Genomic DNA, 60,503 nt, shown 5'->3' on the forward strand with positions numbered 1-60,503 from the left:
CAGTTCATACTTATATTTTCAATGTTTTTATTAGTACATGTTGTAAATGTTTTCGCTAATCTCCCAATGTTATGTAAGGAACATGATTTTCAATTAATTCCATGTGTATTTTCCCAGTTTCCAGTAAGGATCAGGTGACAGGAGAGATCAGAGTGAGGGTGATATGTTTCAGATCTATGAAGAACTATTTACATTATTTTTATTTACATTTTACATTACAGTCTGTACAAATAAAACCAAATTTGCTTTGGCCAATGGGCCATTCTGGTCATTTATAAGGAGGCAAGCAACTGTGTATACCAGGTTGATGCTCCCTGTGATGGAAACAGTGACGACTGTGTCAAACAGCTTGTGTTGCTTCACCCTGCGGATGAGATGCTCAACATGGAGTTAAACCTTTGGGAAGCCTCATAAAACTGGATACAGGAAAGCCAGGACGAACCACCCTCACGTCAGATGTATTTAAACTGTCTGGACCTCGTCACTAAATAGGTTTTGTATTACAATACAGTTTAATATTTGATATTATAACAATAAAAATGTATTAATATTATTCTATATTAATCGTTAAAAGATGACCGCAGGTAATGCACTTTCGCTATGGCTGAACACAGACCGGAAGCTCGGAAGCTCCCTGAGATTTGACCAGAAATACGTAGGCTGCGTGCCGTGCACACTGTCATTACAGTGCATACTGTCATTACTGAGTCCATTACTGTCAATTATACAGACATGACAGTAAGTGGGATGGGAGCGCCTCAGTTTACTGCAATTACGCTTTTCTACCACTAAGGCTTTCTGTATCCCCATGGTTAGGAGGAGTTCTAAATATACACATATCCTCATGCACCAGAAGGACTTGATAAATCAAATTCTCAACATAGAAATGTGCATTCACACAGTTTACGCACATAACTATGCATACACATGCTTGATAAAAGAGACCCCAGAACTGCCAGGAAGAAGTAAACAGGAAGCTAAAACCATGGCAGGTAAACAGAATGCCGAACATGACTGAAGATTTTTGCCTTAGTTCGAAGTCTAAAAGTATTATGCATTCAGAGATTTCACTTCAGTTTTCCTTTCCTTCAGGAATTCAGGCTTAAACTTTCTCTGACCCCCGCAAGCTTTAGAAAAGATGGCCACTTTCTCCTCAATCAAGCTTGTGTCATGCTGTGTTGAAAACAGATAGAATCAGAGGCAGTGAACCAGTTTTATTTAGCCCAGCACTGCACAAACTCATTACAAGAGGTTACTGGCATTTACAACAGCAAGCACAGGTGCGTCTATTTTATACACCGCCGTGCTCTAAGTTTCAGCGAGCCCTCGGTTAGGAAACTATGGTCGCATTGTCTGTATCAAGCCACAGAGCCAAGCGCTGAGTCGACATCCATGGCACGAATCCTCGTTGCGAAGATGAGACGTGAAAGGCTCTGCTTTGCCCAGAAGAATGTCTTGATTCTTTTAGAAGGAGCTACGCCCAATAAAATCAAGACAGTCCTGGCAGCTCTCAGGCCTTATGTAACCCAGCATGCTTTTATTTTGCCAGCTCCGGCTGCTCTTGAGTCAGTTTGGGGTTCTTAAAGTACAGAAAGACTAAGATTAACATGGACAGTATAGAGAGAGAATTTATGTCACCAGTTATCAAAAACCTATAAAATGTACTCAGCTGATCCTTATTATTTAAGAATACATAATTTAAAACAGACAAATCCATTGTTTAGCTATGTGAGAAATCCTCATATGAAACTGTAATATATCTGAATATGCTATTGCTTTATTTTTCAAGTTGTAGACACTCTTTAAAAGATGTTTTCGATTGTTGTCTACTTTGAACACCACCTAATATTGACTCCATTATTACATGCCTTATATTCCCTAATGCGTTCAGTCCATATGAACGTACTGTTTGGGACTTTTCTTACAAAGGAATGATAGCATTTGCCTTGTCATTGGGAGATCAAGACTTGGCTGGCTTCACACATCTATGGTGGGTGGGAATTGGCATGTGACCAAACTGGGACAAAACTGACGAAATCTTTTTTTTTTTTTTTTTTTTTTTTTATTATTTGTTATTTATGATTGTCATGCTTTTGAAAATAATTTATCTGTCTGAAAGCCAGAAAAGGAAGAGAAAACAAGAAGAAAATACTGTATTAGTGGTAGAGATAATCTAATAATGAAATAATTAAAGATGACAGCTGTAGGCTAAAACATAAAGTAATCTAACACTATCCCAACATAACTGACAAGTAAGAAGCTAGCTAGGAGTTGACACTTGGATTGGAGCATGTAATGTTAATTATTTAGCTAGCTTTCTTTGTAGAATCAATTTGCTCGCATGCTTAAATTGATGTGCTAGGGCTAAATGGTACCACAATCATAAAATCACCATAAATCATGAACTAACACCTTTCCTGTTGGTATAAGGCATGTTCAGGTTAACATTGTGAGTGTTAACTGTTACAGGACACAAAAACACAGACTTCATGGACTCTACAAATCGCCAACGTGGACAGTTTTAATTATCTTATATCATTCAGGGCGGCGAACTGGCTATATAGACCATTTTAAGGTTCATTTCCAAGCTTAACACACGCATTTTTCTTTTTAAATAATGTTGTTTTTGTGTTCACTGACCTGTTTTATCCATAGCATGGGCAGCTTTCTGTCATAGGACCCAAACACGGGTAACAGCTCTTACCCACCGACTCCACAAGACCTCTGAAGGTGTGCTGTGGTATCTAGCACCAAGATATCAGATCCTTAAAGTCCTGTAAGTTGCGAGGTAGGGCCTCCATGGTCATGGTGCCAATGACCCTGTCACCAATGACTCTGTCACCTTCCTTGGACCACTTTTGGCAAGTACTAACCACTGTATACCAGGAACACCCCACAAGGCCTGCTGTTTTGGAGATGCTCTGCCCCAGTCATCTAGCCATCACAATTTGGCCCTTGTCAAAGTCGCTCAGATCCCTTACACTTCCCCATGTTTCCTGCTTCCAATACATCAACTTCAAGAACTGACCATTCACTTGCTGCCTAATATGTCCCACCCCTTGACAGGTGCCACTGTAACGATCAATCAAATAAATTCTCATCTTGGTACCATACCTTCATTGTTAAAATCAGTCATTTTCCATATCCCATCAGCCATCCTACAACATCCTTCTTTTACACTGTACAATTACAGCGGTCTTTCAAGCTTATTATCGCTCACAATGATCCCAATAAAATAACACGTGTTGTCCATGTCAGATTATACAATGAAGATCCTTTAACATTAGACACGCAATTAAATAAAATATATAGTGTTCTGCTTACGTCACCAATCAACGTGATCGAGACTCATGCACAAAATGGGGTCACATAAACTGAAACATTCTTCAAGAGGCAATGAGGATTTTTTTCTGTCCATTAGTACGTTTCATTTATGTCTCACCATTGAGACGACCATATTTGTAGCTGTCCCAAGAGTTTCTCATAGTTCTGTGGCATCCTTCTATTGGTGGCTTTTAGATGAGTCTCATAGCAATGTTCACACTGAACTTTTATCATCGACTGTCTTTGGTTGCAATGGCACTAAATCAACTGCCAGTGAGCATGTCCCATTTTGGATTCTAAGTATCTCAGTTCACAACAAGAGAACTCTTTTATGATATGTGATTTTGTTGGCAATAGTAAAATCAGGACGAAAATTAGACAGTGTAAACTCGGCTTAACATGTTCCATGAAGGCTTTTGTAATTAGCATTGAGATACTCTGCATTGGTGTGATCAGTTGTCCTTGGCTATTCCTTTGGCTCTTGGAATAAATACACTGTGTACACTTGCATCCAGGCCATTACAGATGATGATTTCATTTGGAGGTCTCACAACACCTCACCACAAATAGCATCTATTAAAGCTCTTCTTTCAGACATGACAGGAGTTATCATATAAGTTCTAAATGTAGCACTTTATGTGACTTTCCATACGACCATCCATTTTCTGTACCACGTATCCTACATAGGGTCGCAGGGAGCCTGGAGCCTATCCCGTGGGGACTCAGGGCATAAGGCAGGGAACACCCTGGATGGGGTGCCAACCCATCGCACGGCACAATCGCACACACACTCATTACAGACAAGTTAGAAATGCCAATCAGCCTACAACACATGTCTTTGGACTGGGGAGAAAAGTGGAGTACCCCAAAGCACAGGGAGAACATGCAAACTCTGCACACACAGGGTGGAGGCGGGAATCGAACCACCGACCCTGGAGGTGCGAGGCCACTGCGCCCTCCACATGACTTTCCAATGGAGATTAATAGCTTACTTCCAATAAAGAACTTAATTATTTATTAAACAGTTGTTTCACAAATTTTATGAAGCAAAAACATGATCAGTAATATGTTAATAACGGGAGAGGTGTAGGCACTCCTATCACCATGACAAGTGTTATGAAACTAATCTCAACCATATAGTGTGCCTGGGCAACTTCAGAGGAATCCTGCCACATATACTTCAAACACACATACATGCAACTTCACAGCTAGCTTCCTGAAACAATTAATTGTCACTTGAAGAAATGGAGCTGTTCTGCAGAATTCTGCATTCTTAAACCTAGACAAGGTACCATCACTGCAGAAGTGTCACTGATTACTTCAAGATCAGGCAGAGTTGGCCTGAATATGTCTTTCAGTGTAGAAACTTTTGGGGTATTCTCCTTTTTTCTCTTTTTTTTCTATGAATAAGCTCAAGAGTACATATGTGATTGGTATAGATTAGGAATCTAGGCAAATATGAATACATTATTCAGAATGAACAGATAATGGGTTCAGGTCCGTGGCCCTGTCCAGATTTAGTGCAAGAAAGTTTACTCTGCTCTGCTCCTTTAGCTCTCTCTTTGCTGTTTGGTGCTGTTTTGGACCTTCGGTGCTGGGATGTGCCTTTACTTGTGCTAATGCAATTTCAGTTAAATATTTCCATTTTAAAATATCCCCCTATCACTTCCCAGCAGACCGGCCGCTCCATACGGCCCACGCAGGCTGCACATTGTGCAGCAATTCTCTGCTAATGTCTCAAACATATATTGAATACGTTTTAAATACAGTATATTAAATTGCATGTTCATTGCAAGTTTTTCGTTATTCTTTATGATTATTAAATGATATCATTATTAAATGAAAATCTTACTGGAATTTAATGTTCTATACTGTGTTAATGAAAAATTACTTCTTTATCCAGAAGCCATGTTTTTTTTTTTTAGTGTTTCCAGGCACATTCAGTTTTACTCACATTTTACTGAAAAAAATTCTGGTTTTTAGCCACACCCACTTCCGATTCAAATCTGAATAGAGGTATATAGATATAGACATTTAGAGCACTAAATGGATACAAATACAGATACAGATAGTGTCGGCGTGTTACAACCCTAATACAGATGGACCAATTAAACAATTTTCATTTGTACTTGCCCTGGAAGAAATGGAAAGATAGGAGTCAATATGAGCAAGACACCAAGCAATTAAAGGAAAAATCCACCCTGAACAACTTGCATATATATATTTATAATCAATATGTGATCTTCCATTGTACAAGATTTATTTTATGATTAAATTCTCAGTTGACTTTTTTGGTTTAAACTTCTTTCATCACAATGTTGGCCTATTTTTACACTTTCCTACACTGCACACAATGCCATTCCACTGCCTGCTGACAGTAACACCACTGGAAATTCATCTCAGCCTAAAGTGAGCAATGCAGCAAAGTGAGCTTTAGTATTTTAGTCCTTTTAGCTCTCTCCCCTACTTATCTGTACACTTTGCTCGAACCCAAAGGGTTTCAAAACGTTCATGCTAATCCCCCAACCTTGATCAACCGTAGTCATATAGCTGCACTGCCTTTTGGAACGTGAAGTCCAACTTCTGTTTTCTCTACTACTTCTATGTTGGATTTCTCAGTAATATGACATTGAATACTGATGGAAAATGGTGAGTGAGAAAAGAAGCTCTTTTGTTTTAGGAACAATGAAACCTGAGCGTTATCACTTATATTTGTGATGACTGAAACTTTTTCTCCTAATAAAGGCCACTGTGTTAGCAATGTCACCCTGTGATGTTTGCGAGAGTACTCCTAACTTCTCATGGGAAAAATTAAAATACAGCATCAGCTAACAAATTACTTGCTAAGCACATTACAAATATTTCAATATCAACACAGTTAATGTGTCTCAGAGGGAAACTTTCTTACAGGAATTCTCCTCCAGATGCTACCTTTTGAATGATTGTCCAAGGTCAACCTAAGCCTGACTGTGCTTAGCATGGTCACAGCGATATCAGCGTGGCCAAAACAACTGAAACCAACTGCCCCATAATGCTCAGCACTTCCTTTATTTGCATCAGATTGCTTTTGCATTTCAGCCAAACTGCACTCAAGTTTGTTTGGTATCGTGCCAAGAACACAACCTGATTTGGTATGCACCCTAGTGTGAATGACGTGTTTAAACCCACCCACTTGAACTAAAGATTTACATGCAGCAGGATTCAAAATAACCAAATGATGTTGTTGTGAAAGTGTTCTTATTCTACAAGTTTAATGAATCTGGGAAAACTCTCCATAAGGAGCTGTGGGTGACACTTCTAGCCTGAAAGTGTTGAGGTAATTGGGAATCATTTCAGTGCATAAATCAATATGGAGGCTGTTCCATAAGCCAAAATAATAGCATCAATAAATTTTATTTGTGTAGCACCTCCCCCCGTTTATTTTAGAAAGAAAAACAAAGAGAAACAATACACAGACCACGCTGTCACTACGAATCACCCCTAACTCACTGTATCAACAGCAGCAGTGTTCAAGGATAATGCATCTGAGGAATTCTGGGATGTGCTGTATAGTCCTGAGGGTGAAGTGGGGGTCACGTGAAGTAAGCTCCTGTCAACAGCTGCTCTTTGTCTGTTTGTCATTGTAGTAAATAATGATCACAGCTTTGGCGCTCTAGAAACAAAGTTGTGTGAACTCTTTATTCAGCATTATTTAGAGGACAAATCAATAAATTTACAAGAAATTACATCTCCAAGCTGCTCTTGTCACAGCTAAGCTGAAGCAGTGAACAAAACCCGCATGAAGGATGGTAATGAAACCTGGTTGTCTTCAATGACAGAAAATAATGCTTGACAATCACTGAGTGCCAGACAGCACCTCATTTCAAATTATTTTAAGGGTTTCAAGAATAATATCAGCCCAAATAAAGATAAAATCTAGGCGGCGTTTCACTCGGTGTCATCACCTGACATGACTGTCACTGATAGGCTGCATGAATATACAGTCTATAATATACTTCTAGAAAGAAGTCAGAAAATCTTCATATCATTCTCTGTAATTTTCTTACAACCACTGGGAGTTCTCTTGTGCTCTGTTCCACAAACATCCAAAATAATCATCCTTAAGACTGTTAACAGCAAATAATCCGATGTGGATGCCAAATATGAAATTTTATAATGATGTCCTTTTATCTGAGAAAGACAGGACAATCCTCTTTGCTCATTTCTACCAGCTGCCCCTGACTAATATTTCCTAAACTACTAGCCTTAATTCTTCTGTCTTTTGTTGAGGGGTCAGTCATACAGATCAGTATGTCGTATAGATCACGATGTTATGAAGAAGCACGTGCTGTGTCACTTGAAATCTGCTACAAACTGGGTGGCCTACTTTTTAAAGGACTGTAAATCTGAGAAAGTTTGTTTATCCTTTGTAAACAACTGAAGACTGAGTGAGATTCTCTTAACAAATCTGTTTTAATCTAACAGAATCCATCACTAAATATTTGAACCCTTGCTCTGCAGCTGCAGTGGTATATGGCATTTTATACTTGGGTAATATAAAATAATCACTTCTGATTGGCTGACAGGTGTCCCATATTTTCAGAACATCCACTTACTAGAACTTTATTAGGAACACCTGTACACCTGCACATTCATGCAGTTATCCAATCATGCGGCAGGAGCACAATGCATACAATCATGCAGATTCAGGTCAAGAGCTTCAGTTAATGTTCACAACAAACATCAAAGTGTTGGTGCCAGATGGGCTGGTTTGAATATTTCAGAAACTGATGATTTCCTGGGATTTTTACACAATTCCAAAAAAAAAAAAAAGATTGTAAAATGTAGCTAGGCATATCTCAAGTTAAAATGTGTGTCACACTGTTGGATGTCTTCTTCACGGAGTAAAATACTGAACATATGAGACATGAGTTTTAAAGGAAGCAAACATCAGTCTTTAGTGAAATACAGAGAATTCTGATTGCAAATTTTATCTAACAACATTAAAATGCAACAAAAATACAAGGACCAAGCATTCACTTTCTGTGGCTGTATCTAAAGTGACATTTGACATTGTGCAGGTATTACACTAAGTATGGTGCACAGCTCCATTATTTTATGCCTTATGTAATGTTTAAATGAATTAAATAATGAGTCATCTGAGATTTGGCCTAACTTCGAGATTTTACTTGCATCATGGGTAATGTGAAACCAAGCTAAATGGCGAGAAGAAAATTTTACTGTGGGTATATGAATAAAAATGAGACTGAAACATAAATTAACTTTGTTTTAAACCGTTACCTTTTAAATGTACCAGAAAGAGGACTTTAGCAGTCAGTACACTACTATTGAAGAAGTGACATCTGCCAGAGACATTAATCAGGATGACTCTGTTTGATTAAGTTTGACCAATCGATAGTCTGCACTATTTTTATCTCCACTCATATGTCCCGGCTCAGCTTGCATGGTACCTGGGCAAGACAGGTAAGCGAATTCAGCATAGGTACTTAGGTATTACACAACTTGCATAGCAATGGAAATAGTGACAATGTGCAATCATAGATAATTTGAGGTCTCAAGTCACACTGTCCAGTGGCAAAGCACTTTCACACCAAACACCAGTGAGTTTGAAATGCCACTACCAATGCTACAGCATCTGTATAAATAACAAGGACAAATTGCTGGGAGCCAATCAACCTTGAGAAATTTCTGGCCATAACATTATGTTTAATGTAATATTTATTAGAACTTGCATTGGCATACATACTGTAGTTTCATTTAGGACAGGTTTCTGTAGCTGCTACTTTGACGCTGTTTGTCATAAGTCAGCAAGGTTTTGAAGAGTTAGCAGCTGCTGTGTTGATTAGTTGACATCAAATGATCTGCAAAACTAAAGTATATATCTTGAAGAGCTTGAAGAGCTTTTCAGTGAATTTGAAAAACAAAAACACAGAAATCATGCCAAAAGTCGAAAAAAGTCTTGGCCTTTATGTGCAAGCATTCACAGAATTTTCTGTCATGTGAATCAATCAGGTTTGGTGTAAACAGGCATTAACACTTAACACATCCTTGAGTTTTTTTTTTCTAACATGTGCCTGTCTTCACCTCTAATCTAACCCGCACTCAAATTTTAATAGTGCTGATGTCTTCACACTGTCACCACCAAAATTGCCATGAAAAACTGAGATGAAAGTAAGGGGATAAATGCTTCAGCATGTGTTATGTGTAAATGCTTGAGCGAGCTGTTAAAAACAAGCTCTGCAGAAAATGGAGAGCAAAGTGAAAATGGGTTGTTTATTAGAGAGATGCTTTTATCCAATGGTAACTGGGCTAGGCAGAATTCAATCCAAGCAATGTCACTAAGCGGTTGATGCTTGAGGAACTTTTTTTCATAGAGTGTTGGCATTCATGGGATTTGAACTCTGAACCTTCAGAGCAACCACTGACCTAGATGGGATGGAAAGGTCTCTGTTAATAACAGTAACCACCAAGGGACTGCGAAATATCAGAAGGATGTCCAAAAAGCATAATTCTATGAATTTTCCTTTTATAGAAGTGCAGATGTAACGTGACTATATTGAAAAGAGATTAGGTGATGTTTTTCCAGTCTTTAACTGTCTAGATTTGGTGAGCCTGTGCCCAATGTAGCCTCATATTCCTGTTCTTCTGCTGTTGTAGCCTATCCACCTCAAGATTTAACATGTTGTGCTTTCTGTGATACTTTTCTGCAGACCATGTTTGCAAAGAGTGCTTATTGAGTTACTTCAGACTTAACTACTTTAGCCCTGTCAGCTTGAACCAGTCTGGCCATTCTCCTCTGACCTCTCTCACCACCAAGGTGTTGGTGATCCTGTGAAGACTGGGCGTGAGGCGGGAATACGCCCCGAATGGGATGGCAGTCCATCACAGGGCACCATATACACATGCATTTACACATAGGGCAATTTAGCAGAGCCAATCCATCTACCAGCATGTGTTTGGGAGGTGGAAGGAAACCAGAGAACCCAGTGGAAACCTATGCAGACATGTTATCCCAAAGATGAAATGCCACACAGACAGTATTCCAAGCTCAGGATTAAACCAGCGACCCTGAAGCTGCAAGGCAGCAACACTACCACCACCACCACCTTGTTTAAAAAACACATTAAATTCCATCATATACCTGTAAATATGAGTGAAGGTCAATGAAGAACACTTACGTCTGGGGAGAACTGGGAGGTTAGAACTTTGGCCCTTATCAGTGTAAACTGAAAAAATCCTGAGATTAAAGCTGAACAAGACAATATGCAAAACCAAGGTTGCATATGAATATTAGTATTCAGCTAATATGAGCTTATAACTCATAGCAGCAGGTTTCTGACCTAGATATGGAACAGCACTGCAGTACTCACACAGTGTTTGCCTGAAAACTCACAGCAAGTTTGGCCTGACAAGAAGAATGAAGAGTTTCACGCAATGAATTCCAGAACCATTAAGAGCAGGGATGCAGGAGTAAGAGGAGTTAGAGCACAGAGGAGAGCAAGTGATGGATTGAGAAAGCAACAGAGAAAGAAAAAGAGGGGATCTCATCTAGTTGATTAGCTGTGACGAGGGTGCAGATCAGCTGCACGTCTGTTTACAGCTGACCACAGTGAATAGCCGCACTGTACCTCTGTATGAAAGACCCATTCAGAACCCAGCTCTACTAGCAAGAGAGAGAGAGAGAGAGAGCATGTTGCTGGTTGAAGGCTTGTGGCAAGGGCAGATAAGTGATCTTTTCACTTTTGTCTAAGGTGCTTTCACATATGCAGCACTCGGTCCTTTTTGAATTGAACCCTGGTGTGTTTCTCCCTCAGCGCAATTCAATTAGGAAGGTGAGAACACAGCAATCACACTCGGGTGAGGACAACTAGTTGGAGACCATCAGTTAGGTTCCAAGCAAACTCTAGCACCATGAAAGAAACATACAGTGTATTATGAGTTTCAGGAAACCCCTGCTGAAAAATCCAACTTGGCCTAACGAGCTACCAGTTGCCAAACCACAGACCAAGCTGGTCAAGCTGCTAGACCATCTGTGCCGGCTGGTAAATTATATTCTAGTGTCCTTATGAATAACTTGGCTAAATTGACCAATAAATGTTTGAGATTTTCTAATTCCTTTACTGTTGTGTTTTTTCTTAAAAACAACTAGTCCATGACGTAGCATTAGTAACGGTAGTTCAAAAACCGATTCCTTTCTACCAGCATTTACCAGCTGAAAAAGATGGTCTAGCTTGACTAATTACATCTGTGTTTTGGCAGCTGGACAGATTAAGCTGGAATCAAGGGCATTTTTCTTAGCTGCAAACTGCTAAACTGATCTGTAAAGCACAGACTAAGCCAAAGGACTGAAACATTACTGAACTGCAGGAATGTGAGGGGTGTTGGAATGATGAACATAGGGAGAAAATAAACACTGGATGGGACAAAATACCTATACAATAATCTAATCATTAATTTAGTGCTGGCTCTGTCTTCTCTAGGCTTGGGTGATTTTGTGGTTTATACAGGCACTTGGCAAAGGGTGCTGTTTTGGTTTTTGGTTAAGTTTTGGGGGTTTTTTATTTGTTTGTTTTTGCTTTTGCTTTTTGGTTTGTGTAAGTATGTGCAGTGTGAAACCAAACCAAACCAAACAGCAAATGAACCAAAAGTACCAATTTCACTCTGAGCAGTAGGATATTTTCCGCTGTTTGCGAAGAAGGGGGTGGGGTAGTAAATAGCACGTAGGTAGGGGTGAAATCACTTGTTAAATCACAGTCTGTTCAAACAAAATGCCTTCTACAGAGACAAGGACATCAGAGTTTTCGCTAGGAATTCGTTTGAGGAGGCCAGAATCACACTGTGTAATGGAAAATGTTTATCTGAAAGCATGTGCTGAATAAATAGTTGATATAACATCTTACATTTAATAGGGTAAGGTATGGACATGATTTGAGGCTTTTGAATTTTAGACCACATTTGCATGTTAAATACCAAGAAATATCCCGTGTTATGATAAACGGGTAACCTGCGTGAAAAATGTAGTTGTATGAGTTATAATTTGGGAAAAATGAGTAAGTGTTATAAAAATGTTATTTGTATGCCAGTGGGTAGAAGTGAGAAGTTTTACAGAAAATATGGATTTTAAAAATACTACAAAACTGAAAATTATCTGCTTTGACCTTATTGAGGAATATTGAATATTGCAACCAAATTGAGGGTTATTGAAGATATAGGGCCCAATTTCTTAAAATCTCCAGCAGAACCTTATCTTTAAAAGATGTAGCACTAAGTTAATAAGACAAAATCTACAATGATCCAACTTTGAGCTGTGCTACTACATCACTCCAGGGATATATAGTTATACTAATAAAGTAGCTACTTTACCAGCTAACACTGCATAGGCATTGCTGACTTGAGTTTACCACTGGTTGCCATGGTTTCCTGGTATAGCACAGCCAGTGCAATATACTGTATTGCCCTTAAGATAAGATTGGTCACCTCTGCAGTAATCTAACTCACCTAGGATCACTCGTGTTGTGACACATGAAAGATCTTAAAACAAACCCCCCTCTATCTTGACTTGGAACAAACCAGAAAAAAAAATGTTAATTTTTATAATGTTTTATAGTGTTGCACCCTGAGTCCCACCATGCCTCATGTTTATTACAGCTTCAGAACAGGTATAAGTTTAGTTCAGGTTAGCATAGAGTCATAGAGCAGCTTTACAGAAATCTGTATGTAGATGTGGATCCATTATGAGTAAACCAGAGGTGAAGCTGGCATGGAAAAACTCTCTAAAATGACATGGGGAAGAAACCTTGAGAGGAACCAGACTCAAAAGTGAACTCATCCTTTTCTGGATGACACTAGATAGTGCAATTATAAATCATTACTCTGCTACAACTGTATACTATAAAGTCAAACAGTACTAAGTGTTTTGAATGGATTTTCAGTATGAGCGTATTGTGAATAAGAGTCCTGGGATGAGCACAGGAAAGTCTTTACGATTACAGCAATAGTTCTTAGGTACAAATCTACAGTATTCTAGTGAGATTGGCCGCTGAAGCAAGGGTGAGTCTTGGCCATGAACTGTTTTGGGAAGTGACCACATCACTTTGTTTCTCATCTGCAAAACATTTTAATTCATATTAAATTTATTATATTATATATTGCACATCACTATGCCTACTATTGCTGTAAATATCCAACTCACACTGAAAATGAATGACATCTGGCTGCTGTGTCGGTGATGGTGTGAACACAGGGTAGTACAGAAGAAGCTGTAGAATCAGCATAAGGTTGAGTGCGCTCACTGGCAGATAAAGTGCAAGGTCAATCAGAGTGCACTACAAGCAGACAGAGTTCACTGCAGTTCTCCCATTCCCTTGAAGCAAAGTGCACTGAATGAAGCCAGGCAGAGTGTAGAGACCGAAAGAAGATAAAGCCGAAGTGCACTTCAAGGCAAATGGAGATGAATATTTTCAGGGCATTCGGAAGCAGATAGCACTGTGAAGTAAAAATAAATGGGGTGCATGTTGAGGCATATGTAGCTGTAGAGGCAGCCAAATATGACTGCACTCTGAGGCAGATGGAGCAAAAATACTCACTGAATGTGGAGCGCAAAGCAGCCAAAGCGAAGTCAGGCCAAGTGGAGAGTAACACAATGTCCAAACTAACGAGCTACAAATCAACAGGTGACCATTCATTTTCTATATACATATGCAACACCGAGCCATCATTTTCTATATACATATGCAACACCAAGCCATCATTTCTATATACATTAGCAACAAGCTGCATCTACAAAGCAGCAGTGTGACCAGAGCCTTAACCAGGATCAAAATTTTAGTGATGTCCACACTGCCATAGGTAATATATTACAATGCTGAATGTGTACTATATTAATAAAGTTAACTGCTGATTTCAGCCTCCAAAAATAGGAACTTTCACAATAACATAGAGCTTTTTGTTAGCTGAAGTTTTTGTTCATATTTCCAAAAAAAAAGACAGTGATTTGACTTCAGATTAAAGGAACATAGACTGTAATATAAGCAGTCCTTTGCAAGAACAGGCTATACCTTTTATTTCATGTTCTTATTGAAACCTATTACTATTCCTTACAGAGAATTTATTTTTCCTTATATTTTTCAAATTCATAGTGCATTGAGTTCATATTAAAGAACCACAGAGTAGAGATTAAAGATCTTACCACTAATAAATAAGCTTTTTTTTTTCTAGTTATTGTAAATTATTGTTAGAGTTGAGATGTTCATTATTTTGTATATTACAGCCTGTTTACATAAAAAATAGACTCTGTAGTTATTCCTAAAACATTAGAAACAGCATATATATATATATATATATATATATATATATATATATATATATATATATATATATATATATATATATATATAATGTCCAAAAAAACTCCCAAAACCTTACATCACTGTAGCAGCACCACAGCTAGTTATGGGCATGAATGCAACAAGTGACATTTGAATTGAGATTTTCTCTGTTTTGTGCAAATTAGGTTTGACATGGTATACAGCAGCAAATCCAAATAATTGGTCTGAATGATTCCTCGGACCAATCCTATGACACGTGTTCCAGTTTCTTCAGTCCCCAACTCAAACTTTAGTTCCTACAAGCAATTAGTTCCCATTTAAGTGGTCTCTACACACCCACAAAGTGAAACAAAGTCAGGCTCAGTGGATACTGATGATAACTGAAGTGCCATGAGGCTTCTGGAGTCAGACCTAATGAAGTGCACTCCGGGACAGACAAAGCTGTAGTTACAGCCTAAATAAAATGCGCTCTTAAGTAGACAAATAGCGAGGACTGTCTTTCACCCACTGCACTCCTCCTTGTTGCTTCTTTCTTCTCTATTTCTGCCTTCTCCTTCTCTCTCCCACAAGCTCAATGAGAAAAGCCCAGTGCCAACGCATGCTGGATTCATTAAGACTCATTTCAAAATGACTTCAGAGCGCACACGGGTGTTACTGTATTAAACCCACACATTCAGTGCCGCATTTATTTAGGACTTAGAATCTATGAGATTTGCAAGTACAAGTAGATGTGTGTGGTGGCAGAGTGGATTCAAATATGCTCAGACGTGGTGCATGTTAAAGGTTAATGGGTTAAGGTCAAAGCTTAAGAAGAGAACATAAACTTCAGATGGAGACAATTACCAAGCTCCAACTTCTGTATATTTTATTAGTTCAATTTTTCTTTAAAAATCATGCAAAACTCAAAACAATCAATTAATTGCTAATGATAATTACACATGTACAAATTCACATTAGCTTCACATTGATTTTATTCAAATGTAACTCTATTCCTAAAATTTTTAAGTGCTATTACTGACTTTGACAATTAACATTTGTGCTGAAAATGTCATGCTCACACATTTCCAGTTCACTGAAATCAGTCTTGTTTGAGCAGATCCTCTTGCTGAAATCAAAGAGCAGCTAATGAGAGGTACTACGAAAAAATGGAGAGAAAGTGCTTTATATGGCCAGAGTGGCTTGATACCCTAATTCTTCAGCAGTGCTCACATTTCACACAGTGAAACACAAATAAACCCAATCAGTGAACTTCCTTTCTGAAAGGTGGAGCGTGGCTTTAGCAGATTCACAGAGTGGACGATTAATCCTTCAGAGGCTGGAATGCTCTGTCGAATTGACCATATGATAAACTCACTGGAAAGAAATGGTACCAAGTGAATATCTTGAATAAGACTATTTCTAAATGTGTTTACATATTTCAAGGTTGAAACTGTCTTTTTCTATTGTCAGATCATTTTGGTTATTTTTTTATTTGTTCTTTAATTCTGCTTGAAATTAATAAAAACACTGGGCACAAGACGGGACACCAGTCTATCACAGGCCACCATGTGTCACAGTGGCAGATACGGTCATAGATGCAGGTACAATCATGCTTTATTGAAGCTTGCAAACAAATCCAATACGCAGAGGGAAAATCAGGAACAGGAAACAGGCAACGGCTGGGCAATCAGCAAACAATATATATGAGATGAGGTAAGAATCAAAACCAGAACAGAGACCAAAACCAGAAAAGCAACAAGGGCTTGGTATCAACGGGTATGAGAACACTGAGCGTATACTCCGCGATGAATGTGTGAACGGCGAGTCCTTCAGTAGTGTGGCTGTGATTGTGTAATTGAGACCAGGTTTAGTGCAATCAGAACGAGGGTGAACATGAATGTGAGAGAGTTTGTGATGGTTGGATGCTGTAGTCATCGGCGGCCATGTTTGTAGGCCGCTCTGTCGTCTGGGAGTTGTAGTTTGACAAAGATTCCTGGTGTTGACATGACACCGTTCACATGCACTCACACACTAACACATTCATTCCCTTTAATTATTGTTTGATAAAAAGAAGTTTCATTTAAAGTGGACCTGTCAAGAACATAACAGTCAATTATTAGAACAATAGTGTTCTTTGATTTTTACCTGCCATGTTTTGCTCTTAAAAATCTTGTAGCAGTGATGCACTACATCTGGGAATAACTCTTCTGTGACATCCTTATTTATCCAGGTTGACTTTAGCAGTACAGGAATTTAAATGTATATATACAGTATTTAACAAGTTTAATACCTACAGATGCAATTTAATATTTTAAATAATGACTTTATAACTTTGATTTTAAAAAAATGTGTTTATATGCTCTTCTCTACTGAAGGTTACATGCTGAACCCATTAAATAATAAAAAAAAAAACATTTAAAAAATGTATGGATACTCTTTCCTAGTGTGCCTTTTAAATTCTGCTAAGATTATGTTAAAAAGTGTTTGTCTAGTGTAAATAATTTTTAAAAACTGAAAATATGTTGTCCCAGTTTACATGTCAGACATGAAATACACACACACACACACACACACACACATACACAAAAACCTCTCTAATCTGCAACACTCCTAAACATGTTATTAGGAAGACATTTTAGACCTTTTCCTCCATCTGGATCACATGATGAGTTGAAGTCCTTCAATATTTTGAAAGGAAACTGTTAAAGATAATCTGGATGTGATAAAGAAAAATGTCATTATCAAAATCCTTGTAACTTATACAAAGAGAGACCAGAGCAGAGCAGAATGATTACATGAATGTAAACAGAGGATCAAAAACACACAAAAAATATAAAAATATATTTTTAAAAAAATTCCTTCAGAGAGAAGGAAAAGAAAAGCAAAGCAAAAAATAAGATGGAAGTTTAAAGTATATGAGAGGGAGAAGGTTTATGATATTTAGGTCACAATAGAAACATTAAGGTCACTACTGAGAAACAATTTTAGAGAAATTTATAATAGAAAGATGATAAAAAAAAATTACAGTGAAAAATGACATGAATTTTCAACACCAAAATCATCAAAATGGAATAAATCTATTTTTGTATTAGTTACATTCTTTTAAGTAATATAAATGAATAAATAAAACTAACCTCAGAAATGTATTTAAAAATGAACAAGAATTGAAAAAATATTTCAGGTTTTATTTTCAGGAAATTATCTGAAATTGCAAAAATGTTAGTGTACACCTAATCAATTATTTTGGTTACTATCCACACAAAGGTTAAACATAAGTTATACAGTTGATGTCATTCCTACAAGATAAACAACAAAAAACATTTTACAGTAGTGAAAATGAGAGAAAATGTTTCTATAGTGTTTTAATGAACTACTGGAGGTTTGGTGCGATGGTGAGAAAAGCATTTAAAAGCGCTTTACATGTAGTGCTTATTTCTGTGTACAAGACTTTTGTGTCACATCAGTGGCTATTTCTGTGTGGCTCTTTTGTTTTAGTCCTGAGTCCAGAATGTCAGCACACACACACACACACACACACACACACAGCCCATACCTATTCCTGCAGTTGAGTATATGGAACCAGTCTGTGTTTTACATGTCTCAGCTGTTCAAACAGGCTATAACTCACACTCTCTCTCTGTGTTCACCAAATAGCAAGGCCTCACACCTCTATGTAATGCAAACACACACACACACACACACACACATAGCATCTGTAGAGTGAAAGCCAGCAATGACAAGAGTCTTCCTGCCTGATCACTACATAATCTCTAACACTGAAACTAACAGGGTGATTCCATGAGTGGGGTGCCATTTGTTACGGACTGATATTACATTCACAAATACATACGCAATGTAAAGGTAAAAGACAATTTTAACTGTCCTTCCCAAAAACCTATATGTCTGTCTGTTTATAAATAACCTGAAATATTAGTAAAACCTTTTTACAGCACATGGAAATCAGCACTTTGTACTCCCAGTCCACTACAACCACACTTGAAATATAATCATTAAAATACATCAAGAATCATAGTATTTTTGCATCAATGTGTGAATCCATTTAACATTTCATGCTTGAAACAGCCTTTTCCATTCATTCACCCCATTACCTGAACACATTTACCCCTACAAAATATTTGGAATACTCCTCAAGTCACATGTTCAACAGGAAGTTGCATCGTCCACATTTCTTGAAAAGAAAAAAATTATTATAAGAAAATTATATCATTCTTTTTTCTTTATTTTAAATGATACTGTGATTTTGACTGACAAGATTATTAGAGTGTCCTTCATGTGCTCCTGCGATTAGCATGGATGATTGTTAACCAAGTTTTGTGAGTTTGCTAATTCCATGCTCAAAAAAGTGCAATCATGTTACTTTCATCCCTGTTAGTATTTTAACAGCAAAATGCTGCAAAGAAACCTTGTTAAACATGAGATATTGTTGCCTGAAAGGGTAAAAATATTTCTGAATGGTTATGTTCTTAGATTCAGTGTTGAAAATGAATTATTAAGAGAATTAAAAGAGTTTCAAAGGCTATATGGCTTTGCAGGTGTGGAATTATCCAACAATCAGCAGCTTATCAGATTAAAAAAAACTATATAAATAGGTGATTAAAGGTCATTTTGCATCTAATATTCTCCTGTAAACTTTTGGATTCATTCATTTTTACACATTTTCTTTACAGTCAGAAAAAAATCTAAAGCAATCAACCTCTTATCACATGTCACAATACTGCAATAATCACTACATGTTTATTGTAGCTGTATCAGCATTTTTAAGGTCTGTGGTGCCTGCTCATTCAGGATTCTGCTTCATCCTTTGAACATGACATTTATTTCCTTGCAATCAGCTTCTCATTAGCTTCACGACATAGATGTAAATGCTAATTTAATTCCCTCAAGGGTAACTTTTGTATTCAAAAGCAAGCTGACTAACGTAGCCAGCTAATCCTGCCAAAAGCTGGCTAGCAGGTTGTACTAACTCTGGTGAAGTTACATTACATGAGCAATCTACAGTATAAACACTAATATAACTGGAAAATGCTCCTAGTATACTAGTATAATATATATTATATTAAATATGTAATGAATAATATGTTATAATGAATTACTTTTCCATTCAGGAGGAGGCTGCCTCCATAGGTAACTTTTTTGAGCAGTTAAATAAAGTCTGTCCCATTTAGAAGGCAGCACGAGGACATCTATCGTCTAAGGTTCCTTATAATGGACATCTCAGACAATCCAATCATTCTCTTAACCAAATAAGAATTCTATAAATGTTAGGAAAACAACGTAAACTGCACAAAGTTAGTGCAGTACTATGATAACACCATGAAAGATTAAGCAATCTAGCCTTGTTGAAAATAGCTGTAAAAAAAAAAAAAAAAAAAAAAAAGACCAGTGTATGTTTGGTAATGGTTTTCCCAAAAGAAAGAATTGGATCAGATTGTCCTTTAAGCCATAAGCGTCTCTGCAAGAGCTAAACTATGATGAAAAGCAATCAGGCATGAAGCTAATCCAACATCTGCTCTCCCTCTTTACCTGAAGATAGAGACTCAGGAAAGAGAGCACAGTAAATTGTCTCTCAACTCAATAGTGCACGGTTTAGCTTTTTCCTGATCTCAATAAAAGGTCTGATAATGAACTGATAAGCTGAACCATGTGTGTTACAGAACATAAACACTACAGTGAGCATTGATAAAAAATGCTCTGGATACTTTAGATAGGAAAGGCGTAAAAAAAATATGTTATGATGAGAGATGCAGAATTAATGTTGGTTGACAAAATATGAATCCTTGAACACTTTATCTTTAGAGGATACTGATCTGGACAGACACTGAGGTTACTGAGAGTATCCACATCAGACTTTTGGTTTTCTGGCCTGAGAGCGTCTCGCTTGTAAAGGAAAGAGACGGACCTGGCTCTGATCAGGGCCCTTAAGAGCACAAAGATCCTTGAAAACGCAAAACAATGGAACGCAATCAGGCATGAAGCTAATCCAACATCTGCTTTTCATAAGGCCCAAACCAAGCCAAGTGTGAATTAAAGTTTCAAAATCCAATCTGCCCTGGTCTGCCATCGTCAGCTGTGGACTCAGTCACCCTGCGACTTCTCCCTTCTGTCCTTCAAGACGTTTTTGGAGAAGAGAAAGTGAAGTCTCTGACTACAGAAAGACACTGTGGTCTCATGTGGTACTTTACATAGATGGTAGAAAACTGATATATAAAAGAGCTCACCTAGCTCTAGACATAGCAAATCATTCATATATCAGTGCACGAAGGATAGGTCTGAGGATTTCTGTATGCCTGATGGTAATCATATTCTCCTATCTTCATTTTATTCCAAGCTGATATCATCGGTAATCTTGGATTTAATTTCATACAAATGACGTAGTGCTGATATTAAAGTTTCATATCATAAGAATTGCCTTTCACAGCACAATAATATATTTTATCATGGTGTATTACATTACTGGGATTTTTTTTTTTCACATTTTCATTTATTCATTCATGTTCAGTAACCACTTTATCCTTGTCACAGTCGCAGTGGATCCAAAGCCTATCCCAGGAACACTGGACACGAGGTGGGAATACACCCAGTTCATTGCAGTCCATACACACATACATTCACGCAATTTAGTGTAGCTAAATTTTCTTCCCAGGTGGGAGGAAACCCACACACATGGGGGAGAAACCTGCATGCACACAGACACTAAACTGAGATCAGGATCAAACCAGGGACCCTGGAACTGTGAGGTGCAACACCACCAGCACTATGTAGTTTAAAATTTTATCCAGAGAACAACATTATGGCATTGCTTTCTCTGAGAAGGACACATCCACGCTGCTTAAAATTAAGCAAGCTTAGAGGGACAAGAATTCCTTATGCTGCCTTTTTTGTGCAGTATTTATGTGCATAAGATAAAGTTGTCTCATTCAGAAAGCAACTTTTCTTTAAGCTTTCTTATATTGTCAGAATTTAAGGGTATTAATACATTTACTCTTCTTGATGTACTGTAGGCAAACTCATAATCTTATTTCACCAAACTGTCATTCTAACCTATAACTTTATAAATATTAGTGAAATGAGTGCTAGTGTTGTAGAGTGATACTTGAGTTCATATCAGTGTTTATAAATAACCAGAAATTCTGCGGTTAAAAAGCCCATAGCTTTTGTAGCTAGCTTATGAGTCCATTATGCTAATTAGCCTTAGTTAGTTATCTAGCTATTCAAGGAACAGTAGTCTAGTTGTGTTTCTCCACAGAAAAATAGCTGTCTCTGTCATTTAACAAACATTACCAATAAACTAGTGAGTGATAGTGAATGAGCAAATTTAATGTACACAGCATGCTAAAGTTATATCATATGATAACACTAATGGCTAAAGTTATATCATATGATAACACTAATGGCTACTAATAGAACTAGTGAGTGATAGTGAACGAACAAACTTAATGTACACAGCATGCTAAAGTTATATCATATGATAACACTAATGGCTAAAGTTATATCATATGATAACACTAATGGCTACTAATAGAACTAGTGAGTGATAGTGAATGAACAAACTTAATGTACACAGCATGCTAAAGTTATATCATATGATAACACTAATGGCTAAAGTTATATCATATGATAACACTAATGGCTACTAATAGAACTAGTGAGTGATAGTGAACGAACAAACTTAATGTACACAGCATGCTAAAGTTATATCATATGATAACACTAATGGCTAAAGTTATATCATATGATGACACTAATGGCTACTAATACAACTAGTGAGTGATAGTGAATGAACAAACTTAATGTACACAGCATGCTAAAGTTATATCATATGATAACACTAATGGCTAAAGTTATATCATATGATAACACTAATGGCTACTAATACAACTAGTGAGTGATAGTGAATGAACAAACTTAATGTACACAGCATGCTAAAGTTATATCATATGATAACACTAATGGCTACCATGGTTTCTTTTTGCTTAATGCTACCTAAAGAGACAGGGACTGCTGGCACCAGAATGGAACACAACCCAAAAATGTTCCTTTTTCAGCCAGCCTAGGTCTAAATATAACACAGAGCTAGTGACGATAACAGCTTTCAGTCATTTATAGCAATCAATTTTTGGCTTACGTGCATTTATATGAATTTCAACTGTACGATTCTGTTGTTTATCCATTTCTGAGCCAAGGGGAACTTCAGTGATCTGCCACGAAAGCAACTTTTCATTACTACATTAGTCTGTGATAAAGTCCAGTTACTTTCTAGTCTTTAAAATGCAGCATGATCTCAACAACATCAAGGTTAAACTCTTTTACAAGGACACACACACCTCAGAGATGTATGAACACATGCGTACACACTCTACCAGAGCAGTGCACTGAGTGAGAAGGGATCCTTGGCCACAGGTGTATCTGGTGAAAAGCTTGCAGCAGCAGCATGTGTGTGAGAAAGAGAGAGAGAGAGATGTGTGTGTGTGTGTGTGTGTGTGTGTGTGTGTGTGTGTGTGTGTGTGTGTGTGTGTGTGTGTGTAGCGTTCCACCAGCAGGAAGGCCATATTGTCAGAGCGTGGTTAAAGAATGGAGCAAATAGAAAAAACAGGACACCTGTTTCACACAGCTTCGCTCTGCATGCAGAGAACTTTGGGCAGTCCCTGAACACACATAAATCATACACAAGTGTTTAGCCCACTGAACAAATATTATTCCTAAAGATTACGGCAAAGACCCCTTAAAGAAAGGGCTGAATAAATTCACCTGAAGTTTCAATTTGGGTAGATCGTGGCCTCGTGAGACGGATGGCTCGAGCTGACCGTATGGGTCAGTGAAAGTTTTGTGTGATAAATTGGAATGACCAAACCCACGCAGCATGGACTTTTTCATCATCTGCTCTCACCACAGCCTTTCTATTAAAGAGCACTGCAGGAAAAAAGTGTCTTGTGTGGTTTCCATCTAAGGGATTTTATGCGACAAATGTTTTAGCACTTTGTAATGTTTGCCAATGTGATGTGATGGAGCTGGTATTTATTGCTAATATTTTACAAATATCGACAAAACATTTTTTTTTTTCAGTTTGACTTTAGTGGATAAATTGCTGGAAAATTATAGAGGAAATTACACATGCTTTTACATGTCATGATTTTCATCACATGCGTCTCCTAAAACAAACTAACAAAACAGACCAGCCGTAGAGCAGTGCGGCTTGGACTGATGAACTTGTTTTTAGTTAGATCTAGAAAGTAATGTGACCTACGGTGCATTAAACGGCCGGTGTCTTCATTTCTGTGTCATTCCTATGAATGTGAACTGGTGAATCGATCTCTTGGACTTCTTGTCAAGCATATCAGCCCGTGATTAAACATTTGTTTGAGAAGCCAAACTAAATAAAACATTGACATGATTTGTAGTATATATGAAATTCTTCATGTAAACATAGCAAACATTTTTTTGATAAGCAACAACTTTTTTTTCTGCAAGTGATGTCATAAAAAGTTATTTTTATCACAAAAAGTCCATATTTCTCATTTATCAAGTCCAAAATGATCATATTTGACAAAATATCATACTGCTGTTGTATAGATGCCACACATGACCTCATGCCTTATGACATAATAAAACACATTTGCATAATTTTTATCACTCTCATTTGCGGTCTTAATATTGCAAAAACCCAATAATTTCCTATATCAGTTGGTAGACAATATGCCTGGGATGAGAGCCTAAAACAAGGACACTGTGCTGCTTTTTGTGCCATGCTACCTGCTCTCAATTCTGTCCATACACTCTGCTCAGGCCACACACACACACACACACACACACACTCCCATCAGGTACACAAGGGAAAGCCTCAGGTTTCATGCTTCTGCTATTCCCGTACACACTCACACACCACCGGCGCACAAGCAGAAAGACACCTCAGCTGGTGGAAATTGCCGTTATCAAGCGTCCCTCAGCTGCCTATTGTCACGGATTAGGCAGCATTCATGTGTGCCTGTGTGTGCCAGGTCTTCCATTAAGCTCCTCACTAAACTCTATATATAACCGGCACCCTGTGTCCTGTGTCGCATAAAAACAGGAGGCATTCAAACAGTCCCCTCCTAAACATGCAGTCCAGCACAGGGCCTAAATTCAGACTTTAGAATGAATGTCTATGGGAGGCTTGTCCTCATTGTTAGTGTTATGAGTGTTATATCACAATGAATCTTTTGTATAAACGCCACACACTGTACATATCTGGCATCCTGTTTTTCAGTGATGTCATATAGAAGTGTATGTGTGTGTTTTAGCACACATTATGACTTACAGTAATCTATAAAAATGCATAATAAATTCACAATGAAGCTGAGCATGGATTAAGTTCCCCTGGACTAATCTTTTTTTTTTGCTTCAGTATTATTCCGCTCCCCAGGGCCAATTTCCAGCATTATACGCAAAAGTTAAAAGTTATATAAATGCCCATTTAAATCTATAAATGCAGACTATTCCTGTTATTTTACCATATCAATTATTTAAACATGAAATTGCTTAGCTTAGTAATGTCTTTAGATGGAAGTGTGTGAAGATTTGGGTGTATATTTACAGAATGGATTTTGGATGTGATAGACATCTATTACCTGTTAAGAACACTAATCTCTGCTTCAGTGCAAAACTATAGGTGCAAATTTTGCATATCAAAACATGTTATAGCTGATTGCCAATATTCAAGGTAAGGGTAAAATGATCTAAATTTGATTTTTCATCAAACTATTCCTTTTCAGTATATAACTGAACCTAAAGCATAATTGTTTTTAGTGGGGTTTTTTGGCTGTGCATGTATCAGTATCACTTTTATACTGTATAATATCTAATAGATATACAGAAGATCATAGATCATGGATGATGCTCATCCTACCTGAATCCCAGAAAGCATGAGAGTGAGCGTCATGCTCGTCTGCCACGCAGAAAAAACCAAAAGCTCCATTTTTGTAACGCTGCATTTATCCAAAATCCTCATAAGTGTCATATCAGCCTGTGAAGAAAGATAAACATACTGTCATATCATAGCAAGAGTTATGATTTACATTATGATTAGAGCTTCATATTTTTTTTTCTGGAAAATGAAAATACGTCTTTAATTTTGCACTTTAAGATTAAACACAATGAATTAGAATGCACCAACCAGACATGATTGCAAGTTTCTCAGAAATGCCAAAAAGTAAATTATAAGCAAAAGTTTTGATCCCTTGTAGGTAAATGATTTTGTGCAAATTAAGCAATGCTCAGAAAATACTCCCTGATCATTCTATAGACAGTGGAAGGTGATATAGATGATAGATGATACTGATAATTAATACTGATACAAAATTGTTTAGATTTTAAAAACAAAGGCATTATGGATGTATGGTGTAGATTATGTGGTTATGAATGAAAAGAGAAAGAATATTGCAGCATTTTGCAGTAACCTATATAATCATCTCAGAGAATAATAAGCTACAGGTTAGTGCAATGATAATTAACAGAGCAGTCTAGTGTGCAGCATGAAAGGAGAGCAAGTTCATTTGCTAGAGCGCTCGTTTGCATGTGCCACACATGAGCACTGCAGAGTTTTGGTTAAGTATGAACTCTACAGCAGGCTGTATCGTGCCGGTGCAGTCCTGCATGGCAACACTGACGCGTGGATGCGCGGGATTTTACAATCTAAAAAGCGCCAGTGGTTCATTATCGGTAACACGCATCACTATTGCACTGTCAATCACTAATGAATATCATTCGACTAGGACAGAAAAAAAAAGGTGTCGAGAGCTATGGTCACTCAGCAGCTCGGTGATGAGTGATAGACAGAGGGGAGATGTGCCGATCGCGCGCGCGCTTACCGTCGTCGCTCCGGAGTCAAAGTCACGCGCTGATTTGGGTTTTTTTTTTTTTTTTTTTTAAAAAACGCGGAGAGACGTGAAAACGATCTGTGTGAGCTTTAAGTCCAGCTGAGGTTGAAACCCGGATTGTGAAGGCGGTTGAGTGGCTGCAGTGAGGGATATGAGAGAGAGAGAGAGAGAGAGAGAGAGAAAAAGAGAGAGAGAGAGAGATGGCTTAGGCGCTGCTGCTGCTCCACTAGGCGACCAAAACCCGAAGAGCAGCACAGAAACCATGCAGGAGGAGGTAGGGATTAGGGTATATGCCTGAGAACCTACTATACAGATGCCTTAGATGATAGAGGATTTTTTTTAAAGAAGAGGAACGTGATGATTGTGTAATTACAATGATTCATTCATCCATCTTCAGTACTCTGTTTATCTTGATCAGGGTCGTGATGGATCTGGAGGATTTCCCCAGAACACTGGGCCTGAAATGAGAAGACACACTGCATGGGATGCCAGTCTTGCACAGCGCATCATGGATGTGCAGCTACAATCACACATTCAGTCATATCTAGAGGCAATTTCGAGTCACGGATTCACCCCATAGCATGTTTTTGGAGAACCCAGAGAGGAGAGCATGCAAAACTCCACACAGACAGTAACCCGAGCTCAGGATCGAACCATGAACCCTGGAGCTGTGAAACAGCAGCACTGCACCACCATGCCACCCTGAGTAGGATAATGATATATAGTATAGATGCTTATAGTCTAAGTTATAGAAGCAGAAGCCTTTATTTGTCACATATACATTACAGCACATTGAAATTCTTTTCTTCGCATATCCCAGCTTGTTATGAAGCTGGAGTCAGAGCACAGGGTCAGCCATGATACAGCGCCCCTGGAGCAGAGAGGGTTAAGGGACCTGCTCAAGGGCCCAACAGTGGCAGCTTGGCAGTGCTGAGGCTTGAATCTCTGACCTTCTGATCAGTAACCTAGAGCCTTAACCACTGAGCCACCACTGCCCTTATATTATGTTGACACTGATGTTCATTATATTGACTATGCTTATGCAGATTGTAACTGTTGGTTATGTTGATAATAATAACAATTCATACATTTATATTCTGTAAACTTTTAACTCTAGCTTGATCACGGTCATGTGAGTCCAGGAAGACTAGGCACAAGGTGGGAATACACCCTGCATGAGCCACCAGGCTATCACAGGGTACCATGTGCACACACATTCACACACTTATTCACCAAGTCACCAAGTCACATACCAGCCTGGTTTTTCTGAATCTTGGTTTTTCTGAACACCCCTACACTTCAGTGTACTGTAGACATGCAGTGTATGTACATGTATATCAGGGATTAACTTTCAAAAAAAGTTCCAAGCAAAACCTGTTACAGAGCTAGAACCCTTCTGGAACTCTTGGGAAATCCTTTTTCTAATAGACCATCATATTTCTACAACTATATGGAAGATTATATTGATGGTAAAGATATTTACTGAGCTAAAAATAGTAACAAAGAAGGAAATGTTTGTTGATTAATAATAATGATATTGACAGTTATATTTAATGATAATGATAATATATCTGATATTGTTGACAGTTGTAATGGCATTGATTTTGATGATGATCTGCTGTTGATGATAATATCCATGGAATTGATAATTACAATGATGATTAAAGATAACCTAAACGAGTAAGATTGACACGAAAGATGACGATCGCAATGATTAAATTTATAATGATGATACTGATGACAACATTAATTAAAGATTTGATAATTAAATGATAATTAGAACAATAATTGTGATAATGCTTATGATAATATTAGTGATATTGATGATTGTAAAAGTCATGAGAGAGAGAGAAAGAGAGGGAGAGAGAGAATAAAATACTGACTAAATAATTAATGATGGAGATGGCAATATTAATGAAATTTACACTGATAAAACCAATAAAGATTATTATTGTTGTTATATTAATGATGCTGAAAATTATAATTATAATAATTAGATAGATAGATAGATAGATAGATATAGATAGACCAGTCATAGCATAGAATAGTAACATTTAAATAGGAACATTATTAAAGTGTTTTAATAGTAAAATTAAAAGAACTGCTACCAGAGAAAAATGGTATGAGAACATAAAGACTACCGCTGGTTATCTAAAATAAAATAAAGTGTTAAACGAGAGAGAGTGTGTGTAATTTGTAGTGGAAAAAAACCTCTTAGTGCTCTTTCCTTGGAACCCCTCTCCTATAGAGAAAATCCTATATATATAACCACTTATATCTAACCACTAGAGTACCTCCAGAGGAGCAAACCAAAGAACCGTTTATGGTACTACATACTCAAAAAGTATAATCTGACTCTGATAAAGTATTATTTTTATTATTTTGATTTGTTTATTTAGTATTATTATCACTACAGACCCAATATCTTGCCACATGTCACAGCACTTGTTGCGTATCATTATTCACCCCTTTGTCTATAGTCTTTTTACAGTGCTATGAAAACCACACTGCCAAATGGTCAGGATCAGCTGAAGGATCAAGATATAAACTTTTGTGGATCTGTTTCAGTTGTGTGTTGTATTTCAGCATGGACTTATGATCAAAGAGCTCAGCACACTCCACCAGAGGGCTGCACACTCACACTGATATTATGAAGTGAAGAATAGAAGTTGGCAGTGGAAGTCTGTGGTTTTAATTAACTTCAGCCACCAATCTCTAGATCTTACAGCTTATGTTTATTCCCTGTCTTAGGTTTGATTACAGCAAGCTTACTTCATCATGGTTTGTTTCCTGCTATGAGGAAACAACTGACTTAATGCTATACATTTATACTGCCATGTATAAATACATACAGCATGTTTGTATTAGCTACACACAGCAAACTGATCCTTACTTGCACCAGGTCATTTCATAATACTTTGGCATGGACATGCAACTGAAACACTTCTGCATTGGAAATACACAAGTGTTTGTCATTAAACCTGGTGAATCCTGGTCCAGTGGCGGTATAATGGATCTATTCAGATCTATTGATGGATGAAAACACCAACATGGCAAAAGAATGAATAAAAGCTCTCTTATTGGAATAGGATAAGGCTGCTTTACATAGCAACAACATAACACACACACACACACACGCACATATAAATGCCATATTTTTGTGGAACCTCTTAAAATAAAGCTGAAAGTCTACACTTCGATCACATCTTGATTGTTTTATTTCAAATCCATTGTGGTGGTGTATAAAGGCAAAATCACAAAAACTCTGTCATTGTCCAAATAGTTCTGGACCTGACTGTATATACATACATATATATATGATATATACAGTTGAGGACAAAATTATTAGCCCCCCTATGAAATTTTAAGTTTCCTCAAGATATTCCCAAGTACCTATTTAACAGAGCAAGGAATTTTTAACACAGCATTTCTGAACATACTATTTTTCGTTAGAAGGACCAAAATATTTATATTTGCACACCAAAACATTGTTATGTAAGAAAAAGCTAAAATGACCAGGGACATTATTATTAGCCCCCTATAAGAAATGACCATTTATTAAGTCCTTTACCTTCACAGGTGATGTGCGTAAAGGTGATCAGGTGAAACAGGTGATCTCACTCAATAATTAAGTTAAATTAAGGTATAAAAGCCTCAGTATGGGTCACTGAGCTGTCATTTGAGAAAGCAACATGCCAAAAACAAAGGAAATCAGTTTGGACTTGAGACAAAGAATTAATGATGCACATAAAACAGGAGAAGGATATACAAAGCTATCCAAGCGTTTCCAAGTCTCAAGAACCGGAGTGAGAGGTATAATCCGGAAATTCAAAGAAAGCCACACAGTGCAGAACAAGCCTGGCAGAGGTAGGAAGCGAAAGATTTCAAAGACACTGGAAAGAAAACTAGTGAGAGATGTGTCTAAAGACCCCAGAACAACTGCCAAGACACTGGCGAATGACTTGGCCACATCATTAATCATAATCTCTAAGAAGACCATCACTAGAGCTCTGCACAGGAATGAACTGCGAGGTTGCAGACCAAGAAAAACTCCACTTTTGAAGAAAAGACACCTTCAAGCCAGACTTAAGTATGCTCAGGACAACCTGGAGAAAGATTATTCATACTGGAAGCATGTCTTATGGTCTGATGAGACTAGACTAGAGCTCTTTGGTCACAGAGACACTGCTTATGTTTGGAGAAAAAAGGGAGAGGCATTCAACCCAAAGAACACCGTCCCCACAGTGAAACACGGTGGTGGGAGTATTATGCTGTGGGGATGCTTCAGTGCATCTGGAACTGGAAATCTTGTCAAGGTGGAAGGGATCATGAATAAAGAAAAATATGTGGATATTTTGAAAGAAAACCTTAAGCAGTCAGCAGTGAAACTAGGTCTGAGTCGTCGCTTCATCTTCCAACATGACAACGATCCTAAACATACATCTCTCTTGGTAAAGAACTATCTCCAGACGAACAAGGTGAATGTCATAGAATGGCCTGCACAAAGCCCTGACTTAAATCCAATAGAAAATATGTGGGGTGACCTAAAGAAAAATGTCCATGCCAGAAAACCATCGAATCTGGAGGAACTTGAGAGATTCGCCAAAGAAGAATGGGCCAGGATTCCTCAAATGAAGTGTCAGAGACTTGTTGACGATTACACCAAACGACTGCAGGCAGTTATCCAGCAAAAAGGATACACAATTGACTATTAGAATGTGGGGGGCTAATAATTTTGACTCTGGTAGTTTTTGTGTTTTGTGTAATATTTTCATTTCTGTGTGGAATATAAAATAATGTAAGCATCCAAAATAAAACTAGGATGTCTAAAAAAGCTGTGTTAATTTTTTTTTGCTCTGGTTAAAAGCACTTTTGAAATACTTTTAAAACAATGACTATTTTGTAGGGGGGCTAATAATTTTGTCCTCAACTGTATATATGTGTGTGTGTGTGTGTGTGTATATGTATATATGTACATGTATATATAAAGCCTGTTCTTTCTAAACCTGCATTGTCTGGTTAACAATCAGATGAATGACCAAGATCAGCCTTGTGTTTGAAATGGCACCATAATCCCTCTTCCCTTGCTCAGCATCTCCTCAGCTAGACTGTATGGACACTACTGTGGAATTTCATGAGTACATGAGATCTACACTATGTTTTCAGGCTGACTTAAAATGGCAGAACACCCTGTAGTGAAAAAAGCATGATTCCAGATACACCATATACTAGGATGTGCTATATGGTGTAAGGAGAAACACCAAAATTTGAGTTTTGTCTCCATCTACTGTTTATAGGAACCCAGTGCTCTACACAGGCATAACATTGTACACTCTGTGGATTTAAGATAGTATATTTACACTTATGTATTTGGTAAAAGATCAAAGATAAAATTGGGGAGGGTTGCGTCAGGAAGGGCATCCAGTGTAAAAACTGTGCCAAATCAAATATGCAGACAAGTGATCTGCTGTGGTGACCCCTAACGGTAGCAGCGGAAAGAAGAAGAAGAACACCACAATGTTTCAGAGAGAAATAAGACACTTCATACGGAAGCTCTTCTTCAACTGTGTAAAGTATTTCTGAAGCTGCAGGAGGTGAAACCAGATGATATTTAAAAATGAGTAGATGTTTAAAGAAGAACAAGCGGTTCTATAGTTGTCAGAGTGTGTATGAGTTCTTTGAGTTCTTCCTCAAGTCACTGCTACCATAGCAACAACTAGCCATGCTAGAGACAGAGATGTCATTAATGTCAAAGATGTCATTAGGTATTGCTGTTGAATTGTCTCACTAATGTATCATGCCATTTCATCATCTACGCCTACCGTATAGGTCATTTTAAGTATACAGTTACTGACTGTAGACCATCTGTTGCTATGTTCTCCTCGACTCTCTCTACTCCTTTACTCCTCTACTCCTCTGAGAAGGAACACCACTGGACCACTATCGACCAGGTATTATTTGGGTGGTGGATCATTCTCAGCACAGAAGTGACCCTGACATAGTAATGCTGCTTTGACTGTATTAGGTACAGAAGTATTGCTGGGATTTTAAACACTTCAGTGTCACTAATGGGTTGAAAAACAGCCCACCAGTCAAAAAGCTCCAGCAGACAGCAGTGATGTGGTCTTCAACTGACACGGATAAGTGCTTGAGGCCCAATAACACACACTTTGCATGGAAAAAGATTTGCTCTAACTGTAACACCTCCAAGGTGGACAAAAACAACATATGTGTGTCTAATAAAGTGGGCAATAAGTGTACACAATGTTTAAAAACCACCAGCAATGCTGCTGTACCTGATACAATTGTAACAGCACCACACACACTACTGTGTCACTGCGAAAATAATCCACCACACAAATAATATCTGCTCTTGCAGTGGTCCTTTGTTGGACAGTTAGCAGGAAGCTGACATACTGTGCATAGGAAAAGCCCCTAAGGTATAAGTGATCCAGGGATATGGCTAAGTTTACATTCTGACCTAGTTTCTAGCTGGGAGCTGTGATGATAGCATTTTATTTAGTTTATTCAGTATAAATTGCAAGTGCATTTATATCTACAAAACATTATAAAACATCAAATTAATTGCAAATTGAAACTATATGAGACAGTAAAATGCTAAGTAAACAGAACATAATGCAAGTCAAGTTCTTATTATCATCTCATCTGTATGCACTCAGACAGAATATTGTGCCATACATCTGCATTTATATTTATAGCATTTGACAGACAACCTTATCTAGAGCTACTTTTAGTCTCTATTTGCTCATGCTATTACAAATAGGTCAGGGCCTAAGAATACCATTAAGCTGAAACCCTAATAAAGAGTAGTTAGTACAAGAAATTGGTACAACAATAAAAATTCCAAGTTGATTTTGCTCATTTAAGTGTTTAATGAAGACGCAGGTCTTCAGTAATGTTTTGAAGAACGCCAGTGTCTCAGCTGTTTGGACAGTGAGGGGAAGTTCCGGTAACTACCAGGACAGGCATGAGTCTACACATCTTTCTTGTATCTTGAGGAATGGTGGGCTGAGTTGAGCCTTCTATAGGCTCAAAGGGAACGTGGAGCATAACAAGGTTGAGAATCAGTGGTTGATATCTGCTTATATCAGCTACAGGGAGTCAGTGAAAGGAATGAAGCAAGAATGGGGTGATGTAGGAGAACTTGTGGAAGTTAGGGAGATTGAAAACAAGGCCATCAGGATCATGGTGGAACACAGAAGTCATAAGTATGCACTCATTTAATAGGAACACTTGTACCCCTGCTCATTCATGCAATTATCCAATCAGCCAAACCTAAGAGGTACAGTTCAAGAGCTTTAGTTAATGTTCACATCAAGCATCAGAACTGGGAATCTGTGACTTTGACTGTGGCATGATTGTTAATGCCACATGGGCTGGTTTGAGTGTTTCAGAAAATTGCTAATCTCCTGGGATTTTCATTGAATATGAGGCAAAAACTGGACATTTAAAGACTGGAAATATGTCGTCTGGTCTTCTTCTGATCTTCAAATGTCCAGTTGAGCCTGTGTTCATGTAGCCTCAGATTCCTGTTTCTGGCTGACAGGAGTAGAACCTTGTATATATATACTGATGTACCGATCAGCCATAACATTAAAACCACTGACAGGTCATGTGAATAACATTGATTATCTCATTACAATGGCACCTCTGAATTATTCCCAGCAAGTGAACAGTCAGCTCTTGAAGTTGATGGGTTGGAAGCAGAAAAAATGGGCAAGCGTAAGGATCTGAGAGACATGACAAAGGCCAAATTTTGATGGCTAGATGACTGGGTCAGAGCTTCTCCAAAACAGCTGGTCTTGTGGGGTGTTCCCGGTATGCAGTGGTTAGAAGGAAAACCGGTGACCTGGCGACAGAATCATGGGCGGCCAATGCTCACTGATGCGCGTGGGGAGCGAAGGTCCCCATCTGGTCCGATCTGACAGAAGAGCTACTGTAGCACAAACTGCTGAAAAAGTTAATGCTGGCTATGGTAGAAAGGTGTCAGAACACACAATGCATTGCAGCTTGCTGCGTATGGGGCTGCGTAGCTGCAGACAATGTGTAGCTGCGTAGCTGGGTAGCTGGAGCAATGGAAGAAGGTGGCCTGGTCTGATGAATCACGTTTTCTTTTACATCGTGAGGACAGCCAGGTCTGTTTGTGTCACTTACCTGGGGAAGAGATGGCACCAGGATGCACTATGGGAAGAAGACTTGCGGGCGGAGGCAGTGTGATGCCCTGGGCAATGCTCTGCTCGGAAACCTTGGGTCCTGGCATTCATGTAGACGTTACTTTACCACCTACCTAAACATTTCTGCAGACCAAGTACACCCCTTCGTGGCAATGATATTCCCTAATGGCAGTGACCTCTTTCAGCAGGATAATGCACCCTACCACACTGCAAAATCTATTCAGGAATGGTTTGAACATGACAAAGAGTTCAAGGTGTTGACTTGGCCTCGCAATTCCAAATCGAGCATCTGTGGAATGTGCTGGAAAAACAAGATCCATGGAGGCCTCACCTCGCAACTTACAGGACTTAAAGGATCTGCTGCTAACGTCATGGTTCCAGATACCACAGCACACCTTCAGGGGTCTTGTGGAGTCCATGCCTCGATGGCTCAGAGCTGTTTTGGTGGCACAAGGGGATCACCAGAATATATGTCATGGCTGATTGGTGTGTGTGACATATATGTGTGTGTGTGTACATATATATATATATATATATATATATATATATATATATATATATATATATATATATATATATATATATACACACACACACACACACACACACACTATGTATATATATATATATATATATATATATATATATATATATATATATATAGACTAAATCAAATCATCTGGTTTAAACAGAAATCACAACAAGCCCATTTCAAATTATTTGACAAGTGCTGATTATGATATTTCAACATACAGTGATAGTTTTGTCAAATTGTGGGAATTTATTTAATTTCCAGGGTGCAGCCTTTCCTTTAAATTGTACCAGCAGTCCCACGTGCCTGCGTTCATGTGGTGTGACGTCACGGCGCTTATTGGGTGCCATCAATTCTTTAGCAGCTGTGCGCGATAAAAGTGACATACGCGGAAAAAAAACAGCAACATGAGCAGGGTTTTATTGGATTCATAGCTCAGAAATTAAGTTTATAGTGAGCAGTTTTGCTCCGGGTTTTTAACTGCGCTGTATAACAGAGACATGGCCCATGCCAAGAGCCTGCGTCGCGTTTGTTAATGTTGCGGTTTGGGAGTTTGTCTTAGCAGAAAACTGCTTTTTTTTTTTTTAGAGGTGTAGCGCTCAAAGAGCACGTAGATACCTGTGTGTGTATTTATGTGTGTGTGAGTGTGTGGGGAAGAAAGCCTGAGAGAATAACAAGCAGCCATGATAACGTCAACTCCTGAGACTTCAGCCGGCCGCCCTTCGCGCTCCGGGAGACGGAGCGCCGCCACCGCCGCCGCCGCGGCCCCCGGAGCCTCTCCGTCCTCGGTGAGTCCGACGCGCCTGAGCCGCCTGCAGGAGAAGGAGGACCTGCGACAGCTCAATGACCGCCTCGCCAACTACATCGAGCGTGTGCGCCAGCTCGAGAATGAGAAATCTTCCATGCGGCTCCTTCTGGAGGAGAAAGAGGAAACCTCGACCCGGGAGCTGAAGAATGTGCGCCTGCTGTATGAAACGGAGCTGGCCGACGCTAGAAAAACTCTGGATAACACAGCCAATGAGAGAGCCAGGCTTCAGATAGAGTACAGCCAACTGTGTGAAGACCACCGCAAGCTAGTGGCCAGGTATGAGAACCATAAGCAGTGTAATATCACAGCCTCAGGACATGGCTACTTAAGTGGAGGCATGAGTAGGAGTGTCACAATCAAATGAAAAATTGCACTTGATAGATATAGAGTGTTCATTCTTATATACACAAGCACACTTGGCCAAAAGTGTGTGAACACCTGACCATCATAACCTGACCATGTGAACGCCTGACCATCATAACCTGACCGTGTGAACGCCTGACCATCACCATCATAACCTGACCGTGTGAACGCCTGACCATCATAACCTGACCGTGTGAACGCCTGACCATCATAACCTGACCGTGTGAACACGTGACCATCATAACCTGACCATGTGAACGCGTGACCATCATAACCTGACCATGTGAACGCCTGACCATCATAACATGACCATGTGAACGCCTGACCATCATAACATGACCACGTGAACGCCTGACCATCATAACATGACCACGTGAACGCCTGACCATCATAACATGACCACGTGAACACCTGACCATCATAACATGACCACGTGAACACCTGACCATCATAACATGACCACGTGAACACCTGACCATCATAACCTGACCATGTGAACGCCTGACCATCATAACCTGACCGTGTGAACGCCTGACCATCACCATCATAACCTGACCGTGTGAACGCCTGACCATCATAACATGACCATGTGAACGCCTGACCATCATAACCTGACCATGTGAACGCCTGACCATCATAACCTGACCATGTGAACGCCTGACCATCATAACCTGACCATGTGAACGCCTGACCATCATAACCTGACCATGTGAACGCCTGACCATCATAACCTGACCGTGTGAACGCCTGACCATCACCATCATAACCTGACCAACTCTGGAATGGGATGCACATGAGTGTTATGGTTAGGTGTCCACAAACCTTTGGTCATACAGAGTATTTAAAAGTAAAAACAAACTAATTTTAATATAGTCACGCTTGCAAATTTGTAACAAAAACAATTGTATGAAAAGTTACAGAGATGAAAGGGGAAAAATCCACCCTGAATGACTTGCATATTAAGCTTTATAATTAACATATGGTCTTCAATGGTATTCAATTCTGTGTTGACTTTTTTTTTTTTTTGTTTTGTTTTGTTTTGTTTTGTTATTTCACCATGTTCATCAACGTGTCTATTTTCACTTCAGTTACCAGCTTCCTACATCAACAACAATGCTTCTGGACTAGGCTATGTGCTGAGAGTGGCAACAGTGGGAATTAGCCGTCGCTTCGTCTTCACTAGGGATGTAACCAAATATGAATACGTTATTCAGAATGAAAAGATAATGTTTTTTTTTATACAGATATGATTAGGAGGCACCTTAGTGGGAGTTTTTTTTTGTTTCATGCCAGTGTGGGCAAGCAATCAGATATGTTGTTCATGGATGTGCAATGCTATGTGATGTATTTATGGCATCCTTAGTAACTGCCTGGTCAGGGCCACAGTGGTTTAAATTTTGCAACTAGTTTGTTTATATTTTGGGAAATAGAACCAACCAAATTTATTAGAATTTGTTTGAAAAACTCTTTCTGGTTTAGGCCATGCCCACTTCAGGTTAGGCTAATACTGCTATCAACACCGTTGTGTTTGTCATCTCGTAGATCACTAACTAGCTGAGCCGAGCCCCTGCCATAACTCAGTGCAACTGCGTCGTATAACTGCAGTGCATTCTGAACCTGGAGTTCAACATGCTATTTTAACTACGTTTATGCTGGATTTCTCATTAATATTGCATTAAATGTCACAAAACAATGGTGAGTGAGAATAAGCTCTTGCTTGCAGTTACAGTAGCATTTGCTCTTTTGTTTTTAGGAGCTAACCTGACCATTAGCCCTTACGTTTGAGATGGTTTTCTCTTATTAAACGCCATTGCAACTGTGCTAGCAATATCCCCCTGTGATGTTAGTGCAGCAGATGACCGCCAGTTTCTCACAGGAATGAAAATAGTACAGCAGCAACTAACAACTTAGCACCAGAATCGTTAAGTGGCAAACATTTCAATGTAAACATTATAAAGTCCCCTAAAAAGACGATATACTAACAAAGTATACAGTAAGGAAACCTAAAGCGTTTCTGGGCTTAACCCCAAATGGCATCCAATTCCTACACCACCTTCTTTCATAGCCTAAGTAGTGTCGCAAGTGTGTATAGGTGATGCTCACTCCCAGACGAGGACGTGAAGTCAATGAGGAATGTTGAAGACTTTAATAAAATGCCATTAAAAAACTTTCATTCTTTTTTTTTTTTTGTCTTGCAGGAATAACAAGAAAGAGGCTGAGCTGGCCAACGCAGTGGAGCGCTGGAGGAATCTCGAAGCTGCCCTGAACTCCAAAGAGGCAGACTATGCTAATTTACTAGCAACTAACCGTAGACTGGAAAATGAAGTTGCAGACCTCAGAGCACAAGTGGATAATGTGAGTTGTACCATTAAAACAGGTTTCTGCCAGATAAAGTTGGAGACTATGGACTGAATTAACGATATTGTAGTGATCTTTGTGGACATGAGCTTTATTCATGCTCATGCTCTGGGCATGTTAGATAAGCAGTACCATAAAAAAATTGTCAAATTGTGTAAATTGAAGTATACACAGAATGGGCCGAATAGCAAAAAACATCCAGTGAGGGGCAGTTCTACAGGTGGAAACACCTTATTGATGAAAGAGGTCACGAGAATGGCCAGACAGGCAGAGCTGACAGGAAGGCTAACTCAAATAACCACTCTTTACAGCCATGGTGAGGAGAAAAGCATCTCAGAACACACATGTTGAACCTTGAGGCAACACTTTGCCTGGTCTTTTTGCAGTCTTTATCTGTCCAGTTTGCATGAGCCTGTACCCACTGCAGCCTTATATTCCTGTTCTTGTCTGACAGGAGTGGAACCTGATGTGGTCTTCTGCCGTTGTAACCCATCTGCCTCAAGGTTCAGTGTGTTGTGCATGAATGAGCAGGTGTACAGCTGTTTAATCCAGATCCTATATCTCTCCTTCTGTGTCTCAGCCTAAGGAAATAAGTCATTCATCAACTTGTCATTCTGAATTGATGAAGAATTACTGAGACTCTATACATATCATCAAAGCTTCCTAATTAAAAATTTCTCCTTAAAATATATTTACAAACCTTCTGGGAGGAATATTTTACTAAGGAATTTCCTCAGCCAAGAGGAAGGACAGTGTTTACCCTGTTACTCTGGGCCACTGAGTGTTTCATGAATCAATATCAGCAGTGTGTGATCCTCAAATCCTATTGTCCGTATCCTACTAGTGGAACTAGGATGGAAAAGAACTCCTTGGGATGTTGCTGTATTCAGAAGTATTCTGTTTTGTGCTCAGCTTTACTCAATGCAAATATGACTTCTTGTTGTGTAGCTGGATGCAGCCTTGCAGAACGCCAAAGCTCAGGTTAATTCAGAGATGCTTCGTCGAGTCGACGCAGAGAACCAGATGCAGACCCTCCACGAGCAGATGGAATTTCAGAAGCAGCTCAATGAACAGGTAGGGAATACAGCATCCTATTCATGTGTATTGTTTCTCCGGCTTCGAACTTATAAATCAAAATTACCTACGTGAAAGATCATGAGAAGTTTAACTTGGAGAGTGCTACAGAGTGCAAGAGTCGCACAACTATTTCTGTTCTATTGCAGGGTTCAATTTAGACATCAATGGCAAGCAAATTAGTTATGGCAGTTACATGGAGCACCAAAAAAAAAAAAAAAAGGTGAAAATATGCCTTGAGGGTAAAAAGTAGCTTTACAATCACAATCACATAGCTACAATCACATAGCTAGCTTGCTAATTTTGAGGAGGAATGCAGCGATTCAAGATTCAAGATCTTTATTGTCGTATGTACTTTGGTACAGTGAAATTATTATTTTGTTTTCTCCTCACGAGAAACAAGGGCAACAAACAAAGTACAAAGACAATAAAAATAGAAAAAATATACAATAAGGAACAAGGCAGGAAGAATAATAATAATAAACAATACACAATAGCAAAAGTCAATGTACAGTCTGAATAAGAGAACCTGTATACAATAAGAACAATTAACAATAAAATGGTTTCGCAGTATAATGAAGTAGTGCAAGTAAAGATAAAGTGGCAGTCGTGTAAAGTCTCAAGTAGTGATAGTGATAGTGCAAAGTGTAGTGTTTAAAGTGACAATGCTTATTAATCCAGTTAGTTTGAGGTGTGTGTATGATAGACCATTTGGTAAGGTGCAGGGTGCAGTTGAGCAGGGAGCTGATCTTATCCTGATGACCCCGGTGGAGGCGGTAGTGGATGATGACTGTTGATCAGTCTAATGGCCTGGGGATATAAACTGTGTATATATGGTCAAATATATGGTCTATAATGGTCAAATAGTCAGCTTAAGCAAACATGAATAATTTAAAGTATACTTTATTTCTGTTACTAAAGTAACACCATGATGTATTTAAATAATGCAATAGCCCAGACATCACCTACCACAATTTGTTACTCGAATCCCAAAAAGAGCACAAGACACTAGAGTACCGGCTGAGAAATGTCCACAAAATAGTAATTGGGACTGTCAGTAAAAATTTTCCTCCAATAATTATGCACTATCAGGCGATTTTGAATTCGTATCCGTACTACGTAGGGGTGGAACGCATCGCCTTTATCTGTATCTGTTTAGTGCTCAAAATATTCATCTGTGTTCTTATTTGGTGTTCCTGTGCCTGAAAATTTTAGGCAAGTTTCAAGTCTTTTTGTGTGCTTTTTTGAGTTGTAGTTGAGATGGGAAATTTACTGACACTTGGCAACCCTTTCCAGGAGCTCATCATTCAAGTTCATTATTAAAGTAAAAACCTCACACTCGCAGGTCTGTTTCTTTGTTTAGTCCGGCAGGGTCCTAGTGTCTGAAGCTGACAAGCTTTCCAAAAAAGAAAAAAAAACACTCCTACTGTCCATGTCTGTATTTGTGTTTAGGAGGCATTGTTTTTTCATTCTGAATAATTTATTCATATTTGGTTACACCCCTTCTTACCCCCGTGTACATAGCAACTAGTCTATGATGCCAATGCTGAATAAAGGAATAAAACAGTACATCCTTTATTTAAAAAAAAAAAGACAGCTTCATTCTTCTTATTCTACAGCAATTTGCCAACAATTGTGATTTTTTTTATTTATTAAAGAATGATACGGCATACTTTTGCGTTAAATGTTGTGGAACAGCCACAAAACAGGTTAGTTCCTCTTATCACTCATGCTACAACAGTATAAAGAGTCGTTTCTACTCTGATAAATATTTGTCATAAACAATTTATATCATGTGTTCATCTTTTCTGTAAAAATGGACCATAAGCCCCCTTTGTGCACATCATAATTGTCAAAAAGGCATCATAATATTGGGTGTAAATAGCAGCCAAGGCCACCAAGATATCAAACCACTGACACAATGTGGTGTTCTACAATTTGCAATAAATAAATAAATGTTGCCTGCAGGAAGTGCGGGAGATGCGGAGTCGGTACGAGAGCCGTCTGGTGGAGGTGGATTCAGGAAGGCAGAAGGAGTTTGAGAGCAAGTTAGCAGATGCCATGCAGCAGCTACGACAAGAGCACGAATCCCAGATCCTGCAGTATAAAGAGGACCTGGAGCGCACCTTTAATGCTAAGGTACACAACCAGGGCACTCACTCACTTTAACATACATACATACATACATACATACATAAACAAAAAACAAACAAACTTTGACCAAAGCGTGTGTATGCCTGAAACCGTACTCCTCGCTCATTTTCACTCTTTGGTCAGAAATAAGTAAAACAGTAAACAAACCTTTGCCAAGAACATGAAGAAATCACAGAGAGCACAGAACAGGTCACTGATGGTAAACAAAAATTAGATGCTTATATAAATAATTAGTTTAAAATATTTTGTATATTGCATCCAGTGTTTTTCTCTTTTTGTTTGTTGGTCCAAATATCCAGTGCATATCACATTTCTGCAGTGCTCCGCCTCTCTCTATTGGCCTAGTTTGCATGTCGTGGGTCAGTTTAACACCTCATTAAAAAATGGCTGCACCCCAGTGTTTGTTTGATTCACTTCCTGCAGTTGGGTCATTTCGGGGTTCAAACGGTTTCTCATTGCCATCAAACCGCACATAGGTTTGCTTGGAGCTAGACTGAGACTACCTCGTTCAGAAGCTCTCAGAGCAGTTGTTTTGAACTTAGTGCGATTGCTGTATTCGCAGCTGCACAAATGAATCAGATCAAATGTAAAGGCACCACAGGACAGCAGTACAAGATGTGACTACACATGGCACAAATAATATGACAGGTTGACAATATAACAAGAAGTGCAGCACAATTCATTAAACATACAGTAAACACTAACTTCACAGAACAGAAAGAACACATGGGATAATATTCTGTTGCATAATTTTTGACTGTGCAAATTACATACAATTTATGTACAAACATTTAAAAGTAGCAGCATATACATAGCAGATAAATATGCATATGGGATGTGTTGATTCATTTATGCATTGCAGTTGGAAAATGCCAAGCAGGTGGCCTTGAAGAACAGTGATTATGCCACCTCTACCAGAGAAGAGCTGGAAGGAACCAGAATAAAAGTGGAGTCCCAGTCCAAGCAGATAAACAGCCTGCAGAAACAGGTAGGGCATAGATGACAAATATTATCATTGTGTCTCCAGGTGGTTGTGTTTTTCTAGTACAGTCCTGTTGGCCACATATAAACCTTTCATCAGTTGGGTTTGTAAGCAGTTTGCTCCAGTCATTAACTGGTCATACAGAGCTCTTCATCAAGCACACATAATAAAGTATTGCCTGTGTAACAAGATGAGAGAAATCAGGTAAAATGAGCATATGACCTAGATGATATTCATTCATTTGATCTTAAAGTGATTTAATTTGATACATATATATGTATACATAAGATCAAACTACTCACATGCTGTGTAAACATTAACATTCTTTAATTAGTATAATTTATCTTCATCTATAATTTGCCATACCAGTTGCATCATTAATGAATAGAGTGAAAAAAGAGCATATGTGTGTTTCTGTGTGTGTGAGAACCGTGAGCTGGAGGCACGAGTGCAGGACTTGGAGCGAGCTCTGGACCGCGAGAGGCAGCTCAGCCAACAGCGGCTCTCCCAGAAGGAGCAGGAGATGGCTGACATGAGGCAGCAGATGCAGGCACAGCTGGAGGAGTACCAGAGTCTGCTGGACATCAAACTCATGCTGGACATGGAAATCAACGCCTACAGGAAGATGCTGGAGGGAGAGGAGCAACGGTAAGACATGACGCACGTTAGCTGGTAACCAAGCATATTTTAACATCTGCAAACCAAGAGAGAGTCATGAAACAGATACGCATGTCGGCATTATGCTGCTCAGAGAACACACGAGATCTGGGGTAAGAGCGCAAGTAAGCTTCCTATTTAAGCTCATGTCCCTTGGCATGGTGGACAGACAATATTGTAAAAGTTATGGAAAAAATCTTCTCTCTTGTCTGTCTTTACCCGATACTTTCATTTGTATTTTGTTCTAAATATTTTTGTTTTAGTTATTAGTCAATTTCGTTGTCAATTTTCATACGCATCATGTCATTTATCTGTCCAGACTCAATCTTTCCCCGAGTCCCTCTCAGCACGCGCCCATCTCCCGCACACATGTCCACGCCACACGCAAAGCCTGGGGAAAGAAACGGAAACACGAGGGCGGGACAGGTCTCTCTCCGAGTTACAAAGTGTCCCAGCACTCTTCTGCTCGTGGCTGTGTGTCCATTGATGAGGTGGACCTCGACGGAAACTTCGTAAGGCTCAAGAACAACTCTGACATGGTAGGACCTTCTCACAATGTTACTAGACTTCACTAAAAGTTAATTTCTCATCAGATATGAATGAATGTGTTTGGTTTTGGGGATAGTGTGTATTAAGCTTTTTTGTGTTTAAGTGTTTGAGATAAAGCTCAAAACACACCTTTTTGTTTTGTGTTTATTGTAATCTTTTTCCAGAACTATTTAATTAGCTATTTGTGACTATTATTTGTTATAACTATATGCTTCTTTTGTAAACATGTCGTTTTATTAGTATTTCTATACTAAGAAACATAGTACCAAGATACTTAGCATTTCTATAGTAAATTTAAACATTTTAATAATCAGAATAATTCTAGGGCGGTAACAGATAGATTTGCCGCCTCACGGCTCCGGGGTTCCTGGTTCAACATGGCACAGGTTACTGTCTATGCGGAGTTTCTCATGTTCTGCCTGTGTTCATGTGGGCTTCCTCTTTGGTTCTCCAGTTTCCCTCCACATCTCAAAAACATAAACTGTCCTTATTCACAGCAACACTAATTAAGTGGTTAATGAAGATGAATGAATGAAATAATAGTTCTAATTGAGTCTCATTTTAATGGGTACTGTTTCAGGATCAGCCAATAGGAGGCTGGACAGTGAGAAGAAGTCAACCAGGAGGACCTGACATCATCTTTAAGATCCCTTCATCCTACGTTCTGGCTGCTGGACAAACGCTGACGGTGATAATATACACAGTGTAACATAAAGCTAGCTAGTGGTAGTGAGTCAAGATGAGTGGACCAGAGAAATAAAGGATTACAGGCCTGATGAGCTCAAGTCCAGTTACTTTATAATTAGTAGTGCTGTACAGCCAGAACGACCCAACTGGTCCAAATCTGAGTATACACACTACATTCACAGCAGAGTCCATCAGCAGGGCTTAAACGCTGCTTTAAGAAGGAGAGCTCGCAGGTGGCAGCCTGAGAAAACCCTTCACATGGTGAAGGTGTGATCATTCTGTTTTATATATTTACATAAAATTGATCGTTTTAACTGAGCAAACTTGAAAATCTTCTATTCTTAGGAAATAGATGTTGCCTTCTGTGATTAATAAGAAAGCATGCATGTAAACTTTTGGCTACATCTTAACAAAAACAGACAAGCAGCAGCTTTTGTCCCCAAGTGCATATTGGTTACCATAAAGCCCTCTATATACGCACACTTCAGTTTGCATTCACAACAAAGTGATCCCACTTAAATAAGTGTAGCCACATCTTAATAATTTTGTTCCCTTGCGATTCATGGTCATGACATAATTAACAAATTCCCACACCTTAAAACGTTGTAGCTATGCATTGGATCCCATTCCCGTTAATACATCATGGCCATTCATTATTTCTCTCGTCACTAGCACGTCTTTGAAAATTGAAAATTGAAAAGGGAGAAAATTGCATTTAATTTTTAGATGGGGGAGGACAGACCTCTCCAATTATTACCTAATCTAGTTATGGAAAAACACCATTGCTGCTAAATTTTGAATAATTATAAGTTTACAATGACGTTTCACTTTATTAGCATCATCTACATCAGGCTCTGTCTCATCTCCTTAGGTAAAAGTCACTCGCTGCATTTAAACATTTTGGTCAGTCTTGATTTTTCATCATTTTGGTTGTTTAGATGTTTTGACAGAATTTAGTTGCTGAATTTAGCCACAGCAACATGCAACAGGCTTTCCCAGACTGCCACACAATATCAGTTTTGTGAATTGCTGTAAATGTAAGTACACTGAAATGTATATAGTCGGCTACGTAAGTATTTGAACAGTGACACAATTTTTGAAATTTTGCCTCTGTACACCACAGTGGATTTGAAATGAAGAAGTCAAGCTGTGATTGAAGTGTAGACATTGTAGTTCATCAGAATTCTCAGTATGCGGCCCAAAGAAGGAGGCTTGCATTTTTTATTTAGGCTGAAAAAAAAATCCATGGCTGTCAGAGAGATAGCAGAAACTTCTGCCAAATTAACAATTTGGTACATTCCTAAAAAGAAGGAATGTACCAAATTGTACAAACTGTACGAGCTCAGCAACCCCAAAAAGGCCTGGAAGACAGTGGATGATCGCAGAATTCTTTCCTTGGTGAAGAAAAACCCCTTCTCAACATCTAGACAAGTCAAGAACACTCTTGAGGAGGTAGGCGTATCATTGTCAAAATTTACAATCAAGAGACACCTTCATGAATGTAAATAAAGTGGGTTTACTTCAAGATGCATATCACTGGTAACACTCAAGAACAGAAAGGCCAGAATAGACATTGCTAACAAACATGTAAAAAAGGCTGCCCAGTTCTGGAACAAGATTCTTTGGACAGATGAAACCAAGATTAACTTGTACCAGAATGATGGGAAGAGAAGAGTATGGAGAAGGGAAAGGAAGGGCTCATGATCCAAAGCATACCACATCATCTTTCAAACATGGTGGAGGAAGTGTTATGGCATGGGCATGTATGGCTGCCAGTGGAACTGGGTCCCTGGTGTTTATTGATGTGACTGCTGATAGGAGTAGCAGGATGAATATTGAAGTGTATAGAGCTATACTTTCTGCTCAGATTCAGTCAAATGCTGCAAAACTGATAGGACAGTGTTTCACAGTACAGCTGGATAATGACCCAAAACATACCGCAAAAGTAATCCAAGCGCTTCTTAAGGCAAAGAAATGTTCTTAAATGGCTGAGTCAGTCACCTGACCTCAATCCAACTGAGCTTGATTTTCACTTACTGAAGACATTATGAAGAGAGAAAGACCCACAAACAAGCAGCAACTGAAGGCGGCTGCAGTAAAGGCCTGGCAAATCATCTCAAGGGAGGAAACTCAGCATTTAGTAATGTCCATGGGTTCCTGACTTCAGGGAATCATTGACTGCAAAGGATTTGCCTCTAAGTATTAAAAATAATCCTAATATTTATGACTGTTAGTTTGTCCAATTACTTTTGAGCCTGTGGAAATGGAGGGACTCTGTTTAACTCTGTTTAAAAATAAATAAATAAATAAATAAATAATAATAATAAAAAAAAAAACATGGCTGTAATTCCTAAATGGTTAATGCAATATTTTTGTTAAACTCCTTGAACTAAAGCTGAAAGTCTACACTTCAGTCACATCTTGATTGCTTGATTTCAAATCCATTGTGGTGGTGTACAGAGGCAAAATTGCAAAAATTGTATCACAAATACTTACGGACCCGACTGTAGCTTTTCTTCTTTCAAAATTGATGGTTTTCGCTCAGATCTGGTCTGCAGGTGCTCGAGTGGAGCAGAAACCTCCTACTGATCTGGTGCTGAGGAGCCCAAAGACGTGGGGAGCTGTGAGTGATGTCCGGGTGTCTCTTCTCAATCTGTACAGTGAAGTAAGGCTTATTTACCTTCTATACTTTAGCAGTTGCCTGTACCAAATAACTGAATCATCACACTGCTGTGTCAGTGGTCTATAGAGTTTAAGCAAATAGAATGATGTACTGTAAGTTACGTTTGTCATGCTGTAAATTTTTCCTTCATGTTTTCTATATTGAGAGATATCTCTGTACTGGAGCCTGCTCACTGTAGTTAAAGTTTCATGCACAGTTTTCTCTGCATTACTGAGACGTAATAAAATTTTGGATCATGAAACCTTGGTATCTGTGTTGGTCTGAATAATAGCAGTAAAACATTTGTGTTTTCAGGAGACAGCAGAGCGCTGCGTGGTTCGTCTGCAGGGTCGAGCAGATGGAGATTCTGAAGAGGATCTGGACGAAGAGAGCAGCGTTGGGTCCGAGATTCACCTCCGCCGCCAGGTAACCTTCGGTTGATTTCATTTATAAATGACCGCATCCCAACCTGACGTTTGAAGGATTTCATCTTCAGCACTAATGGACAACATGTACTTCATTTCTGAATCATTTCAATTTCCAATTTCCTCTGTTCTTCTTCAGTGACTTTAGAATATTCCTGCTATTGTCATTTTACTATGCTAATGTTTTAAACAAGCCACATATGAACAGGGTGAGGGCCACATATGAACATACCAGGAACTGCGCTAGGTCTCATTGCAGTTGACCAGCCAGAGATTTTAGCTTTGTCTTGTATTCACACTTGACCCCAGTCTCAAAATTAACACTAGACCACCACCAGCAGTTCAAAAAAATGCAGGCTTAGACTCCTGTTAGTCGGCTGAGACGTTTCAGAGAGTCATGGTGAATGAGAAGCAAAATCCAAGGTGTGTGTTTTTTTTTGTTTTGTTTTTTTTTTTTCTTTCTTTGTCTTATCAGTGTTACTTCTTATAAATGTGTAGATTAATGTTTAGAAATGTGATTAATTCTTTCCTGATAGACTTCTTTGCATTGCTGGGTATTAATGACCCAGTCTTTGATTAATCTAGCATCCACTCCCATTAGTCTAGTTCATGTTTATGTTCCTATTCTCGTTTAATAAAAGTAGGGTTCAGCTGATACAGAATTCGTCACTGATATTGGTTATTGGAATTTTTCACGCCTGAAAATCTATATCAGTTGCTGTAATTAGATAGTAACTTGTTATAGAGTATACATTATTAATTCTCAATCTCAAACTGCAGAAACAGCAACGTGCATTTAAACAGACACATATTTTAGTATAAGCTAACCTGGTTCAGGTTTCACCCTGTCATGGAATTGCCAGTCTGAATCCTGATGATATAGTCATCCAAGAGAGAACAACTACATGTCACCAATAGACTGTGTTCAGATGTACAAATAATCCCTTCTCTTGAGTGATTAGCAGTGCCTATTTCCCTATAGTATAATTTACAGTTGATCAAAATAGCATCACATTCATGAATGAGGATTTGCTATAAAACATTTAAGGGACATTACCAGAGCTTTATAGGCGTGACTTCCACACATGCTAGCAAGTCAGTGAAAGTTAATCAGGCAGTTTTGTCAGTCTATTAATATCAATTTGGCCAAAATAAACATTTGAGTTATCTTGTATTGTCAGTAATCATTGCCCACTTCAGCCCACTTTTCTTCGTTTCTTTTGTTATGAAAAGGCCAAAAGAAAGAAAAAGAAATGTTGTGCTCTTTCCTGACCTGTCCCAGCACAGTAGGTGAGACTCTGGTGATGCCAGCATGATCACAGTGCTGCTATGTGCATGCTTTTGCATTCTGCAGCTTCCCATTAACTTGCTTTTTAAGGCAATGCTTAGCTCTTTGGCTCTCATTGTTCTTATTGATTGAATGCTGTCTTTATACACCAAGTAGTTTATTAGGTCTATCTACCATTCACCATATAGTTTTATTTTAAAGGTTCACAGTTACTGATTCTTACTATAAACAGTTTGCCAGCCCTCATCTACCCCAATTATCAGTGTAAAGGGACCAGAATAGGACCAGTGTTGAGCAGATATTATGTGGCTAGTGACCATTTTCAGTAAAGCAGTACATCAGACTCAGCCCAGACTCTGCACCCACGGACCATCTAATGCCATGGTGTTAATCTTATTTTAGGTAATGGGTGGCATTATACTTGATCATTTATCGTGCCAGTCCTGGTCCATAGGCCATGTTTAATACATGTTTAATAATGTGCATTGTACACAGCAGGCCACAAGCTTCCCAGTTATCTCATTTGCTAGCCACACCTCTGTGCATGCACCCTTTCATGCACTGCTTTCTGCCAGTCCTATCAGAGAAAGCTTTAACAACACTATGGTTTTTGGAGAAAGATATAGTGGATATAAAAAGTCTACACACCCCTGTTAAATTGGCAGGTTTTTGTGAAGTAAATGAATGAAACTAAGATAAATCATGTCAAATCTTTTCCCAACTTTAATGTGTAATTGCAAAGTATACAAATAAATTAAAAAAAAAAACAATCATAATTTTTTAGGGAAAATATAAAAAATAAATTAACTTACAATAACCTAGTTGCATAAGTGTGCACAGCCCTAAACTAATACTTTGTTGAAGCATCTTTTGATTTGATTACACTACTCAGTCTTTTTGGGTATGGCCATTGGAACAGGAGTGAAATGGCACTCACAAAAACAATAATGTGGCAATGCTTTTAATGTATCCGCTTTGAATGTAACAGCCAACAACAGCGCTGTAGTCAGAAACCGCTGAAGGGTAGAGGATGATTAACACATTGTGCATGAAAAAAAGATGAGTTAGAGTCTCTAACTGTATATGTACAAGGTGCACAAACAAGGTTAGTGCATCAAATCAAGTGCAGCAAGAGTACGAAGTGTTTAATACCCCAGCAGTCCTGCTGTGCCTAATATACTCGTACCAGCACTACACACATTACCCTGTCAGGCTCAGTGTTGTGCTGAGAATGATCCATCACCCTAATAATATCTACTCAACAGTGGTTTTATGGCATGTCCTTTCTACTGTCGGACAGTTAGAGTGAAGCTGAAAAATGTTGTGTACAGTGTAAACATAGTCTCCGTTACATTCAATAACCAATAATTTAGGTATCTGTATTGACTCATTGAATCAGTAACACCTGCTTGAATGCTTCTGCTTACCACATAAGCTGCAACCTGTAAAATATTAATACTACCTTGTAAATTGCTTTCATAATACTGTGTTTCAATACTTTTTAACACACCCTCATCAACTTCATGCCAATACTCGGCAATGTGTATCAACATTGTTACTCGAGAATGTAGCAGTGTGTATTGGGATGTAACTTGTCACCTTTTGGTGAAAAATCACCATTTTGAATCCAAAACAGGTCATTTGTGTGATTCGGGGGGAGGGGGGGAGATGGGGAATGAAATGGGGAAAGAACCTCGCCTTCTGAGCTGTCCAAAAAAAAAATAATAATAATGATAAAAAAAAAAAAGATCCTGGTTTCTGTGCTTGGCATGTGCAGTGCACCTGAGATGAGTGAAGACAGAAAAGGGTCGTCTCTGGAAGGTCAGTTTTGGACTGCCCATAGTGTTAAGATAACCTTGGTTGACTTATACGTCAAGCTTGGGACTGTTAAAAAGCCTGATAAGGTTGAGTTGTTTTGAATTAGCGAACGCTAGCCATCAAAATATGGATTTAATTTTAGGTGTTAACGTTATTTCCATGTAGTCTAACGTTAGCTAGCGTACTTGTTATTCCAAATTCCATTTGTATAACGTTACTGATGTTAGGGCTCTGGGACTACTCATTTAACGTTACTAACGTTACCATTTTGCCAACGATCACATCAGTTGAGCTCCTCATGCCAAAGTGCCTGCTTAATGTTAACATTAGCCCCTGTCCATTTTCTTTATGCTAAGATAATATTAACAAGGCTAATACTGGCATAACCACAACGTAATTAAACAGTTCGCTTTTGGATTTGTTTTGGAACATGAGACTAATTCATGAGACAACGGTGTAGACATTTAACTAAAAATGTAGTTAAATGGAACACTTGTAACAGTACCCTAATTATGTCGCTCGAGAAGGGGCAAGTGCTGAACTCACTGGAAACGACAGAAGCTGAATTGAAATGACCTTGTGACAGTTTTTCTTTTAGTCTTACTGGTTGTGAAATCAAACATCATATCTAAACCCTGTCTTTTAATTGACCAAACTGCAGTTGTAATACTCTGCCTGGCCAAAAAAAAGGTCGCTGTTTGGGTTTAAATAAGCAAATACTTAAGAGCCTATGATTGGATCATTACTGCAGTGATTAATATGTTTCAGCTGGCAACAATTCTATTAACCTTAACTGATGCAGTGTGTAGCTTCTCATTTCTTAAGCAACCATGGCAGATTACGTATCCCATGGTCGTGGAAAAGATGTTACTGAAGGGGAAAATTGGTGGCCTGCATCAAGCAAAGAAAACAACTAAGGAGATTGCTGAAATCACAGGAACTGGGTTATGAAATGTCCAGTGCATTATTAAAGCCTGGAAGGATAGTGGTGAACCGTCAACTTTACAGCAGAAATGTAGTTGAAAAAAAATCTTGAATGATCGTGATGGAGATCTTTAAAACGCTTGGTGATGTCACATCGTAAAAAAATCGACAGGAGATCTCATGGCTATGTTTAATAGTGAAAGTAAGAGCATTTCCACACGCACAATGTGATGAGAACTTACAGGATTTGGACTAAACAGCTGTGTGGCCACAAGAAAGACATTTGTTGAAAAAGGTCATGTGGTCTGATAAAATCAGATTTACCCTATTCCAAAGCAATGGGCGTGTCAGGGTAAGAAGGGAAATGCATGAAGTGATTCACCCGTCATGCATAGTGCCTACTGTACAAGCCTCTGGAGGCAGTGTTATGATCTGGGGTTGCATCAGCTGGTCAGGTCTAGCCTCAGCCTCACTGTGCGGCAATAAAATGAAGTCAGCTGAGCACCTGAATGTACTGAATGACCAGGTTATCCCGTCAACGGACTTTTTCTTCCCCACGGCACAGGCATATTCCAGGATGAAAATGCTAAGATTCATCAGGCTTAACTTGTGAAAGAGTCGCTCAGGGAGCATGAGGAATCATTTTCACACGTGAATTGGCCACCACAGAGTCCTGACCTCAACCCCATTGAAAGTCTTTAGGATGTGCTGGAGAAGACTTTACGGAGTGGTCCGACTCTCCTGTCCTCAATGCAAGATATCAGCCAAAAATTAATGCAACTCGGGATGGAAATAAATGTAGTGAAGTTGCATAAGGTTGTTGAAACAATGCCAGGACGAATGCGTGCCGTAATCAAAGCTAAATGCAGTGCAACAAAATATTAGATTGTGCGACTTTTTTTTTGGTCAGGCAGTGTAGCTGTAAAGAGCAAAAACTATATTAATTTTTTACTTTTACTACCTGTTTATAAGAATCTGGTTCCATTTCAGAATGAGAGAATTAGGGGAGAGTGAGGGACTGCTGGTAAAGCAGACTGAGGCAGGTGTGAGATGTATGTGGAGCCGGAGCTTGCTGAAGCTTGAGGCAGCTGTGGACATTAAGGGTGCAGCACACACATTTCCATTGTCAGATTTCTTTAAGAAGGTTGACACACCAGGACATACTAAATGCATTCGTTGTGTTAAAGCTATCAGCTACGGTAAATTAGCACTTTGTTTCACATCATTGTCACCTTTTTCACCCTTAATGAGTATGCATCCCTGCCTTAGCAGTAAGCAGATGTAGTTGAATGAATTTCCTTGATTATCTGTGCAGTCACTTTCCTATCACTTTTCCAACTATCTGATCTGACAATTAGCTAGCTTATTCAAAAGTTACGAGGTTAATCAACATTAATTAACGTTAATTAACAAAGGTTAAACAACTTGCCATCATAATAAACTAATGATGAAGGGGTGGTGTAATTGTCTTCATAAAATCCCATTTGAAAGCAGCAATTCATTTGTTTATATTTAGAAATTGCTTCATCCACCAGTTTTCACATTGCAGTGACTTCTGGGTAAGTTCTGCACTTGAGGCCTACACTGATTCCCCAGGCCTCCATGTGGGGTTGTCTAACAAATTTCTTTTCAGGTGGTAAAGTTTAGAAAATAAGGCCTTAAGGTGAAAGCGATTTGAACCAAAGAGGAAGTCAACAAGGGTGTGTTAATAACAGAATTGAAACACAAGGGTTTTTGTTTATTGCACAGTAATGTAGAATGCACTATTATGAAGATGTAAATAAAAGAAACCTATTTTTACAGGGTTATGCGCCAAGTCAGGAGGCCAGCTGTGCAGTAATGTAACTGCCATGTACCCAGATGTCTACACTGGAGCGTGATGTAGACATACCACCCCAAATCTTTTACACAAAGTCTTTCATATATGTAACCACCATGCCCTGAAATAGTTTCTCAGAGCAAAATGTGTATTTCTTATTCCAGGGCCCATGTGTAAGACCCGAGAAGGGCCGCAAAGCCCTCGTCTCATTCACGTGATCACATTCAATGATATGATATACAGGGCTAAGATTAAATCAAGACCAGCAATAGTAGTCTATACATTTTCTTCCCTGGTCTTTCCAAGGTCTGTTCCTCCCTGTTTATTGTGCCTTGGCTTGCCATATTATCCTCTGTTTTGCACTTGCTATACTTGCACATTACATGTTAAGCTAATGGAATGGTTTGTACAAGTAGCCAGATGTGGTGAAAAGTTCCTGAGGACTAACATGGTAGACAGCTGTTGAACATGTAGCATTACTGGAATTTTGTTTTGAGAAATAAACTTTTCCTTAGATTTGTATGTAAATTACTGTGACCCTGTATATTTTGTCACATGTTTATTGGATATTAATTTATTTTTCTCTCATAATTTAATCAGCTGACAGAAAACCATGATCAGAATGTGTCAGAATGAGCTTTTTGCATATACGTAATCTGTTTTCCTGACATTTGAAGCGGAACATGCCTGAACACCTAACCATCTATAGACCTCAACTGTCATTGTTGCCTATTTGTTTATTTCCCTTAATAATACACTTTTATACATAGAAATTTAATAAAGAATATGCCGTGATGGGTCTGTGGTGTTCATTGTCTTTCTGCAGTTGGTTTTGGAATTGACCAGAGTGATGAGTATTTTGACATTTCTGGGATTTTGCATAGATTATTAAATAAAAGTAAATAGTCAATAGTACTGTAGTAACCTTTTGAGCAAAGTAGTGGCCTTTTGATCAAACTAAACTAGCAACACAAATAGCTGGACTATTTAGTCAACTTAAAAGATGTTAGTATGGGAAGTGGATTTACACAATATTGCACATTAAAATTTTTTATACCAGAAAACATCGCCAGAAAACATCTGTTGTTACTAAGGGCTACACCAAAATGTGACAAACAGGACTATCCATTTTAAATCGTCTGAAATTCTCAACAAAATCAGCAAGTCAGGCACCACAGAAAGCAGTCTACAGACAGAAATCTGAAGGCTTTTGTAATCACAACTTCTTTATGTTCTTACAACTTAAAGTCAAACAACTACACATGGTAAACAAAATAAACTCAGTAGCTTCATACTGTATAGGCTACAAGAGTTTACTTTTATTAGGTTTAAAACCAAACCATGGAAATGTCTATATTTCTTCTGTGGTAAAGTTTTTGAGTGTGTGCTTTTGAGAAAAGTTGTCCTTTGAATAATGGGTTTTAATATCCAGACATCATTAGTGGATCTTTCCCCAAATCCTAAACCCACCACCACTAAGCGCCAAGATGTGGTACTTAAATCTGATACCTGGCTGTAAAAGTCTGGTAAGATTGAATTGAATTTTCATCCCCATAAATATTGCACACAATTACAGCAAGTCCCACTGCACTTACAGCAGCTAGCATATTATTAAAAATTTGCATTAACGCCTCCTATTCATGTACTTTAAAGAATAGTTCAACAAAAATTCTAATGTTCCACTTTCCCCAATTAGCCAGTTCACACTGAACGTAGCTAATAATTAATGGGCACCGACCCTATATGGCTGAAAATATGTGGACATCTGACCATTACACCTATATGAGCTTGTTGGACATCCCATTCCAATACCATGGGTATTAATATGGAGATGTTCCCCCCTTTGTGGTTATAACAGCCTCCACTCTACTGGGAAGGCTTTCTACAAGATTTTGGAGTATTTCTCTGGGAATATGTGCCCATTCAGTCAAACAACTACGGTCAGGCACTGATGTTGGATGAGAAGGCCAGGCTCGCAATTGACATTCCAATTCATTCAAAAGGTGATCAGTAGGGTTGAGGTCAGGGATCTATGTAGGCCACTGGAGTTCCTCCACACTAAACTCATCAAATCATTTCTTTATCATAGCTTTGTGCACAGGGGCACAGTCGTGCTGGAACAGGAAAGGGCCTTCCCAGAACTGTTGCAATGAAGTTGGATGCATACAATTTTCTATGTCTTTGTATGCTGTAAATTTAACATTACCCATCACTAAAACTAAGGGCCCAAACACTGAAAAACAGGCAAGACCATTATCCTTCCTCCACCAACTGTACTGCTGGCACTATGCATTCCAGTCGGTAGCGTTCTCCTGGCATCAACCGCACTCAGATTCGTCACCAGACTTCCAGATAGTGAAGCATGATAAATCACTCGAGAACATTTCCACTGCTCCAGAATCCAGGGGCGGCATGCTTTACACCACTTTAGCCAATGGTTGGCATTGCACATAGTGATCTTAGGCTTGTGTGCAGCTGCTTGGCCATGGAAACCCATTTCATGATGCTACAGACACACAGTTCTTGTGCTGATGTTGCTTCCAGAGGCAGTTTGGAACTCTGTAGTGAGTGATGCATTTAGGGCACTCAGCAGCCCTGCTCTGTAAGTTTGCATGGTCTGCTGCTTCATGACTGACCTGTTGTTGCTTCTAGGTGCCTCCATTTCACAATAACAGCACTTACAGTTGACCATGGCAGATCTAACAGGGCAGAAATTTGACTTGTGGTAAAAGTGGCATCCTATGACAGTACCACATTTAAAGCCACTGAGCTCTTCGGTGTGAATCATTCTACTGCCACTGTTTGTCTATGGAGATTGCATGGCTATGTGCTTGATTTTATCCACCTGTTAGCAATGAGTTTGACTGAACCACCTGAAATCAGTAATTAAGAGGGGTGTCCACATACTTTTAGCCATATAGTGTGTCATCCAAATACATACACAAATCTTTATATATACTTCTCTTATCTGACATTGTTACACTGCTCTGTAATATAATTATAATAATAAACTATTTTAGAAATTAGCAAGAATAGTCCAGTAAGTAGTAGGAAGTAGTGTGATGGCCTTGGAAGCCCCTTCACATGGTCAGACCTTTTATCTCCTGTATTTGTAAAATAAATCTGACTGTATTTGGATGCATGTATTGTCCAATTGTCCACTATATTGTCTATCACTTGCTTTTTAAAAAAGGATTCTACTCATGTCCATTAACATGAAAATACAGTATGTGTGCATAAACATCTCAACTTTCACCCCTGGATTAAACCCTTCAACTCACTATTACTGATTTGTAACAATATCTTACATAACAACATATAAGATATTGGTATTAATTAAACCTGTGTTACACCTAAACAACAAAACCAGAGAATGTTTTAGCAGTGCATAAAAAAGCATCTGCTATCTGAATTGTATTTTTAAACATCTGTCCTTTTAAAGGAAGCTCCCTTTATCTCCACGGCTGGCGGTGGAGCTAAAAAGAACCAGACGCTATCTGAAGTAGGAGAGTGCCGTCTGCTCAGGCCCTTTTTAAAAACAAGGCCCAGGTTAAAGATGACAGAGAAGGCACCATGTGACCTCAAGTCAAGTGGCCTACGTCGGTAGGGCGCTTATCTAAAAGGAGTTAGAAAGGGAAGGATGGCACGGAGAAGCCACGGCACTTCAGAAGAGAGCTATGAAAAAGAAGCTACTGTGTTTGAGTTTATATAATATTGTTAGCTTTAATTAAAATGAGCGATTGATTGGATGGGAGTTGGGGTCAAAGCACAGAATCAGGAGCCTCCGTGGAGCTGATGAGGGCTAAAGACTGTTGCTAAAGGAACTTAACTGAGGCTCTTGAGCTGGTTTGGGATTTGAACTCACAACTCTCCTGGGGTGTGAAAAAATCTGCTGTTATTACCAAATCATTTGAGCACTGGGACTCAGGGTGGCAATGACAGAGTGGACACTGCTGAAGCGGCTCCTTGATGCCGTGCATCAGCATTCGACCCTGATAGGCCGGATCTGGCTGACGGTGATGGCAATTTTTCGGTTGCTGGTGGTTGCCGTGGCGGCTGAAGACGTGTACGCTGATGAACGTACCATGTTTGTGTGTGATACACTGCAGCCAGGCTGCTCTAATGTGTGCTACGATGCCTTTGCGCCCATCTCTCAGCCACGTTTCTGGGTCTTCCATATTGTCGCCGTGTCCACGCCGTCACTTTTCTTCATTCTCTACACCTGGCACAACCTTTCCAAGATGGCACCTGGGCAAAACACGGACGAGTGTGTGCGGAACTGTAATTCTGAAAGCTGCTCCATGACGTCTCATCATCACCCGAGAGACAAGGTGGCTGATGTTCTGGAGAAAAACATGTGCGTTTCACTACCTCGCAGCACTCTCGTCCAAAAACATGCCTCTCTGACAAGAGGTTCCTCAGGAGTCCTGTCCAAAGCCTACGTGCTCCATGTGTGTTTCCGTGCTGCATTGGAGCTGGCATTCCTTTCCCTTCAGTGGCTGCTTTTCGGATTCTACGTCCCGGCTCGTTTCATGTGTGCCGTCCCTCCTTGTCCTCAGCGCGTGGACTGCTACGTCTCACGTCCCACGGAGAAGAGCATCTTCCTCATTTTCATGTTCTGCGTGGGTGTCTTCTGCATCTTGCTAAACTTCCTGGAGCTCAATCACCTCGGCTGGAAGAAGATCAGAAGGTCAATGCAAGTAAAGGAAGGATGGAGGAGCAGTATTTATGGAGCAATAAATGAGAACGGACGATCTGGGACGAGCAGTACAACGTCTCTGCCTACACTGGAGCTGCTGGTGGAGAATCAACCTGAGTGGACGTGTGCAGGAAATGAGTGCTGCCCACCATTAAAACACGAGAAAGAAAAGTCTGAAAAGTCACTGCAGAAAGAGAGACACAATGCAACACAAGTGCTGAGAGGAAAAACACAATCACATAAAGGAAGAGTGTCCAAACGAAGTGCTGAAGTCTGGATATAAACTGAATCCTTCTTCACTTATCCATATACCTTTCTGATTTAGACCTTGCTTTTTGGTAAGTTTTAAAAGTGATTGACCTTTTCTTTTTTTTAACCATAACAAAACATACTGAGTGTGAAACACAATCACATGAAGCTCATCCAAAAAAAAAGTGATGAGGTGTGAATATCAAGCTTCAGATTTATGAACATGACTGTGTCTTTAATTTAACTGTCATACAAACATGTTACATTATGTCTAACGATTTTCCAGTAATAGTCACCCTAGTCTTTATAAAACATTCTTTAAAATATTTTATTTAAATGTGCAGATCTAATTAATGTGGGTTGTTCAATTAATCAGGCAATTTATCAGATATTGAAAAATCCTGTGGTCTTCAAAAAACAAGTCTTGATTGACTTAAAGAACATTTAATGAAAGCTACCCAAAGGAGGCGTGTCCAAATGACTGAGTTCTGGACATAAATACAAAAAAAAAAAAACACTTATAGCCTTTCAGATTGATGACTTAAGACATGCTGCCATAAAAGTACAGCTTTAGGCCTTTTATTTCATTTTAAAGTAATTTACAGTATTAAGGAAAAAATAAGAAAAAGGCAAAACAACCAAAAGGGCAAGACACAATCATACAAAAGAAGAAGGGTTGTGGTCTGAATCAAAACACTTATCACTTATCATTTTGATTGATCATTTATACTTTACACTGCCAGTCTAACACTTTTGAATGAGTTGAATCTGTATTATAAATGATCATTTGCTCAAAGTTAAATAATTCATTTCAAGTTTAATTTAATCCTGTGAAGTCCTCCTACTGGTGGCTCTTCTATGAGTGTCATAGCAGCAGTCACTCTGTCACTAAGAGCTTTATCGTTGAGCAATCTCAACTAACAACCAAAGAATTCTTTTATAACGTGCTGAAAATCATACAGTGTAAAACTGGCTTAAAGCTGTACAATTACACTCTATATTGTATGATTTTTCTGGCTTCTGTTGCTGTTATGATATACTTTGACTGGTTTTGCTACTGTTTGACAATGCAGAACAAGACTCCAATACTGAAATTTCACTTGTATCGAAAGGAAGGTAGTTCCTTAGCAGTTAACAAACCAGCTTGCAAAAAAATGTGTAACCTACAGTAACAATACTAAGTTCAGTAAATGTGAGTAGATAATTAAACTTCAGCAAATATCCATAAACAAATGTCTCTTCTGTAGACACAGTCTAATTTTTTTTTTTTTTGTGGGACAGTCCCAAAAACAAAAATTGGTCTCACATTCCACACAAACAAAACAATGTCCTGTATTTCACTCATCTGAGAGGTAAAATAGTATAAACATATTGTTTGAAATATATCTAAAATATATAAAGAGTTGACAAATTAAAGTCGCTGTTATGCTGGGAACATTTCACTGGCCTGGTTTGTGTCCACTTGTTCACCACTACAATTCAACACAAAGTGAGTGATCACCTTTATTCTGTGATTGACCATTTCTCTCCTGATGGGTGTGGTCTCTTCCAGCATGACCCCGCCCCCATCCACAGAGCTCACTGAATGGTCTGATGTTTTTCCTTCAATTTCTCCTTTACCTGTATATAAAATTAAATGTGTGGTTCCTACAGGTTAATACTTCACTCCAATACCCACTCTCTTCCAAAAAAAGATATGCTTTCATGGAAAAAACTGAAAAAGCATGAGTAAGTTTTGGAAGAATCGAAGAGGAAGT

The 60,503-nt window shown here is 38.8% G+C and overlaps 3 protein-coding genes across 5 annotated transcripts in view; 2 read left to right on the forward strand and 1 right to left on the reverse strand.

Annotated features, from left to right (window-relative positions):
• adamtsl3 (ADAMTS-like 3) overlaps window positions 1-26,651 on the reverse strand; it is a 193,502-nt gene extending 166,851 nt beyond the window's left edge. For both annotated transcript variants that reach the window (XM_026930622.3, XM_026930624.3), the window contains exons 1-2: window positions 26,495-26,651; window positions 25,534-25,650 (exon numbers count right to left, since the gene is read on the reverse strand). In XM_026930622.3, the coding sequence (XP_026786423.3) occupies window positions 25,534-25,644 (111 nt within the window). In that variant the 5' untranslated portion in view covers window positions 25,645-25,650; window positions 26,495-26,651. The remainder of the gene's footprint in view (window positions 1-25,533; window positions 25,651-26,494) is intronic.
• An 8,882-nt stretch (window positions 26,652-35,533) lies between these two features.
• Window positions 35,534-54,593, forward strand: lmnl3 (lamin L3). 2 transcript variants are annotated; one of them, XM_034308925.2, is made up of 12 exons: window positions 35,534-36,314; window positions 38,600-38,756; window positions 39,708-39,833; window positions 41,802-41,972; window positions 42,850-42,975; window positions 43,397-43,617; window positions 43,946-44,165; window positions 44,756-44,863; window positions 47,408-47,527; window positions 47,840-47,950; window positions 49,183-49,239; window positions 53,783-54,593. In XM_034308925.2, exons 1-11 carry the CDS (start codon window positions 35,914-35,916, stop codon window positions 49,219-49,221), a joined length of 1,800 nt encoding a protein of 599 aa, XP_034164816.2. In that variant the 5' UTR covers window positions 35,534-35,913; the 3' UTR covers window positions 49,222-49,239; window positions 53,783-54,593. The 2 variants fall into 2 exon arrangements, with proteins under 2 accessions (XP_034164816.2, XP_034164815.2); XM_034308924.2 differs by lacking the exon at window positions 49,183-49,239.
• Window positions 54,594-55,478: 885 nt separating this feature from the next.
• On the forward strand, window positions 55,479-59,483 carry gjd6 (gap junction protein delta 6). The gene has a single exon (XM_026930793.3). It carries the CDS (start codon window positions 57,734-57,736, stop codon window positions 58,778-58,780), a length of 1,047 nt encoding a protein of 348 aa, XP_026786594.2. The 5' UTR covers window positions 55,479-57,733; the 3' UTR covers window positions 58,781-59,483.
• The last annotated feature ends 1,020 nt before the right edge of the window (window positions 59,484-60,503 follow it).

This window comes from Pangasianodon hypophthalmus, chromosome 11 (assembly GCF_027358585.1).
Source record: "Pangasianodon hypophthalmus isolate fPanHyp1 chromosome 11, fPanHyp1.pri, whole genome shotgun sequence".
NCBI lineage: Eukaryota > Metazoa > Chordata > Actinopteri > Siluriformes > Pangasiidae > Pangasianodon > Pangasianodon hypophthalmus.

What these genes read in the sequence shown, in the direction of transcription:
- lmnl3 (XM_034308924.2), top strand. Translation starts at nt 35,914, where the DNA reads ATGATAACGTCAACTCCTGAGACTTCAGCCGGCCGCCCTTCGCGCTCC. An exon ending in TAAACAGCCTGCAGAAACAG is followed by an intron (nt 42,976 to 43,396) that starts GTAGGGCATAGA and finishes TGTGTGTGTGAG; the next exon opens with AACCGTGAGCTGGAGGCACG. An exon ending in CTGGAGGGAGAGGAGCAACG is followed by an intron (nt 43,618 to 43,945) that starts GTAAGACATGAC and finishes TTATCTGTCCAG; the next exon opens with ACTCAATCTTTCCCCGAGTC.
- gjd6 (XM_026930793.3), top strand. Translation starts at nt 57,734, where the DNA reads ATGACAGAGTGGACACTGCTGAAGCGGCTCCTTGATGCCGTGCATCAG.